The sequence below is a fragment of the Moschus berezovskii genome, chromosome 20, assembly GCF_049115385.1.
Source record: "Moschus berezovskii isolate FMDL1 chromosome 20, NW_MosBer_1.0, whole genome shotgun sequence".
NCBI classification, from domain to species: domain Eukaryota; kingdom Metazoa; phylum Chordata; class Mammalia; order Artiodactyla; family Moschidae; genus Moschus; species Moschus berezovskii.
Window position 1 is genome coordinate 26,107,951 of NC_142479.1, and position 66,851 is coordinate 26,174,801.

Here is a 66,851-nt window from a genome sequence, read left to right on the forward strand (position 1 = left end):
CTGTTGGCCATTCCGCTACATTGCTATAGTTTACAGTTTGAGTTTCCAAGACATGCTGCTGCTTTTACCTTTAAGAATGTTTGTCAACTAACAAATATAACAAAAAGAGGAAGCAGTTTCACAGTTACAGAGAACAGACTAGTGGCAATCAATCAGGAAAGAGATGGGGGAGGGGCAAAATAGGAGTAGGAGATTAAAAGGTACAAACTGCTATGTATAAGATAAATAAGCCACAAGGATATATTGTCTATAGCTCAGGGTATATAGCCAACATTTTATAACAACGATAAATGCAGTATAACCTTCAAAGATTGTGAGTTACTATGTTGTACACCTGAAACTTATTATGTAAGTTTATTTATATATATAACATATATTATATATATTTATGCTTATTTATATATTATCATATAATATATGGTAGATATAAAAAATATCTCAACTTTTAAAAAAGAATATTTACTGAAAGAAATCAGAGAACCAAAACAGTTAAAACTTTTAAGTAACAGAAATAGCTGCAAAATATATTATTATTTGTAGTAGGATGATTTAAGTGTTAGAAAAAGAAGTAATGCATCTAGGATCTTTCCTGTGCTTGGCAAATAAAAAGCAACCAATGGGGAAAAGAATCCATCTGCAATGCAGGAGATGTAGGAGATGCAGTGTCGATCCCTGAGTTGGAAATATCCCCTAGAAGAGGGCATGGCAACCCACTCCAGTATTCTTGCCTGGAGAATCCCATGGACAGGGGAGCCTGGAGGGGCTACAGTCCATGGGGTCGAAAGAATCAGACACGACTGAGCGTAATAAATTTCCATCAAAGCCTTGCTTTAACTGTACCTATACATTTTGATATGTTATATTTTCATTTTTGTTAAGTTTCAAGTATTTTCTTATATGCTTTGAGACTTCCCCCTTTGACCTATGGATTAATTAGACGTATATTATTTAATTTCAAGTACTTAAGAGATTTCCTGGTGGTTGATTTCTGGCTTAATTCCATTATGGTCAGAGATCATAGTTGGCATAATTTCGACTCTTTCACATCTGTCCAGATTTGTTTCATGACGCAGAATATGGTCTAGCTGTTCTGTTGGTTACTGAGAAAGCAGTGAGTGCTGAAGTCTACAACAGTGATTGCTGACTTGTTGTATCTTTGTTTCATGTGTTTTGAAGTTATGTTGTTAGGTTCACAGCCATTTAGGATTGTTAGGCCTTGTCTATGACTTGACACTGTTCAGTTCAGTTCAGTTCAGTCGCTCAGTCATGTCCGACTCCCTGCAACCCCATGAATCACAGCCTCATGATTCCCCAGGCCTCCCTGTCCATCACCAACTCCCGGAGTTCACTCAAACTCAAGTCCATAGAGTCGGTGATGCCATCCAGCCGTCTCATTCTCTGTCGTCCCCTTCTCCTCCCACCCCCAACCTTTCCCAGCATCAGAGTCTTTTCCAGTGCGTCAACTCGTTTCATGAGATGACCAAAGTATTGCACTTTCAGCTTTAGCATCAGTCCTTCCAATGAACACCCAGGATTGATCTCTTTTAGAATGGACTGGTTGGATCTCCTTGCAACCTTTATGCAATTTCCCTGTTTATTCCTGATAAGTTTTCTTGCTCCAAAGTCTATTGTGTCTGATAGCATATAGCTACTCCAAATTTTTTTTTGATTAGTACTAATATTTGCATGGTATAGTTTTCTTTTTTTCCTTTTAAACTTTATGAATTTTAAATGGGCTTCTTATAAATAACATATAGTTAGATCTTGGATGGGCTTCCCAGGTGGCAGTAGTGGTAAAGAACCCGCTTGCTGGTGCAGGAGACATAAGCGACGTGGGTTCGATTCCTGGGTCGGGAAGATCCCCTAGAGAAGGAAATGGCAACCCACTTCAGTATTCTTGCCTGGAAAACCATGGACAGAGGAGCCTGGCAGGCTACAGTCCACAGGATCGCACAGAGTCAGACACGACTGAATCACTTAGCCTTAGCACAAATCTTGGGTATTTTTACAGTCTGACAATCTCTTTTAATTAGTATATTTAGACCGTTCAAACTTAATGTAATTGTTGATATGCTTGGATCTACTATTTTGGGTTTTCTATTTGTCCCCTGTGTTTTTCATTCCTGTCTTCTTCTGGATTATTTGAATAATTTTTAATACTCCACCTTAATCACCGAGTGAGTTTTTGAATGTCTCTTTTGTGTAATCTGTGTGTGTGCATGTGGTTTCTCTGCTGCTGCTGCTGCTAAGTTGCTTCAGTCATGTCAGACTCTGTGTGACCCCATAGATGGAAGCCCACCAGGCTCCCCCGTCCCTGGGATTCTCCAGGCAAGAACACTGGAGTGGGTTGCCATTTCCTTCTCCAATGCTTCAAAGTGAAAAGTGAAAGTGAAGTCACTCAGTCGTGTCCGACTCTAGCGACTACAAAATACTTAACTTTTCATAGGTTGTTTGGAATTAACATTTTATTGTTCAATTGAAATGTAGAAATCTTACTACCATATAGATCTCTTTACCCTACCTCTTTAGATGGTAATTTTTACGTGAATAACTGGGGCTTCCCAGGTGGCACAGTGGTAAAGACTCTGCCTGCCAACACAGAAGACATAAGCGATGAGGGTTCGATCCCTGGGTGGGGAAGCTCCCCTGGAGGAGGAAATGGCAACTCACTCCAGTATTCATGCCTGGAAAAGTCCATGGACAGAAAAGCCTCCTGGGTTACAGTCCAAGGGGGTCACACATATTCAGACCCGACTGAGCACACACACACATACATACCTATATTCACTGTAGACCCCCATCAGACAATATTAGAAGTTTGTATATGTTATGAAAAGCTTAAGATGAGAAAAAACAGTCTGTGGATCCAAATATTTTCCACATCTATTATTCTTCCTTCATTTCCAAAGCATCAAATTTCCCTCTGGTGTCATAGTTTTATCAATAAAATATTCCCACATCAAGAGGTCAAGTGAGAAAAACGCAGAGAGCAAGAGAAAGCAATGGGCTTCACTCCCTTGCTGTTGGGACCACACTTCCTCTGGTCAGAGAGAAGGGTTCCCCTCCCTGAAGCTTTAGGCACCTGCCTGGCTGTGACAGCCACGGCTGCATTGGGATAGCCAAGGGGCTGGGGTGGGAGGGGAGAGAAGCAACAAACAGGGGTGTCCCCCTCTCTCCCTGACCCACACAGTCCCTCATGCCCCATCCCAGGGCCAGAAATAGAGAGCTTCTCTGGGAGCTCTGTCTGCGTGGTGTGTGGGTCCAGGATTCTGTCTGTCTGGGGTGACAGCAGGGGGCAATAACAGCGAACTTACTGTTAGCTGGGCGGTGCTGAGTTCCCCTTTGCTTCCCTGGTCTTCCTGCTATGCTCTCCTTTTCGAGACAGAGGCTGCACGCATTGAGTCCCGGCACTCTAGCTGTGTTCAGTGGGAGCGAGAGGGTGGAATAGCACTGGAGTAAGAATGAGAGATGGATTTTTATATCACAAACAGAGCCACGGATTTACAAAGGCTGAAGAACGCGATGCACCCTCAGGGCACCCTCAGTTCAGTTCAGTCGCTCAGTCGTGTCTGACTGTGACCCCATGAACTGCAGCACGCCAGGCCTCCCTGTCCATCACCAACTCCGGGAGTTCACTCAAACTCATGTCCAAAGAGTCGGTGATGCCATCCAGTCATCTCATCCTCTGTTGTCCCCTTCTCCTCCTGCCCTCAATCTTTCCCAGCATCAGACTCTTTTCCAGTGAGTCAACTCTTTGAATGAGGTGGCAAAAGTATTGGAGCTTCAGCTTTAGCATCAGTCCTTCCAATGAACACCCAGGATTGATCTCCTTTAGAATGGACTGGTTGGATCTCCTTGCAGTCCAAGGGACTCTCAAGAGTCTTCTCCAACACCACAGTTCAAAAGCATCAATTCTTCGCCGCTCAGCTTTCTTCACGGTCCAACTCTCACATCCATACATGACCACGGGAAAAACCATAGCCTTGACTAGACGGACCTTTGTTGGCAAAGTAATGTCTCTGCTTTTTAATATGCTGTCCGGGTTGGTCATAACTTTCCTTCCAAGGAGTAAGCGTCTTTTAATTTCATTGCTGCAATCAGCATCTGCAGTGATTTTGCAGCCTCCCAAAATAAAGTCTGACACTGTTTCCGCTGTTTCCCCATCTATTTCCCATGAAGTGATGGGACTGGATGCCATGATCTTAGTTTTCTGAATGTTGAGCTTTAAGCCAACTTTTTCACTCTCCTCTTTCACTTTCATCAAGAGGCTTTTTAGTTCCTCTTCACTTTCTGCCATAAGGGTGGTGTCATCTGCATATCTGAGGTTATTGATATTTCTCCTGGCAATCTTGATTCCACCTTGTGCTTCTTCCAGCCCAGCGTTTCTCATGAGGTACTCTGCATATAAGTTAAATAAGAAGGGTGACAATATACAACCTTGATGTACTCCTTTTCCTATTTGGAACCAGTCTGTTGTTCCATGTCCAGTTCTAACTGTTGCTTCCTGACCTGCATACAGGTTTCTCAAGAGGCAGGTCAGGTGGTCTGGTATTCCCATCTCTTTCAGAATTTTCCACAGTTTATTGTGATCCACACAGTCAAAGGCTTTGGCATAGTCAATAAAGCAGAAATAGATGTTTTTCTGGAACTCTCTTGCTTTTTCCATGATCCATCGGATGTTGGCAATTTTATCTCTGGTTCCTCTGCCTCTTCCAAAACCTGCTTGAACATCTAGAAGTTCACAGTTCACGTATTGCTGAAGCCTGGCTTGGAGAATTTTGAGCATTACTTTACTAGCACCCTAACTGAGGATAAATTCTCTCCTTGCACACCCTCCCCCCTTACCCCCCCATCCTGCTCCGCCCAAGCACGGTGTGGTGGCTAAAAGTTAAATTCCTTGGTTTGAATTTTTACATCCATTTTTCCAGATGAACTTTAGAATCATTTTGCCATTAAAAGTAATTTGTTTATCTTGATAGGAATTTAGCTATATTTCTGGATTCAGAGAGACATAGTCTTTCTATAATTTTGGGTCCTTTTATCTAGGAACATGGTATATCTTCTCATTTTTAAAAAATGTCTTTTTCAATGACATTTTTAAAAATTTCAATTAAAAAATTTTTTTTCACAAAATCCTTGTGTTACAATTTGGTTAGATTACTCCTAATATTTTGTCACTACTGCGATGAGATCTTTTAAACATAAAATCTTATTGGTTATAGTTGATATATAGAAGAGCTATTGATTTTGGCCTAATTTGTAACCAGCTACCTTACAAAACTTTTGTTATTTTTGGAGTTGATTTTCTTGATTTTCTACAAATAAACGATTTGCGAATTCAGTCTCTCAGACTGGTGTTTTACAAATAATGCTAATTTGGAAACTCTGTTTGAAAAAACTTCAGAAAAATTCTGCTTTTGGTTTATTTAATCATATTGACCATCAAATCTTATACAATGTTAGGTAATAGTGGTGATGATGGACTTGTCTTGGTTGTGACTTTAGCAAAGTCATTCTTCAAGATAGAAATATTTCATGATGTTAATATCTTTTAAAATTATTTTTAAAGGAATTTTGATCAGAAAAGGACACTGAGTTTTATCAAACACTCTTTCATTATCCATAAAATGACCATTTGCATTTTCTTACTTGACCTATTAATGTGGTAATATTTTAATTCTAAATAACCTTCTAATTTAGAACTTCTAAATTAAAAAAAAACACCTGTGTTCCTACAGTCACTCCTAGTAGGTCACAGAATAGATTGCAGAGCAATTAATTCTCAAGGGAAGGGCTCTTCCCCAACACAGGTGCTTTTCTTTGAATTATGTCCCCGGAGAGGCCAGACCACCACTTCCCCCTGGTTACTGTTACTGGTGGCAGCACAAGGGTCCTTGGGAGTGTTGGGCAGAAATGGCAAATGAATTCTAGTTAGTTGCAAATTTGGCCCAATCCTAACATAATAATACTTTGGCCACCTGTATTATTTGGCGAAGAACTGACTCATTGGGAAAGACCCTGATGCTGGGAAAGACTGAAGGCAGGAGGAGAAGAGGATGACAGAGGATGAGATGGTTGGATGGCATCTCAATGGACATGAGTTTGAGTAAATTTTGGGAGCTGGTGATGGACAGGGAGGCATGGCCTGCTTTAGTCCATGGGGTCAAAGACAGTCGGATACAACTGAGCAACTGAACTGAACTGAACTGACTGAATATAACATCCTCATCCACTAGAGCTGAGCTTTAGTTTAGACCTGAGGACTCAAGGACTATACTGTTCTGTTCTGTTCAGTCGCTCAGTCATGTCCGACTCTTTGCAACCCCGGGGACTGTAGCCTACCAGGCTTCTCCATCCATGGGATTCTCCAGGCAAGAATACTGGAGTGGGTTACCATTTCCTTCTCCAGGGGATCTTGCCGACCCAGGGATCGAACCTGGGTCTCCCGCATTGGAGGCAGACGCGTTAACCTCTGAGCCACCAGGGAAGGACTATACTAGGAGCAGATTAGAAGCTCCTTCCCCAAGATCCCACTTCAAAGATCTTACCCTAATGAGGAGACTCCTCCCCAGTCAAGCCCAGGGAGGAAACTAAAGAAAAGGGTAACGAGGGCAGCGTCTGCTTTGTGCCAGCTCCAAGGCAATGCTTTACACGTGTTATGTGACCGACTCCTGAAACTCTATGAGGTAGTTATCCCCATTTTATTGATTAGAGGTCTAGAAACTTGCCCAAGGACATAATTACTAAGAAGAGTTGTTATTTAAAAAACGGGTGTAATTTCGAAGTTTGTGTAAACTGGATCTGTCATTTCTGAAGACTGGCCCTCAGGGATGGGTCATGAGGCAGAACTCACTTGTAGTCCTTTCCTTTGCCCATTAGGGATCTGTGGGGACCAACAGGGCCCATCCCACCCTGCTGGATCCAGGTTCACTACCTAGAAGTGCAGTCAGGGGATCCAGCTGTTCAATCAGCATCGTGAAAGTGCATGGTGTGTTGACACTGTTGTTGCCCAGTGCTCTGAAAATTCAAGGAAAACATCTGATTTTATTGAGTACCAAAAGTTGTTTTAAGAACTTTCCATGTATTAAAAATTTTCACTGTTATAACATCCCTATGAGGCAGGCACAATTATCCCCATTTCACAGATGAGAAAACCAGGCATGAGAGGTTAAGTAACATTCACAGGTGGAGAGCAGAGCCAGGATTTAAGCCTAGGCTCTCTAACCACTGCACTCTGTTAATGACATGAAGGCTGAATGAACCAGAGTAACTAGAACTCACTTAGTTGGTGGTGAGGTTCTGCTTCTGGTCTGGATTCACGCACAAATATCAAAATCAGGGAAGTCATTGCCCTGGTTTCCTCAACGAGGTTTCTGTCTAACCTCTCATCACTTTAGGGCACTGACTCTTACCATTAACTAAATCTGCAAGAGGTTACAGTGTGCATCTTTCTTGGGTTCTAGAAGTGGGTTTATAATTAGTGGGTTTCACAGGAAAGGTTGGAAGGTAAGTAATGTTTCCTAATGCTCTTGATTCAATGAGTTTGCTCTAGACTTCTGTGCCAAGCTGGCTCCTCCTCCAAATTTTTTCTTTTAAATATCAAGAGAAACATCAGTATCATATATCAAAAGAAAGTTCAGAATTCGGCATTCTGAATCAGAGCCAGACTTCCTACTGTTTCTGCAGCAAAATAAATCCTTTATTCTCTGGGTGGCTTCCATCCATGATGGCAGCTTTACTGAGCCTTCAGCCTGGGTGTACAGCCACAAAGTCACAGGGTGAAGAGAAGTAGCATCCGACCTGGACAGAAGCCCTCAGTCCACACTTATGGGATTTCTGCAAGTGCTTATTAGTCTTGGTTTCTTCCTGCATATGAACATTAACATCTGTTTTCAGAAACCTGGAAACCTCAGAGGCAGTGAAAGGTTTAGAAAGAAAAAATTTTATTCAAAGTAAGCAAATGGTAAGAGTGACTCAGCAAGGGAAGCCATTCAAAATCATTTCAGAGATATTTTATCAAGAAACCCATCAGTGAAAGCTCAAAGAACCAGGAATGAGTTATATATGGCATATTTTTACTTTTATGAAAACAGCAAGTAAACAAGCTGCTACTAAGAATATATTCCGTCAAGAAAAGGAAGTTCTAAGATTCAAGACAGGGTTGGTACAGGTTCAACTCAGTTCTATGGGCTCTATAACAATTCTTGCCCAGAAACCTCCCAAGAAAAGCAAGTCTAGAGAATGTTTTGTAAGGTAGTTTTTACTGTGCTGGTGATCTCACGCTTTGGAAATTGGTATTCTACCAACAAAAAAAAGTGAGACTTCAGCTATTTGAATACTCTGCTCCCTAGTCTATGCCTATATTCTAAACATATTTTCTGAACAAACAGCAAAATAGAAGGGAGAGAGTAACTTAAGGGTAAAGGAGAAAACAAGGACACATGGATGCTCTGAAATATGTATTTTAAGCTAAATAACTGTAGTTAAATAATATACTGCCAAATATTGTTAGCTGCTCAGTAATGTTTGACTCTTTGCGACCCCAGGGACTGTAGCCCACCAGGCTCTTCTGTCATTGGAATTCTCCAGGCAATAATACTGGTGTGGGTAGCCATTCTCTCCTCCAGGGAATCTTCCCAACCCAGGGATCAAACCTGGTCTCCAAGATTGCAGGTGGATTCTTTACTGTCTGAGTCGTAATATACTGCCAAAACTCACTCTATGTACCCTGATTCTTAACTATCCACATCAAGTGGAAGTGTGGCATCTTTTATCATGTATCTCTAAATTCCTGACTGAAATCACTTACAATAAAGTTGGTGGTCAAGAGACATATGCAGAATTTAAACATAATGTTTCAGTGAGAAACGACTTTTATAACTGCTTGGGCATTATCAAAATATAATCTAAAACCTCTCCTTATAATCATGTAAATTAAATAATCCTTGTTAAGGCACAAATCCAAAGGTAGTAAAATCACCAAAAATTCAGCATAGGGGACCACATTCTCCTAAGGAGCATTAGGAAATTCAAATAGAAGCTGATGTCATGGCCAGGCTGAAATGGACATGGGCCTCGGCCAGAGGGCCTTGAATGCCAGTTCATCTTTACAGGGCTGTGGGAAGGCATGGAGGGGGCTTCCAGGGGTGCCACTCGGGGAGCTCAGTGCAACAGCTGTTTATCAACCTGAAAGGAACCGATTCATATTTAAGCAACCAATGCAGCTGAACTAGCACGAACTGGCTGAACAGCAGCTCTGCTTGCAACTTTCTATAAATGCAACTTGACAAAAATGGTAGACTATGGGCACTCTGCTTTACATGAGTTTATTACAAAAGAAAAACAATTCCCAGAGATACAATATACAACATTCTAACTCCTAAATCCTTTTGCTTTTTTAATACTCTTCCGAGACCATTCTTCAGAACCCAAGCCTACTCAGTCCACAGGACAACCCAACTCCTTGGCTCCCAGGTGCACAAGTCAGAGGTTCCAGCAGCCACAGCCACAGTCAAGGCAGTGAATCTGCAATGTGGATGAACCCTCTGAGAAAAATTTCAATAGTTGCTAACCCATTCTAAATAAACAGTAAAAGGACTATTTCTGCCCGTAAGACTAAACCCCACACATCTGATGCTCAAGCTCAGGTCTTCTTTCCATCTGACACCTGGAAAGTATGGTAGAATATTCACCGACGGGTTAATCCTAAGAGTGCTACCTGAGACCCAGATGAGTCAAAATAAATGGTCAGGGTATCTTCTAAAAAGGCCACGATGGCCCTTTTGGCTGGGTCGCCAGCCAGTGCCTGGACACTGTTTATGTGCCCCAGGGCCGTTCTGACCATCTGGTCTCTTTCCTGCGGGTGGTGGGGTGCTCCGGTGTCATCTCTCTCCGTTCCTGATTTTAAAAACTGTAGGATATAGGACTGGACCATGTCCCCGTGCAGTTCGAGGGTTTCCCTGATGCAGGGCAGGTCTGAGGGGCTGGCCAAGCTCAGGAGGTGAATCAGCGCCTGGCAGATTTGGGTCCGCAGGCTGGCACAGTACTTGAACTCCAGAAAGTCTGTGGTGTCTTCGCTCTTCTGCAAGGCGGTGACCAGGGCATCCCAGATCTGAGCGTACTGCTCAACCGACCCATAATGCTCTCTCCTGCGGGGGACGGCCAGGGCGGCGGCCGATCTGATGCGCACTTTGAAGTTCTTGCATGATGTCACCACTGATGTCAGGGCGTCGTAGGCCTGGGAGGTCCACGGGGCTGTTTCTAGAAAGAATCCATAGTCATTAGAGCAAATGAAGGTTTAAAAGTAAGTGGGGGGAGGGGGGCTGAAGGAAGCACATACACTAGTGCTCAAGTTAGTCCTTCCATGCTTTCACTTAATTCTCACTTAAAAAGCGGGTCCTGCATTTTATTGCAAAGGAAGAGAAAATACTGTCTAGGCAGTGACTGGGGGACAGAGTACTCAGATTAACTGGAGGCTCAATTTCCTAATACTGAGAAGATGAGGCCCAGATTTCTGTCTTTGCTCCCTTCCTGTTGGCCCCAGAAAGTCAGCCAGCTTTATTCCTCATCAGAGCTACCACTCCCCGCTCCGTTTTGGGAGTTCTTATTCCTCAAGATGGGCAGCAGAGTAAAATGCAGCTTCCTTAACGCTCCCAGCCCTTCCCAACTCCTCTGCTGCCTCTGAAGACAGGCGGCAGATACCCAGTTTAGAGCACCAATGCCAAAGGCCACTTCAGGCTGCTTCCTTAGTGGGTGAAGCCACACGGCTCCCAGCTGACTGGTCTGCCTGGACGCTTCTGGTAGTACAGGGAGCAGAGAAAGACCTCCCTAAGGCGATGTAGGTTCTGCTGGTTCAGAAGAACGTCACCTCTCCAGGAAGACACCCTTGTGTTTCAGAAATGCTGGCAATTCAAGTGAGGGATCTGGAGGCTGTGATCCAGACCCCAGAGCAGCTAGCTATCAGCTGCTGATGATGTACCGAGGCTCAGGGTCTGTCATCCTTAGAGGCAGATCCGTCCCTGCCTGCAGCATTCCACACCGGGGCCAACATCTCCGGTGGGATTTCCAGTTAAACCCTCTTTCTCCCATGTCTGTTTCCCCTTTAACTTTTTTCCTGATTGCTAAAACAATGTATGCTCACTGCAGAAAATTTTGAAAAATAAAAGCAGAAAAGAATCCTACTTATCATCCCACTGAGAGACAATCACTGTCAATATTTAGGTTAATTTCCTTTCAGTCTTTTTTCTTCCCATTTATTGAGATATTACTGTAGAAACAATTTTCTTATCTCATTTTCATCTGCTTAACATCAGAACTATCTTCCCAGGTTATCAAAAACTTTCTGTAAATGTAATTTTAAATGGCAACACAATACCCCTTTAAATATATAGACCATGATTTACCTCACCTTTCCCTTAAACTGGGGTGTTCAGTAAAATACCATGAATAACAGTGTGGTTTTACTAATAATGGAGACTGATATGTACTGTCCAAAGAAGCCCTCCATCAGAGAGAAGAAGGAGACGTTCTTACCAAGGGGAAGAGCAGGATTTTTAAATACATTTCCCATCGCATAACAGGCATTCCATCGGACTTTCATGGCAGCCTCAATCAGAACAGTAGAAATCAGGGCCTGGATAGCCTCCTCAATGATTTCAGCAAATCTGGGTTTTTCTATATGAGAAGGTTGCAGAAAATGAAGCAAATTTCCAAGGGCTCGGACTGCATTGCTTTTAACCTGGAATAAGATGTAAAAGCATGAGAAATCTGTTTTGCCAAAATTATGTGTCAGAAAGTATAATTTTAGCTAAAAAAAAGAAAAAAAACCAAACAGGAGGCCCAAAACATCTTAAAGCAATGAGATAATGAAAAATGTAGCTTGTAAAGGTGCAAGTTCTTAGAACTCTGCAAGGTCTTGTGGGGTCAACATTCTGAGTCATCAGAGAGGTGAGGTTCTATAGCTCCTTGCCCTGATTTTTTTAATGTCAGATGGGACTTCAGAGAGGTCTATCTTCCTTGTTTTACAGAGATGGTGTGGAAGGCCCAGGGGCAAAAGGACACGGATGATTTGCAGCAAGGCCTGGAAAACCTAGGTTTCATAATTACAGTCCAATACTTTTCTGCCTAAAAGTATCTTAAACTTTGCAGCATAATAGCAACATCTGGGGAGTTTTAAGAAAACAAAAACTAATTCTGACTGAATTAACCTATGGTAGGGCTCCTCAGGTCTTCAGAACCACTGACTAAGTCAAGTACTTGGTTTGGGCCTGGTGCTATGCTAGGTGCTGTAATAAAAGGCATCAGGTGCTGTAATAAAAGGCATCTTGGAGTCCAGTGAGGTATATGGAATGATTTTCAGGTCACAGATGAGGAAACTCACCTTCAGAGAAGTTAAATAACGCACCAAAGGTCACTCAGCTACTAAAGGGCAAGCCAGGATTTGAACTTGGCTGATGTCTGCTGACCCTAAAGTGCACATCTACACTTTTAAAACTTAATAGTGTAACAGGGAATATTCAAAGCCAAGCTGCTCATCTTTCTGACTTGTCAATTCTACTAAGAGATTTTTGGAAAAAATAAGCATGGACTAGTCCTACAAATGGCACTGATATTTTTCATGAGATAGGAAGGAAACTGTACAAGTATGGAGGATACACTGTACACCCTGAGTACACTCTCAATCTCCTTTGAATAGGGATAAATCTGGTGAGACAGAACTGTAATACGCTAAGTGTCTAACTGAGAAATATGAGGCTGCGCTGTCAGTCTACCTTGTCTTTATCCTTGGAAGCATCTATAGCTGCCTGCAGCATCTTCAAGAGCAGGAGGCCTGAGAACTCTTCCTGGAAACTTGGGTCTGGTGTTTCCCTGTTCCATCCAAAGCAAGCAAAACATGTTAACCGTAAAACCCACCTGAACACACACATGTACAAATATACTCACTCAGTGTAATTACAGAAACAGCTCCACAGATCTGTTCAGATTATACTGAGAACTTATTTAGGGTTTACACCTTTTGATTTAGTAGGTCTACATCTAGGGATGTGACCAAAAAGGGTATCTCACAATGGAGATTTCACGCACAAAAATGTTCAATGCATATAAAAGCCTACACTAACACAAATGTTCAGTTACAGGGGAATGGCGAAATAATCAGCACACAGTGGTGACTGTGTAATAGCAAATAACAATTTATACAAAGTCTACAGAAGTCAGCGGAATGCTTATACATGTTACATGTATAGAGTGAAGGAACAAAAAGCAAGATACTTGTGCATGCGTAAGAGCAGTGGCCTCTGGAGAGGGAAATTAGGGGATAAAGCTGTGAATATATTACTTAAAAATACACAAATACAATATTTAAAAATACGGCAACTATTACTAAGGTTTTGATTTTCTACTTTTATAGTTTTCACATTTTCTATAATATGGATATATTACTTATATCAGCATACAGTATTTTTTATAGATATATATTAAAAACAGGTTACTCATAGTATATAAAACTAATATAATATAAATACATAATATAAAACAAAACAAAGCAGCATGACTGACTACATAATGTAAGGGAATTACTGCTAATTCCTTTCTGGTAGGATCAAAGATACCCTCTTGGGACCTTGGCCTCGGAAGTCAACCAGAGACAATGAGCTGAGTCACCTACATGTTGGCAATCAGAGTGTCGGTCAGGTTGCCGAGGGACCAGGCTGCTTTGGCCCGGACATTGAGAGACTTGTCCTGAAGTGACATCAATATTGCATTGGCTGTGTCTGCAACAAATATGACATCCTGTAAGGTAAACAAAACAAAACACTGTAGTTACCTTAAGAGTTCACACTGCCACCGTCAAAGTTCTCAAATTTGTTTTCAGATAAAGCTATATAAGCCTTTACCACAAACTTGTATTTGGAAATAAAAGTTCATTTAATCAATTTACTGTTTTCTTATATGACAATTTAGACGCTCATTAAAATTCCATAGGAAGGTCTCCCATGATTCTGATATGTGCCATTCACACTCAGGGAGACTACAGAGTTTGCTCTTGCGAACATCTTATAACCTGGCCTGTGACAATTATCTCTGAATCCTGCGCTTGGCTTAATGTCCACCTTGGGAAGAGATGTGGACAATGAAACACATTTCTAAGCACATCCTGTTCACTTACACACTTCTCAGTGAGATGAGGCTCACAAATAAGAGTGAATGAGAAATTTGTTTCTTTGTATTAAAATTTTATTAACTTTCTAAATTTTTACAATTGTATGGTACTATCCCATTTCACTTCTTTTTTTCGTTGTACAGTAATTTAAACATTCACTGGCCTAGGGTACTGTGCAGTGTGAAACATAGTTAAACGAACTACAGACATTAGCATATTTTAGTGGCAATTAAGGAAACCAGATTACAAACCAACTTAACCGCCTTTACCGTCCACTTCAGGAGCTGTCTATCACCAGAGAGTAATAGAATGACTATGAAGCGGCAGGGCGGAGCTATGTGGGCTCACTGACCTGTCTGAGACAAGGAAAAAGCACATAGACCCCGAGGGCTCGCGAGGTGGCGGCTTTCACTAAACGGTTCTTGCTGTCGTTCAGCCCCAGCAGCATCGTGATGCACAGGATCTGCCTGTCACTCTGCAATGGGAAAGGGACGCCAGGCAAAAGCCTGAGTGAAATAGTTGTGAGCCACTGCCTTCGACAAGTGACTGTGCTACGTCTGTGTTGAATCCACAGTCAGGGAGGTGAACACAACTGAGTCTTTGAGGCTAACTTGGCAGAGAACAAAGGTTCACCTCAGATCCAGTTAACATCAGAGGACCCACCCGAGGCAGGGCTCACAGAACCTCTACCACTGTGGGAATCAGGTCATTTTGTTCTCCTACTTTAATCATGCTCCCTTCCTTATAAAAACTAATTTATATAAATACAAATGGATGCAAATGCCATTAAGGGCTGAAGGAAGCAGCAGTCTAAACACAACGTGTGTTGGGCGCCAAACTAGGCATTTTCACATGCTTCATATTATCACGCACATCATTTCCATCTTACAGGTGATAAAACTAAGTTTTAGAGAAGTTAAGATAACCAAAGAGCTAGAAGGAAGAAGAGCTGCTAGGATTTAAACGAGCTAGGATTCAAATCCAAAGAACTAGGATTTTCTAACTTATAGATTTGAAATCCTAAAATGTGACTTCAAAGCCTCTGCTACTCTCCCTTCTCCCCTCTGCCTTCTAAGCACAGGGAGGAAAGCTGCCCTGAGACATTAAGATTTCAGTGCTATTCCCCCCTGCCCTCCACCGTATACTCAGGTAGAACATGCACCTTTTCCTCAGAGATGATGCTGAATACTGGTTCAAAAGAGTCAAAATCAAACTCAAGCTCTCATGCTCAGCATCACAAATTAAAGATGAGAAAACACCCGAAAGGTTACCGGCAGACTGCTGAAGGCTTCCGGCAAGATGGAAGACAGGGCGTCGCAGGCGCTGGCCTGCAGCGTCGGATGCTCTGCGTTCTGCAGGGCTCTGGGTAAAGGACCATTGAGCATCTCAGTCCAGAACGTCACCACCTGGAAGGGGCACAGTTATAAGTGCAGCCCGAGAGACAACGGTGGAGCCAGCACACCGCTCACACTACCACCAGGGCCAGAGAGATGGCGTGTTTTCCTTAAAGCAGTCGCTCACTGTAAACGCTTTCACCAGCACTTCCTAAGCAGAAAGGAAAGGAACTCAGGAAAGCAACTAATGAAACGCTTCCGCAGTCTGGGGCAGGGAGGCAGCGACAGTGACAGCAGTGTCGGGGACAAGGAGAGGACAGCAACAGTGTACACTCTGCAGAGCTTCCCATGCGCCAGGCGCTGTTCTACGTGCTTCCTACGCATCAACTCGCTGCATTTTAAAAAAATATGCATTCATTTAGGCTGTACTGAGTCTTAGTTGAGGCACCTGGGATCGTCTCTCGCTCGTGGCATGTGAATTCTTAGTTGAGGCATGTGGGATCTAGTGCTCTGACCAGGGACCAAACCCAGGCCCCCCACACTGGGAGCATGAAGTCTTAGCCACTGGACCACCAGGGAAGTCCCCCCATCAACTCTTTTTAATTTCAGCCCAACTAAATGAAGAATATACCATTATCTCCATTTTCGCACAAGGAAACTGAGGCACAGAGAGGTAACCTGCTAGTGGGCAGCAGCGCTGGACTAGAACCAGGTCAACTGACCCCCGGCCAGGCGCTCTTTCAACCTGCCCCACGGTGGGCACAGGGGTGGGAATTTCAGGGTGGCCCAGAGGCTGTGTGCCGGATCCAGAGAGGCAGAGCTGCGGCTGAGGCCTCCAGCCGCTGCTTCCAGTCTCTGCAGCCTCAGGCAGTCGCTGCACCTAAGTTTTGGTTCCTCTTCAGTAAAAGCAGGGCAAAGACTTGGCAGCAGTTTGTGTGATAATAAAATGTAAGACTGTGTAAAGTCTCTAGCACAGCGCTGGGTGAATAGTGGAGATTCTTCAACTGAACAATAGGCTCTGTTTTGAGTACTTTGAAGAATTTTCTCACTTCAATGCCCCTCAAGGGAGGCATCTGCTAGTGCCTTTAATGGTTTCCTTCTTAGGCCTTTAAAAACCCTGAAGAATCACGCCCCAGATGCAAATCTGTCTGGGGTTTTGGTGTCTTCATTTCCTCCCCATGGACCTAGTCCTAAATTTTGCCATATACCCATGTGCCAGTTCTTTCACCTCCACAATCCTATCACCCAGACCCCCAATCTGGGCCCTCCTGCCCCCAACCAGAAGACGACAGACAGGTATGGTTGCCAGCCTTCAAGATGGCCCCCAAGGATTCTCACCTCCTCATGTTTAGGAGGCCATCCCCTCCCACACTGACTTGGGCTGATCAATGAGGAACTTCCAAAGCTAAATCATAAAAATCCTATAGCTCTATCTTGCTCTCTCTTAATTAAATTGCTATAATGGTGGCCAGGGCATTACCTGTGGCTCGGTGGTAAAGAACCCGCTGTGGGAGACGCAGGAAACGTGGGTTCAACCCTGGGTCAGGAAGATACCCTGGAGTAGGAAATGGTAACCTACTCCAGTATTCTTGCATGGGAAATCCCACGGACAGAGGAGCCTGGCGGGCTACAGTTCTTAGGGTCACAAAAAGTGAGACACGACTTAGCAACTGAGCAAGGGTGGCCAGCTGCCTTGTGCAGAGAAGACTCCAGCAGCTCTCTGGGGAAGTCCTCAAGCGGAGGGCGTGAGTGAGGTCTGCCACCAGGCACACTAACCTGCAAGGTGTGTGGGTGAGTCAGACACCGCAGAAGAGGTGCCTCCCGCCCTTGTCAAACTCGGCTGACTGCAGCCCCCGCCAGCGTCCTGGCTGTGGTCTCATGAGACCTCAGCCAGAACCATCAGGTGAGCTGCTCCCAAATCCTGGCCCACAGAAACTATGTGACAGAATACATGCAGGATATGGCTTTAAGCTGCTAAGTGTTCAGGATAATTTATCAGTCAACAGTACACCAGTAATACAGGAAGTGTATCCTTTTTTGACATATGAAATAATACCGAAGTGAGTAGTTAAGAGTCGTGCCCAAAGTCACATGGAGCAAGAGAACAAGTGTGGATTAAACCCCAGGTCTGTCTGACGGCAAAGCTCAATACAACTCCCTGCAAATGGTGACACTTCAGTTTTGGTGACTGTCTAGGGAAGGACTAGGACATTCTTAATTCCCTGCAAGGATGACAGCAACTGGGAAGAGAAAAAGAATGGGCAGGCTGAGGAGGGCAGAGGGAGAAAACCTCACTCACGTTGAGCTGACTCTGCTTTTGGCACTAAGTGGAAGGTTTCTTTGGTGGGCTCACGAGTTCCTCCTCCAGAGAATAACTGGCACAGTGTGGGGGCAACACAAATAATCTAAGATCACAAAATCTAATGGAAATAGTGGGGAGAGGGGGCTGGCAGTGAAGGGGTTGAGGAAATTAAGATTCATTGAACATCTATTTGCCAGTTTTCACACCTCATTCCATCTTCCAAAAGTCCAGTGAGTCAAGGATTTTTATTCCTCTTTATAACAAGGAAATTATGTTCATAATATTCATTAAGTGGTTTAATCTCATGACTTTGTATTCCAAAACCTGGGCTCTTCCCAGCATTCCAGTCTGTCTCCTGGGCATACTGAGTAACAGAATTAGGTTTTGTGCAACAAAACTGGTTCTTCCATTGCTGGCTCTATGTTACACATGACCACATATTGAACTGCAAATAAAATGAAATGCAAATAAAACTCATCCTCAACTCTAAACCATGATTTCCGATACTGAAAGAAGCCAAACTCTCTGATACTTTCTCAAAATGAAAGTGACTGCAGCACCAAGGAAAGAGAACGCCACGGACGCGCACTCACTCACCAAGGGGACTGGGGCTCTCCCATCAGGCGCCACGGAAGAATCCGGTTTATGCTGGTGTATTAAGCTGGTGCCCAGTTCTTCCAGAAGCTGCCAAGATAAAAGAAACAGGAGAAATAATTTCCAATTGCTTTTCTTTCTTTCCTCAGCAACTCCTATCTCAGAGGCATTCTCAATAGGAGCACAATCACCAGGTATATTTTGTTAATTTATTACCAAATCAATTTTTTGGGTTTACATGTAGAGCTGAAAATAGAATGTATCACTTCCCTACCTGAAATGTCCTAAAGAAACTCAGAACTCATGGACATGTGACAGAGGAGAAGAACCTAAAAGGAGGAAAAGAAAAAAGCATATGGCTTTTAATGAAAATTACCTTCACTCCATGAAGCTGGACAGACGGATCTGCCTCCCCCAGGCACTTGCAAATCACCTCTCCAAGCTCCATCAAGTAGACTTGCGTCATCGAAAAGTAGCCCCTTGCCAGATGAGCCAACACCTGCAAAGAAAACAGGATTAACCCCGAGAACGGAATGCAGGACCACAAGATCCAAAAGTGTTCCAGTATTTCAGAAATCACTCACACTCAACAAGGGGCTTAAACCTCATGTTGAATAAAATGAAAAACAACCATAATCTTTATTTTATGACTAAAATCAACTATTATCATATAATTTTATGGTGTTTTATAATCTACAAAATGTGTTTAAGATTATCATTATTGTATCACTTAAGCCTGGGAACAATTTTTCCTTTTTTTTTTTAAATTTTTGGGAACAATTTTTCAAAGGCGGTATTAACTAAATATTCTAGCTGAAGAAACTATGACTGAAAAAGTTTAAGAGGTTGAAGTGTTGTGCATTAGTCTCTCAGTTGTGTCCAACTCTTTGTGATCCCATGGACTGTAGCCCACCAGACTCCTCTGTTAATGGAATTCTCCAGGCAAGAATACTGGAGTGGTTGCCATTTCCTTCTCCAGGGGATCTATCTTCCTGACCCAGAGATCGAACCCGGGTCTCCTGCACTGCAGGCAGATTCTTTTCCAACTGACCCACCAGGGAAGCCCTAAGAGGTTAAAGGACATGTGTAATATCAACCAGATAATCAGCAGCAGACCCCAAGACCAAACCTGTGTCTTAGGTCATACCTGAATACAGAAAAAACAAATACTTTAATCTAGGGTGGCTCTCTTTGAAGGAATAAATATTTTGTTGTCTCTAAGCAGATATAAGACCAAAGAGAAGTAAAGTAAACATTTAATTTTCAGATGCAGGTATCAAAGATTAACTCTATAATTTCTTTCAGAATTATTATTTAACCTATAACACCTATTGGCCATATAATACCTGAGATGACTAAAATGGCTTGCAACAAAAACGGATGAATCTGACATTTTACAACCAAGTCCCTCCACCTACCCCCCAAAAACAAAACAACAAAGCATTCACACCTAAAACATGAATTCATGCACAATTCCCACTAAAACCAATGACACATGGCTTGGTTTTACGTTATTTTCAGACTTACTCCTCATGAAGTAATCACCCTGTGAAGAAAGAATGTGTGTGTGTGCTAGGTCACTTCAGTTGTGTCTGACTCTTTGGGACCTGCTCCTCTGTTCAGGGATTCTCCAGGTGAGAATACTACAGTGGGCTGCCATGCCCTCCTCCAGGGAATCTTCCCAACCCAGGGATCAAACCTGTGTCTCTTGTGACTCCTGCATTGCAGGCAGATTCTTTACTGCTGAGCCACCAGGTAAGCCCCGTGAAGAAAGAATGACTACTTCCATTTCAGAGATGAGGAAATGAAACCTCCTACCTGCAAGGCCTCCAACCGCATGGGGAATGGTTCATAGATGCTTCCTCCTGCAGAACCAGCATCACTACCTGAACAGGAATCCTCCCTGGGCAGAACAACAATGGAAATGCAAAGTCGAATGAGCCAGCAGGGCTCTGAAGACAACTTTGGTGAGCTAACTGCTCCTTCTTCTACAAAGGGTCCTGAAGGCGCCTTCTTCCACCATTCAGGAGGACTGAGGTGAGGAGTGGCTGAGCTGCTGCTGCTGAGTCCGGAAGAACAGGGCTGTTGTAGAAGTAGCTGGACTTCAGGTAAAGGTGCGTGAGTGGACACTATGGCTCCCAACAGTGTGAGACTTGATACACGAACATTAACGTCTGTCAAAGGGAACAGTAAGAACCTATCACCATGGGAATGGTGACCATAGAGATCATAACTATCCCTGCAGGCAAATAACAATTATGACTTTCTTGTTCAACCTGAATCTAATTAAACCTCTCGACAGAAATTCCAGTTTACAGGAAACACATGTGTAAGTTAAACAACATCATAAGGAAAATATCCCACAAATTGAGGGTGAGACATACTATAAAGACAACTGAGGACTTCCCTGGTGTTCCAGTGGTTAAGAATCCACCTTCCAAAGTAGGGGACACAGGTTAGATCCCTGGTTGGGGAACCAAGATCCCATGTGACTTGAGCAACTAGGGAGACGTCCCCACACACCACAAAAAAGACCCAGTGCAGCCAAAAATGAAAAAAGACAATTGGTTAAGACCCTTCCAAAATCAATCATGAAAGAAAGAAAAGGAGTGGGGGGCCAATGTAGAGTCCAAAAGGCTAACGTGAGGGGGCAGGACAAGATGGCCCAGTAAGAAGATACGAGGCTCTCCTCTCAGAGGGACGAAAATGACAACCATGGAGAGCCACCATCTCGGAGAGCGACCTCATGACCAGCAGGAAAAACTTTCCACAACTTTTTTTTTTTTAAAAGCCATATTGGGACAAGTAGGAGGGGCAGAGACATGGTCTGGGAGAGACCTACACCCCTGAGTGCTACAAACCATAGGCAGGAGGGATTTCACAGCCTTAGAGGTCCTCCTGAGGAGTGAGGGTTCTGAACCCAAAGTTGGGCTCCCCAGCCCAGGGGACCTGCACCAGAAGATGATTCCCCCATAAAGCCTGGCTTTGAAAACCAGTGGGGCTTATGCCTGAGAGAAAGAGAGTCGGAGGGCCGTAGAGAATTGTGAATCCACTCCAAAAGGCTGTGCACAAAAACTCACTGGCTCCAGGTTATGGCACACAGACAGCAGTTTGAAAAGAAGCTTATCAAAGAAGGAGATTCACTGACTAATAATAAAGCATGCACCTGAGCGTTACTGAGAAGCTAGCGAGTGCCACTTTAAAAAAAAATTTTTTTTCCCCGTCTCTTTCTCTCTCTACTTAGCCAGGCACTGGCAGGTACCTGTTCTGACTCTCACCATCTGATTTCCTAGCATGCATCTGTGGCTCCCACCCAACACATGCTCATCTATTCAGTGCCCAGTTACAGCCAGCTGCACTGGGAGCCAACCCCATACACTAATATACCTGCAGCAAGTGCGGCCCAGGAGCAACAGAAGGGCAGCTGCCACTCACACAGGGGACACTCCTGGAGCATGTGGCTCTGGTGACCTGGGGAACCATACTACTGGGCCTCAGAGTTCACCTTCTACACCTAGCCACTCTACCAAGAACAGGAGATGCAGCTGATCTACCTGACACATACAAACAGAGGGTTAGGCAAAATAAGACGTCTCAATAAATTTAATAAGACTGAAATCATATCAAGCATCTTTTCAGACTAAAGTCCTATGAGACAAGAAATCAACTACTAGAAAAACACAAACAAGTGGAGTCTAAACAACATGCCACTAAACAACCAATGGTTTCATTGAAAAAAATAATAAAGGAATGCCTTGCGACAAGTGAAAATAGAAACGAAGTGTTTCAGAATCTACTGCACAAAGCAAAGGCTGTTCTAAAAGAGAAGTTCATAGCAATACAGGCCTGCCTCAGAAAGTAAGAAAAATCTCAAATAAACTACTTACCCTCATACCTAAAGGAACTAAAAAAAGAAAAACAAAACTCAAAGGGAAAATAAAGATCAGAGTAGAAATAAATAAAATGATACACACACACACACATACACAAAACAATAGAAAAGATCAATGAGACCAAAAACTGGTTCTCAAAAAGATAAACAAAATTGAAAAACCTTTAGCCAGACTCATCAAGAAAAATAGAGAGGGCCCGTATCAGTAAAAGAGCCTGAATAAAAGGGCCCAAACTGCAAAGAGTCAGACATGACTGAGCGACTGAACTGAAATCAATAAAATCAGAAACGAAAGAGAAGATACAACCAACACCACAAAAGATTATAAGAGATTGCTACAAACAGTTATATGCCAACAAACTGGACAACCAAGAAGAAATGGATAAATTTCTAAAAACATTCAATGACCAATTACTAGTAATGAAATCAAATCACTGATCAAAAAATTCCCCCCAAAACAAAAGCCCAGGACCAGATGGCTTCAAGGGTGAGGTAAATTCTACCAAACATTTAAAGAAGACTTAATACCAATCCTTCTCAAACTATTTTAAAAAAACTGAAGAGGAAGAAATGCTTCCACATTCACTCTATCAGGCCAACATTACCCTGATAGCAAAACTAGGTTTTATATTCCACTTCTTTCCAAAAAGAGGAAGATGTCTATCTGTCTATCCATTTTCTACTTATATCTAAAGACTATGAATTATTATATACCAGAGCAGAAGTGAAGAAGTGAAGTCAAAGTTGCTCAGTTGTGTCTGACTCTTTGCGACCCCCATGGACTATACAGTCCATGGAATTCTCCAGGCCAGAATACTGGAATGGGTTGCCTTTCCCTTCTCCAGGGGATCTTCCCAACCCAGGTATCGAACCCAGGTCTCCCTCATTGCGGGTGGATTCTTTACCAGCTGAGCCATGAGGGAAGCCCCACTGGAGCAGAACCCCTAGGATTTGCTCGGTCTTAATTCTAAAGGGATACTCTAGTCACTGCACTGATGCATTGAAAACGCATTGAATTTTACAGCTGATTTTCCAAGTTATTTCTTTCCAGTGGTGCCTATGGGGGCTTCAGAGATCAAAAGTAGGGTTATGGCGATAGTTGGCTCCCCTCAAGTTTGAGGATAATAAATAGAATTATCTTAGTGTTATAAAAATGTTCTGAATATTTTAAACTAGTAATCTAGATTTTATTGATATAAAGAAGCAATCAATTTCAAACTACCACCAACCTTTGTGGCGGATATAAGGCTTTATCTGGTTCCAGACTTTGGTCAGCAGGCTGAGTTTCAGACGGTTGTAAGGTGAATTTGATACCAAGTTTGCAAGACACTACAAAACACAAAGAGTAGCTCACTAATGGGCCTGATTAAGCTGCAGCACAGAGACAAAATTTAAAGCATTTAATTAAAAAACAAAAGTCTACATTCATTTGAAAATCAGTCTTTTTTTTCTTTTCCTTTTTTAAAGGGAAAAGGGCACTTGGTACAACTTAAACGAATTTTCTTAATAAATCATTTATTTGGACATACAAGAGTGTAGCGGTGATCAGATAAGTAGGAAGAACAGACTTCCAATCAGGTTACCTTTAATAAAATTATTTATATTCTTATAAATATAAGTCAATTTATTTATAAGTCAATTTATTTGTGGGCAACATAAACATTACACAAAACTGAAATAGAGAAACTGCCTCTGCCAATTCACTGATATCTTGGGACATTTACCTTAATTATCTGAGTGAGGGTCTGTGAGGATGATTCCGCCACCAAAGCTAACAAAAGACATCTGTGCAACTCTTTAATGCTGGAAGCGATCATTACGGAAAAGGGAGTGAAAGCCCTTTTGTGGTCACAGGTATCTTCAGCAACGGAAAGAAACTGCTTTGACCCTTCCAAGATGGCAGATAAAACTTGCAGGGCACAGGCACGTGTCTGAAATTTCAGAAGGATTCACATCAGTGAGTAAAAAATCAGGAGTCAAATCCCCTTCTTCCTATATATTCTTTTCATTTTCGAAGTATTTAAATCATTTTAATTAGACGAATAAAGGGAATGCAATTTCTATCAGGTCCTAAAAGTAGCTGTGGACTAAGGAGAGATAAGAAAGCCTTCTTCAGTGATCAATGCAAAGTAATAGAGGAAAACACAGAATAGGAAAAACAAGAGATCTTTTCAAGAAAATTAGAGATATCAAGGAACATTTCATGCAAAGATGGGCTCGATAAAAGACAGAAATAGTATGGACCTAACAGAAGCAGAAGATATTAAGAAGAGGTGGCAAGAATACACAGAAAAACTGTACAAAAAAGATCTTCACGACGAAGATAATCATGATGACGTGATCACTCATCATCTTGGAATGTGAAGTCAAGTGGGCCTTAGAGAGCATCACTATGAACAAAGCTAGTGGAGGTGATGGAATTCCAATTGAGCTATTTCAAATCCTCAAAGATGATGCTGTGAAAGTGCTGCACTCAATATGCCAGCAAATTTGGAAAACTCAGCAGTGGCCATAGGACTGGAAAAGGTCAGTCTTCATTCCAATCCCAAAGAAACGGAATGCCAAAGAATGCTCAAACTACCGCACAATTGCACTCATCTCACACGCTAGTAAAGTCATGCTCAAAATTCAGCCAGGCTTCAGCAATATGTGAACCGTGAACTTCCAGATGTTCAAGCAGGTTTTAGAAAAGGCAGAGGAACCAGAGACAAATTGCCAACATCCGCTGGATCATGGAGAAAGCAAGAGAGTTCCAGAAAAACATCTATTTCTGCTTTATTGACTATGCCAAAGCCTTTGACTGTGTGGATCACAATAAACTGTGAAACATTCTGAAAGAGATGGGAATCCCAGACCACCTGACCTGCCTCTTGAGAAACCTGTATGCAGGTCAGGAAGCAACAGTTAGAACTGGACATGGAACAACAGACTGGTTCCAAATAGGAAAAGGAGTACGTCAAGGTTGTATATTGTCACCCTGCTTATTTAACTTATATGCAGAGTACATCATGAGGAACGCTGGGCTGGAAGAAGCACAAGCTGGAATCAAGATTGCAGGGAGAAATATCAATAACCTCAGATATGCAGATGACACCACTCTTATGGCAGAAAGTGAAGAAGAACTCAAAAGCCTCTTGATGAAAGTGAAAGAGGAGAGTGAAAAGGTTGGTTTGAAGCTCAACATTCAGAAAACGAAGATCATGGCATCTGGTCCCATCATTTCATGGGAAATAGATGGGGAAACAGTGGAAACAGTGTCAGACTTTATTTTTTTGGGCTCCAAAATCACTGCAGATGCTGATTGCAGCCATGAAATTAAAAGATGCTTACTCCTTGGAAGGAAAGTTATGACCAACCTAGATAGCATATTAAAAAGCAGAGACATCACTTTGCCAAAAAAGGTCCATCTAGTCAAGGCTATGGTTTTTCCCGTGGTCATGTATGGATGTGAGAGTTGGACTGTGAAGAAAGCTGATCACCGAAGAATTGATGCTTTTGAACTGTGGTGCTGGAGAAGAATCTCTAGAGTCCCTTGGACTGCAAGGAGATCCAACCAGTCCATTCTAAAGGAGATCAATCTTGGGTGTTCATTGGAAGGACTGATGCTAAAGCTGAAACTGCAATACTTTGGCCACTTCATGCGACAAGTTGACTCACTGGAAAAGAGTCTGATGCTAGGAGGGACTGGGGGTGGGAGGAGACGGGGATGACAGAGAATGAGAGGCTGGATGGCATCACCAACTTGATGGACATGAGTCTGAGTGAACTCCGGGAGTTGGTGATGGACAGGGAGGCCTGGTGTGCTGTGATTCATGGGGTCGCAAAGAGTCGGACACGACTGAGTGACTGAACTGAACTGAAGGCACTTGCCTCACTTAAAAAAAAAAAAAACAAACAACTTTAAATCACATTGCTGTTAGGTTTTCTTACTAGGAAGTAAGTCTAAGCTATACCATAGCATAAAAACCTAAAATCATGAGCATGAAAATAACTTAAGGACAAGAAGACTGGTTTAGTCAAACATAAAGCCAATGGACAAGAGCTAAGTCAACAACCTGTGGGGTGGAAAAAGATAGACCCATCTACGATCTGTTTCACATCAAAGTTCCTGAAGACGTTCTGCTTTACATTCTACCCTAAAGCATTCATGAACGCTCAGTGTCAATTAAATAGGATATTTGGAACTCCATGCATACTCAGCTTGGCAGACACCATTAGTGACCAACTTTCAGAAATATTCTTAGGTACAGAAAATAACACTACCTGCAGTAAAAACCTTTGATACTCAAAGAGATACTATTAAATATAACCTTATGGATGGAAGGAAAATACGTGCACCTCTTTCAGTGGACTGCTGTTATCTGTCAGGAATAGTGCCTTTGCATCAAGATTTTCTTTATAAGGTTAATTACTTTTAATTGGTACTCTGACGATTCTGCAGTATTAAAAATCAGAAAGGAAAAAATAAATGGAAAGAAAGCCAAATTTAACCAAAAAGGAATGTACGTGATAAATGCAGGACTACTAATGAAATAGTACTGTACCCTCTTTGGCCAGGTCACCCCAAAATGCCAATTGAAAAGACTTTTAAAAAGCAAGGAATCAACATTATAACTTTAGGATCTAATCTAAATATTTACTCAGTAAGAAGCACATCGGAGTTTGGTGTGAAAAAGGTTTTCCAGAAAATCTTCAACTATATTATCTCCAAATTGCTGTTATTGTTCAGGAGTTAAGTCGAAACAAATCATTTCTATGTTCCTTTTATAGAGTAGAATCATAAACAAAAAACAAAGTTTTTGCGAGAACAAATTTATAGTATAGCTGTATGAGTCTTTGGAATTAAGCATAATCACTTAAGAAAGTTAGGAAGCCGACAATGTGAGGAGAGTGGTGTGTGTTTGTGTGTATGGGGGAAACAGAGAGAGAGGGGGGGATCTCAAGCACAAGTCAGCTGATCCAAGAACTCTGATAAGGGGCTACCAAGACTTTTCTGTAAAGGGCCAGTAGTACAAATTTTATATTCTAGATTTTGCACACCACAGAGTCTTTGTTGCAACCACTCAACTCTGCTATGGCAGCACAGACACTGTATAAATAAATAAATGTTGCTGTTTTCAAATAAAATTTTTCTTTTGGACAGTGAAATCTAAATTTCATACAATTTTTGCATGTCACAAAATATTCTTTTTATTAAAAAACAATTAAAGCATTGAAAACCACTTAGCTCATAGATCATACAAAATCTGGTAGTGATCCAGATTCAGCCCATTGGCCATAGTCTGCCAACCCTCTGATTAGACGATTGGCTGGTCTTAACTGAAAAACGTAGATGTTATGCTAAAGAAACTGCCATTTTTTAAAAATGTAATTAAAATCTACAATTTCAAGAGCTCGCCAACCAAACAAAATTAAAAGCCAAGCTATAAGAAGAAACTAATACTCAAAAAGTTTTCAGCTCAATTAACTTTGCTTCCTAACTGGGAAAAAGCATTTGTAACTATCGGAGAAGGCAATGGCAAGCCACTCCAGGACTCTTGCCTGGAAAATCCCATGGATGGAGGAGCCTGGTAGGCTGCAGTCCGTGGGGTCGCTAAGGGTTGGACACGACTGAGCAACTTCACTTTCACTTCTCACTTTCACACACTGGAGAAGGAAATGGCAACCCACTCCAGTGTTCTTGTCTGGAGAATCCCAGGGATGGGGGAGCCTGGTGGGCTTCCATCTATGGGGTCACACAGAGTTGGACACGACTGAAGTGCCTTAGCAGCAGCAGCAGCAACTATCACAGATGAAAACAAAAGAATGTCACTGAGGGGCTTCCCTGGTGGCTCAGTGGTAAAGAACCCACCTGCCAATGCGGGAGACACAGTTTGGTCCACCTCCTGGTCCCGTATGATCCCACAGGCCTGTGCAGAGCAACTAAGCCTGTGCACCACATTGTCGAGCCTGTACCTAGAGCCCATGCTCTGCAACAAGAGCCGCCACCTGCGCACCGCAGCTAGAGAAGAGCCCCCACTCACCGCAACTGGAGAAAAGTCCACAAAGCAAAGAAGACTCAGTGAAGCCAAAGTAAGTAAATAAAATTATACATAAAATTCTTAGTATGTCAGTGACAACTGTGCTTCCAACTCAATCTAGCACAGGTTTGTATCAGAGCCGCCATGAACTCCAAACCATCATCAGTGTGCACTTCAGGAGAAGCTACGACACTACTGTCCTGTCATGTTTCACCCTGGCTGAGAGAAACTTCAGTCTATGATCTCCAACTCCATACTCAACAAGCACCCGAGAAAACGACCACTCAGTGTTTACACACGGCTGCACCTTTAAACCTAGCTCTCATCAATCCAGAATGCTATTCCAGTCCAATGACATGAACTAGTACTTTTAATTTTCACACATAACTTTCTAGCAGTCTTTCTAAAAAGCCTCTCTCACTGATAAAACACTTCTTACTATCATTAAACATTTTGAAAATAAAAAAGATATAAATATCATGAAAATTATGTCAACCTACTTTCTTCTGCATATTCTCAACTATTTACTGCAGTTCCCTTCAGCTAGAGGGTCTTTAAAAATATAAATACATATATATTTTTTCAATTTTTAGAGCAGTTTTCCTTCCAATTACTAGAATGGCCTCATTGGTTATTTACTTGCCACCATCATTTTCCATTTTTCTCCAGGTTCTCATCTGTTCATTATTCAGTCAGTCGGAAACATTTTCACCAGTTTAACTATTTAGTATAGAGAGTATCTGAAATTACCCTATAAACCATTTTTTGTGTTCATAATTGAGGCTAGTTTATTTTTCTTCACCCTATAAAAAATGTCGAAGGGTCATTTAGAAGTTTTCTTATATAGTAATTAGCTAATCAACAAGATGATCAAAGGGAGTTCCAATGTATTATGAATTGCTACCCTCCTCCTTGCTTTTAAGGGAAAAATTCTAAAAACAGAAAAGAAATAATACTATTGACCTCATTAAAACTATTTATTTTGAGAAAGTAAGTTGGTTATCTGAGGACATGAGATACCATTCAGCATGACTTTTTAATGTTCATTATCGTAAGAGGAATCTAAACAGCAGACTACTTTCCTTATCTGGGTAAAAAGCTAACTTCCAGAGAAGAGGCAAATATCTGAACAGCCATAGTTACCTTGCTGCAGTTATCCACGACTGCCAAGTTATTTCTTCTTCTTTTTCAAAACCAAGTTTTTCTCATTAAACTATGTATTACTATTTATTACATATGATTTGAAAACTACGGAAAAGTTGGAAGAAAAAAAACCACGTTGGGATCATAAAATTCTCTATCCAATACTTTCATAAAACATCATCCACATTCCCCAGCCTTACATATCTTTCATAACCACTATATATCAGGATATTCCAGTGAGTAGTTAAGCCATTTTGAAATTTTTTTCCACTGTAAACACCATGAAAGAAACGGAAGCACAGCTGCTTCAGTGAAGTTCCGAGAGGACACTGAAGCAGTAACTCAGTGTGCTCACGCTTCAAGCCAGCCCTGGGGCAGGAGACCTCAGCGTGGTCTCCCTCAGCCTGACAGTCACGAAGCCCTATCCTCCTATCCCCCTGCCCATCAAGCGCTTCTCAACTGAGGACTTGGGTCAGTATTAGGAAGAGCCTTGTTCTGATACGATCAGAAGGGGCAGAGGGAACAACAAAGACTTGAAAAGTCGTCCTAGTTGTAACACTTAGGATGTAAACGCTCTTACCTTTGGAGAAGGATCTTTTAACGTGAGAGTCATCAGGGACACAGACTGTGGGCTTCCAAGCTCCGGTGTATCAGGAACAAAGGCTGACCAGTAGCCATATAGAACTTTTTTTTCTATTGATTTTATAGTAGAAAGAAAACACGCTAATGCTCCTTGGCGAACTTTGGCTTGGTAAAACCTTTAACAACCAAAAGAAGGAAGAAAAAAGTCTTTTAATTGCTTTTAAAACATGAGCATGAGACGCTATTTTTTACAGGCAACTCAAATGATACAGTGGGAAATTCAGCATTCCACATAAGTCTGAAAGATGCCAACATATTTTTTTAATTATTTCAAAATGTGGTCAAAACATGTTAAAGCAATTTGTTTACATAACAAGTTAATAAGGTCGACAATTTTAAAAAAACCTACTAGCTAGTGAATAAGAGGGCAACAGTTTGATATCAGGAAATTAGTATACAATATGAGATACTCCAGAGTACCCATTCATCCAACAGACAGGTACTGACAATACCTAAGTACGTGCCAGGCACTGTGCTGAAGCTGGCAGACATAAACGAAGCTCCTGCCCTTGACAAGCTTATTATGGCAAAGAAAGTTAAAGAGACTTTAGCACAGTAACCAGAGATGAGTCACATAAGGGAGTGACTGGAATAGGGAGTCAGAAAAGGCTTCTCAGAGCGTGACCGTTGAGCTCACACAGAAGATGAGTAGTGGTTAATAAGGCAAGAGGCAAAACAAAAGAAAGAATAAACCCAGGCAGAGGAACCACATGGACAAAGGCAGAGGAGAGAACAATGCAAACTGCAGTAATGCAAAACCCACATAAATGAGAATCTTCAAGTTATAGCACATGCAGTAGCTCACATGGTTATGAGCTTACACACCCAACTCAGAATATAAAGCATAAAAACATAGCGAAATACTACTACCTCACTTTACTCTGCATGCCGCCTTCAGCATCAGAATAGTCTGACTCACTACTGCTGACCCTCTTCCAACTGCAAGAGCTGACGGGTGAAGAGACTTGTTCTTTTCCTGCAGCTCCACTTCCGGCTAACGGCAAACTCTGCGCACCCGGGGAGGAGGGGCACCGAGTGTCCCCTCTGTGCAGGCTCAGTCTGCCTGGGCCAGTGACTGGGGCTACTTCTCTTTCACCACTGGACTCCTCCTCCTCCTCCTCCTCCTCTCCGTGCTGGATTTTCTTCGCTTTTACTCTTGATTTTTTCTTTTTATTCTGATTTTAGGAGCAAATGAAAACATATACATGATAGCTGTTGGTAACTTCTCATTTGATAATTAGTATGTCCCCAACATGTAGTATGGACAAAGAAGAGGAGAAGAGAGAAAAGTGGCACTTACTCAACACTCTGTGTCAGGCACTACGCTAAGTGCTGACGCACACCTTACTGGACTGTAAGAAACAAGGTATGAAATACACAGGACAGAGCAAAACGTGTCACCTGGGTTTAAATACTATTGCTAGGGCAAATCATTTAGCCTCGCTGAGCTTGCACCTCCTCATCTGTTTAAGTACGGGCTAGTGCCACCTGCCTTGCAGGTTTTTCAACAAAGGTTCTGCAAGAGATTGAGGTCTACAGAAAATGACCTGGGTGACTGTCCTCTCAGTTCTCCCAAATAGGATACACAGTTGGTACCACTCTAGATGCCTAGGAGAAATGTGACTCCATTACATACAATCCATGTTTGAGGGCACTGGGACTGTGTAAATACAATGCAAACGCCAATGTCTTCCTTTCTTCTACTTCCTTCTCTCAGACATCCAGAGATCTTTGGAACCTGTGCCCTCCTCTGCACGCTCAAGGTCCCTAACCTCATCACTTCTACCCTGGATTATTACTGTGGCTCCAGACTTCCTACCCTTTTTACTTGCTACCACAGGGATTTTTCTGAAATGCAGATCTGATCATATCACTCCCCTACATAAGATTCTTCATTTCCACCACCTCTAAGGTAAAAACCCGACCTCCTCAGCACACATCTGAAAGACCCTTATGATTTGGCCTCTGCTACACACCTGCCCCACCTTCCCCTCTGCACACCTGACTCTCTAGGCCGCTGGTTAATGAACAGGCTGCATGCATTCACACTCCCCATGGTTGTTACCCATTGCTCTCTCCGGAAAAAACACTCTCCTTCCTTCTCTGTACTCATTCCCGAGGCTCAGCCGAGGCACTGTGCCTTTTAAAGAAGCACTCCTTACTCGTCTATTGGTTGCCCTGAGTGTACCCCGAGAATACCCTGTAGGTATTCTGATGAAAGAAATCATAAGATGGCAATACCGTTGTTCATTTATCCACCTTCACCTTCTCCCTCAAATTCCTAAATCCAGAGTCAACGAGCCTATGCTTAGCACAATGTAACAGGTGTTCAGTAAATGGTGAGTAAGTCAGTGAGTGAAATAATTTCTGATTATAAGCATTTCTCAGGTAATATACTTTTAGGTGTAACACCTAGGCCATGTATCTGTACAGTTCTCCAACAGAAACATGAGGGAGATGGCAGCTGTCTGGAAAGACCGGGAAATATGACAGTGGCAACAGAGGCCTATAATGTTTTCCAGCCAGTCTTTTGGAGAAAATGTCTGCTGAGCTGTGGTCCGGAGCATTTGAGGGGTGAGCATGACTGGCTATGGGCATAAAATGAATGCCCATTTTTAAAGCTGTTATACTGCCTAAACCACTTAGAAGTATTAAGATACTCTAACTGGTATTTTTAGCCATCTGATGAATTTAAACTTACTATGCTAAAAATCCTAAGCTAAAATAAAATTCAAGGTGAGCCTTGGCATAGCTTAATCTAAACAGACGTAAGCGTACCACAGCCGGGCGAGAAGTGCTGGACTCTGACTGCTGTGGCTGGATGGGTGGTCGTCCATCGTACTGAGGAAGCGGAGTCGGGTACAACACTGTGGGCATCTCTATGTTTAGTCCAGGGAGTCCATGGAACATGGATTTCTAATAAAGATTAAGGAGATACACACACAAAATGAATCATAAAACAATTCACCATATTCTGAATCACACAATGAACAACAGACTGATGTTTAAAAGCTTTACAAAGAAAACTAAAATGGGATAGAAAATAGATACCCTGAAGGTTTAGAGCTTAAAGAGGAGTTTAATCTCATCTAGTCCAGAGAGATCTGGTTTGGCTAGGTTTAACTTTAAATTTTATTTACTTATTACTTTCGCTTATTTAAAAAAATTATCCAATAAGTTTTACCTAATTATTTTATCTGTAATTTTTTAAAACTCATCTCTCATATCCATATCCAAATCTAGCTTTCTATGTATTTGGAAGCAGCAGAGATGGCACAGGAAAAAAATCAAAATTTCAGTCATGATAAAGCTAAGTTATCACACGTGGCTTTGACCTAGGACCACCACAAAGTTCTTATGTTTCTTTCCCAGTTGAAACGAAGACAGCTGGATCCTCAGAAAGATTGACCTGACTTTCCCACTGACTGGCAGGCTCAGAAGCCAAAGGATGACAGGCTAATGATACACGTCTTTTTTTTTGGCAGCACCTCACGGCATGTGGGATCCTAGTTTCCCAGCCAGGAATGGAATTCGGGCTCCCTGCATTGGAAATGTGGAGTCTTAACTGCTCTACTGCCAGGCAAGTCCCCCTAATGATACATATCTTGACTGGCCTGCCTACTACATGGGAGCTAAAGGCAAAGAGAATATCTGGTTCTTCTTCCAAGTCCAAACAGATTCAAGATAACCTAAAATAATCTCAGGTCATACCTCATTAACTAGGCCTGACAAAATTTTAGAATTTTGATAAATCTACTAAAGCAAGACTTATTCTTTTCAGTTCTTAATTTTAAATATGTTTGAAAATGAACATTTTATTCTTCTCTCTTAAAATCTGACATTCTAAAGCTGGCCTTGGAGTAAAGAGGTACGGCGGTCCTTATGACTGAGGTGTAAACAGGAAAGGCGCGAACCACAGTGGGGCCCTGGGGTTTAAAGAGGCAGCGCCCTACCTTCAGGACAGCCAGAAGGGCTCCCAGCTCCTCAGTCTGTGCAAGTTTCATCTTCCCACCATTCAGCAGAGACTGTATACCTTTTAAGGCATTTTGCAACAACTCGGGGGAGAAAGGAGAAAAAGTTAGAGTAAAGGAAATCTGTTTGTCCAGGGATCAACTTTCTAGCACTTTGTCGGATGGAAAAGAAAAGGCCTTTAGACAATTAAAAAAAAAAAACTTTAGATGTGGGAGGGGGAGAGAAAAGCAAAGAAGAGGATCCAGAGAAGAGAACTGATGATCGACTACCAATTATTTTCTAGAAGAATAGAGTGCTTTTATTGAGTACGAGTGGTCTTTTCGTACATGTTCCTAAGCTAGCATATACTAATGGTGAGAAAGGAAAAAAAAAAAGATGTTTAGTGGGAAGAATATGATAGGAATAAAAATGTGGTGGTGGAGATCAGAAACAGGAAATCTCTTTTATCATGTGGTAACCACAGGAGCTCTTTTATTTTATTATTATTTTTTTTTACAGCAGCTTTTAAAAGGAATGCATGTGGGAACAGGATTCTGGAGGGCAATTCTGATCAGGATTAACTTTTTGGCCAGTAATCTCATTTATAGGATTCTGTACTTAAGAAAAACACTCTACAGGGAGAGGATATGAACTGTTTAGAGTAGTAGAAACGCTGGAAAAAACTTTCATTTCCATCAGTTATGACAATGATTATTTAAGAAGCTAACCTTCTGCTACATATGAAACTTAACAATAACAGCAAGCACTTTCCCAAGTATTTTAAATGCTTTTAGATCACATACACCTCATAAGACCTCTACAAGGTAGTTATAACCTTTGTCCCATTCCAGAGATGAAGAACACATAGGCTCAAGATCTTGCCAAGGTCTCCCAGCCATAGCAGCTGCAAAGCATTAGGTACATCAACAGCTACTAAAAAGATCTTCAAGATGTATTAACTTTAAAAAGGAGAGCTGCAAAAGAGCACACTAAATATGATCCCATTTAAAATATGCTCATTTTTTAGAAATATGGGAAAAAAAACCTGGGGGCGTGGAGAACAAATTGCTCCCAGTAGTTTTATCTAAGCAGACTTTATATAAGAAATTTTCACCAGCTTTGATCTATAATTTTTGAAAAGTGTTATTGAATTTAAATCACTTCAATAAACTATCATCTTTGCATCAGATTTTTTAGAAAAGAAATAAAATACTACAGATTTTGTTGAAATCCACCCCTTTCCCTTCCATCTAAAAGACAGTCACTAGTCTGAAACCGTACAGCTTTTAAAGTCAGGAGTGGAAAAGTAGCTTTAAGAACTTAGAATTGCAAAACAAAAAACAATGGCAAAACAGAACAAACAAAAACAATTTCTTGTGATTTAAATTTGAAAGATGAAAGATGATTTCAGCCTTTTTAGGTTATAAACATTCCCCTTATGCATGTATCTCTAGACAAAACTAATACAGCAACCAAAGTAAACTCTTAACAGCAGCTTTCGTTCCAATGCTGCTTCTAGACATATCGGTAACCACCATAAGATTAGAGGTAGTCTCACCTACCATGCAGAACGTGATGTCATCCATGTCAGATGATTTTGGAGACTGTAAAGTGGTCAAGAAAACCTGGAAGCAGATATTTCGGTAGGGCTCCTCCAAGTACGGCTGTCCAGGCACACTAAAACACATACAGAGAAAGCAACTCAAAATGCAGTTACCTTTGAAATAGGGCTTGCAAAAGAGTAACAGTAACAGTACCACTGACTAATGGAATTGGGATATATCCTGAATCAAACTGTATTACAGAAGATTATGCACTTTGGTTAACTACTGCTGTGGACAGGGACAAAGCTGGAATGAGCAGGAAGAAGAATGGTTTCCACAGGGAAAAGTTACAGAAGTTTGTAGTGAAACAAGAACGAAGAAATCTTTTTTATTCTGATTTTCGGTTCTTAGAGGGAAATAATACAGATGTTCAGCTAGAATCACACCACTGGACCTGCCTCCTGAGCCACTGAACAATACGGCAATGTGGAGACAAGATATTACACACCAGTTCATGCTTGGGTTGCTCACTTTCTATTGCACGAATCCAGAACTGGGCAGCTGGTACTGGTTCTATTTTCTTTGAATAAATTGGCCATGACAGATGTATCTCACCAAAGCTTAAATTCATATGAATATATCTCTCTAAAAGACTTAATACAGTTACAATTTATACCAACAGAAAAATAAAACCTCGACACACTGCACATATTATCACTTTCACCATATTTTAGAAATAAGGCCCTAGCCTATTTTTTTCTTTACTTCTTTATGAGTTTTCTTTACAAGCAATGTTAAAATTAAAAATAAACAACATAAGATGCTCTTATTAGCAAAGAGCATGAGAAATGCAACATAGATTATTTTTCAAAGTTGACTCTGGCTTCAGACAGATTGCACCACCTACAAAGGGCCCATGAGAGGTCCTATCTTATCATAGCTTGGGAAATCTGATTGAATCCACATACCTGAGACATAAGTTTGCCATACAATGCACTGCAGCTCTCCTAACTTCAGGGTCCGACTGAGCCAAGTCGCTCAACTTCATCAAGAGTCCACTCTTGCCAAGCAAGTCTGGAAGGTACTGAAACAAAACCACAGCCAATGTTGGCCTAAGAAAAGCTGCTAGGAAAATATTATTTTTTGAACAGATTTCATTTTTTTTCAACTAAAGGGAATTTAAGTACCAAAAGACTAGTTGCTAGGTAAATCCTTCAGATAGGAATACAAAAATATGCCAAAAAACATCAGTAAGGATCAGTACTCTCAGCCAAGCCTGCTGCTGAAGCTCTCTCGTCTTGATTTGGCTGAACAGACCTTTCAAAGGAAAGACAGAACACAGTTTACCTTTTGACACTTTGAGCCATTGCAGTAAACCAGGGCTGCAAGAGCTTGGAGAATCTGCATGTGTGTCCAGGAACTGCACTGCTGAATAGCAGAAATAGTATATGCCAACAGAAAATCCAGGTTCTGCTCGTCAACAATCACCTATCAAGAGGAAAAAATATATATGATCTAACTTTTAAAAAAATATTCCTTTTCAGACTTGAATGCTTACCTGAATCAAGCTGTGTGAGAGAGAGCATGCATGTGTCCATATTTTTTGTCAGGAAGATCTGCTTTAGAGACCTTGAAAGTCTGATCCAGAGAACCTCCTCCTTGCCCCAGTGCCTGCTCCCTTCTTCCCCTTTACTCCTTCCACTCCAAATAGAACCTGGCAAAGTCCTTGTAACTTTTCCTTGAACTAACCAGACAGTGGCAGTTGTACATACACAGATGTTAAGTCTCGATCCACTGAAAAGACATTTTTTTTAATTTTTACAATGTTGTATTGGTTTCAACTATGTTTCTTTATACCTGGTAAATGCTTGGCAAACACACTGTGACTCAATATGCCTGCTTAATAGCTATTATGTCTCTGCTATAACATTTTCTGGGGAATATAACAGGAAGAAATGGCATATTCCTGTCCTTAAGGAGTTTGATTTTATTGGATAAAGTACACTAATCCAAGTATCAATTCATGGACAACTGAAATAAACTGTCTTCAAATGCCAGAAACTTGTTCAGGATTGTGGGTGCCATGCGTGATCAGGAACTTTTCTAACTGTCAGTGTTAGAAAGATGATATAGCTAAGAATGCACGTTTCCCAGGTGGTGGTGCTGCTGCTGCTGCTAAGTCGCTTCAATCGTGTCCGACCCTGTGCGACCCCACAGACAGCAGCCCACCAGGCTCCCGTCCCTGGGATTCTCCAGGTAAGAACAGGTGGTGCTAGTGGTAAAGAAACCAACTGCCAATGCAGGAGATAAAAGAGATGCAGGTTCGATCCCTGGATTGGAAGGATCCCCTGGAGAAGGAAATGGCAAGTCAGTCCAGAATTCTTGTCTGGAGAATCCCACGGACAGAGGAGCCTGGCAGGCTATAATCCATAGGGTCACAGTCCATAGAGTCGGACACGACTGAAGTGACTTATTAGCACACATAGCTAAGGATAGTCAATATTCAGACGCCACCACATTAGTCTGAAAAATTCTAAACTCTAAAACCATCTTATTTCATTTAGGAAGTCACATGTAGCAGACACAGTTGGCCACCTGTAGCATTCATCTCCTCCTTCCTTGCTGGCAGAGGACTGATCTTATTTGATGTCCACCTTTCCCAGATGAGACCTGAAGGTAAATCCCAATTCTGCTAAGACAGTGGTTTTCCATCAGTGGCGATTTTGTCCCCCAGGGAACACCTGGCAATGTCTGTAGACACTTTTGACTGTCACAGCTGGAGGGATGCCACTGGCATCTGGTGAGTAGAGGCCAGGATGCCGCTAAACATCTTCCAATGCACAGGACAATCCCTCATAACACAGATTTATCCAATCCAAAATATCAACAGTGCTGAAGATGAGAAACCCTGACAGAAGGGTTGAGCTGCATACTGTTAATCATTTAGGGAGCAGAAGTCCTCCAGGTGATTCTAATGAGCAGTAAAGGCTGAAATCCCTGGTTTAAGCCAATCATGGTAATTCAGACAGCTACAGAGGGGTCCTAATACCACCTAGGTCTCTCCAGCCTGATATCAGGGAAAATCTGCTGGAGAGTCTGGGGGGTAAGCGTCCTCATTCTTAAAATAAATAGTTCTTTTGCTTCTGCTGGGTGTTGTTTACTTATTTTCCATGGGATTCCTGGATTTTAGGCATCTTATGAGTGTGAGAGGTATTAGCTCAGGACAACCCATCCACTTAGCATGGCAGAATGGAAAGATGCCAGAAAGCTTCTTAATTATTCAGTGCCCTTAAAGCTGCATTCCTTGGGGCGTGTGATGCAAGAAGATTAAAAAAAAATTATTTAGCTATTCTGGGTTGTCGCTTCTGTTTCTTGCAAACAGAAGCACTTCAGATTACATAATGTTAGTTGATAAGTTTTGTGCTAACTACACTCAAATACTCATGTAGTAGTTTACAATAACAGCCTCAATTTTTTAACTGTTCCTAAAAAAGATACCAGGGATCTTTTTATCTAGGGCCCCACCGCCGCTAAGCAACTTCTTAGGTTAGATGACAAAAATAGTAGCTTTGGGAGAGGGAAAAAAATATTGATAGGAAAGAGGTTGGGGATATTTCAATTTATTCTTAGCTATACCTTTAGTCAAATATTAATACATCTTTCCTGAAAAATTCTAAGGTCTGGGGGCTTGAATATTGGTTTCCTTGAAACAGACAGACAGGAATCCCTCTGATGGACAAATGGCAGAATACTTTCTTTTTTTGGTCAGTTATATTTGTTTTAACGGAGAATGAGATGGCTGGATGGCATCACCGACTCTGTGAACATGAGTCTGAGTGTACTCCGGGAGTTGGTGATGGACAGGGAGGCCTGGCGTGCTGTGATTCATGGGGTCGCGGAGAGTCGGACATGACTGAGTGACTGAACTGAACTGATATTTGTTTTGATATAATTCTTAGTAAGGCAATTGTTTCTCATATTTGCACAGCTTTTGAAAAGACCAGCCTATCATTCTTACCACAGATGTAGTATCCCAAAGGCAGTTACTTATTCTCAAAATTCATGATCTGAATTCTACAGTTATCTACATGATTACCTGTAATGTGTTAAGTAAATGGTGGATAAGCTGAGACAGTTTGCTGACAAGATGATTCTGATTAAGAGGCACGAGTCGACACGCTTGGACAAGAAGAGTACTGACATCCTACAAAAAAACAAAAAAAAGACAATGAAAAGGTGCTACACCTATTAGTCAAGGGAAGACCCACCCCTAACAGCCAAATGAGAAACTAAAAGTGAACATTCACACTCAAAATGAGTTAAGATGAAATTTGAGGCAGAGAGTAGGATGACAGCATAAAAACAGCATGTGTTAAAAAAGAAGGAAAAGAATCAATGATTTTTATAGGGTCAAGGACGCCACAGAGTCTCTACATATGTAGAGACAGCACAAATAAAAAACCTAAGAAAGGATTCCAGATTATAATAGCACACACCAAAATTAAAAACACCAAAGGTAAGCAAACCAAATTTGCAATGCCACTGGGAAAATTAGAAATGACACGTGCATGAATTTAATGCAGTTAGAAAATCTTTTTTTTTTTTTTTAAAGGAAACTATCTCGAAATCACACCATTCATTCATCTCTTGCTGTTTATTGAACTAAAAGGCTCTGAGCACCTGCTTTGTGCCAGGTAGTGTGCCAAGTCTTTGGGCTCCAAACGTGAACATATTCCTGAACCTCAAAGAGCTCACAATCTAGCGAGGGAGACAGAAATACTGCTCACAAATAATTAAAGTGAATTAGGTGCTGAAAGAATTAACTGTAAATTCTATGGGGAAACAGTAATTAGGGAAGTCCTGTAGAGACAATTTTTAAACAGAACCTAGAATGATCTGAAGGATGAGTACAACTGCCGGACCAGGTTGTAAAGAAAATGCAAGCAAAGGGAACGGAGTGGGCAGGTCTGGAACAGCTGTAGGTGCAGTACCTGCCTGAGGAACGGCACTTTGCAAATGACTGCACACAAGGCACAAAAGCAAGAGTGACAGAAGACTGGAAAGGCACAAACTATACAAATAAAGCAAAAGTCTCCGACTCCTCCCTTAATTCCACTCTGCTCCCTGGTGACACAAACTATTACTGCATTGTAAACTGTCCCATACATTGTTTTGAACTCTTTGCATCTATAAATGTTTATTTATTTTCAAGCCCTCCCCACCCTATACTGGTCTCATACTGTAACTCTGCTTTGGTCAGTTACCAATATGCACTGAAGATCTTCCCAGGTCAGAGTTTCACTTTTCTAATGAGATTTCTTTCCCACAAAAGACCAGACCACTCTCGCAGGAGAGCAAATAATGGTTTGCAGAAGGGCTGCAGACAATAAGTTAGAGGAGACTGGTGAACAGTCCAGGAGAGTCATCTTGCCTAAGGCACTGGCAATGCAAATAAGAGAGCAGGAGATGGAACTGAGAAACATTTCCTAGATAAATTCTGAAGAATCCAGATTGGAAGGATGTGGAAGGAAGGAAAGGTGAAGAACCAGTGTCTGCACCTGTGTCCTATGTGACTGGGTGCACTCTATATGTTTGTATGCGTTTGGGCACGCGACAGATTGGGGATGGAGTGGGTGTATGGAGATAATGAACTAATTTTTGAGAACTGTCAAGTCTGAGATGCCTGTGAGCACCGGAAGACTGCTCATGACTGGGTTTACAGAATTTAGTAAGTAGTATCCAAGGCCTGATGCGTGTGAATAATATATACGAAAAGTACTTCTAAACAGGCAGAGAGGGTGGAACTAGCATGGCAGAACAGAAAATGGCCAAAACTCTTGAGACTTAGTTCTCATTCTAGTTCTGCCTTTTGCCAGCAATATTAGAGTGGACCCTTGTAAGCGTCCGTATATTTATCAATAAAATACACCTAATAACATCCAAGGTTCCAAAATCCCTGGAACTGTGCACGGTGAAGTGAAGAATGTGGTAGTAGGGAATTTTATACACACAGAGTTCCGAATGCGAGGAGCGGAGGGACGGGAAGGCGGCACCAGAGATGACCCCTGCGATGTTATCAGGGCACAAGTCAGCAGGCTGGAATTTTGAAGAAGCGACTTTACCAGGCACCGCAGTGTCTTCCAGAAAGAGGAGGCTAGAGACTGTACCACGGTCGGCGGGGGCAAACAAGCCTGGGACTAAGCACCGTGAAGCAAGGGTGGGAAAAGGCCACAGGCAGAGCTCCCTGAAGGGCGGGGCCCAGGCCAGCGGGCCTACCTCCGGGGCCACGCCGCTGCCCTGGCTGTAGGTCTCGGAGATGAGCTGGTCGAAGAGCAGGTGGATCTCCGTGCGGCCAGAACTGCTGTCATCCGGGCGAAGGGCGCAAAGCCTGGCCGACAGACAGCGAAACCCACACCCCTGCTCGAAGGGTGGCTCCCCCGGCGTCTCTGGCGGCGGCCCGCCTGGCAGGGAACCCGCGACTTGCGCCGCCGCCATCTTTCCTACGTAGGACAGCAGACAAACACTTCCGGGGCAGCCCCCGCCTCCGCGCGCCAGTTCCGGAAATCGCTGTTTCGGGTCGGAACCTGAGGTCGGAGGGGTTCTGAGACTACAGGATTCTGCCATGGAAACGAATCGTGAAAGCGTATCAGAAATTTTCAGGGAGACTGTTTCAGCGCCCGCCTCTCCTTGAACCCTGACTAAAAAGCGAGGACTGTATTTTTGTCCCTACCCCCCGGAGGGATTGTTATTGGGTGGGGCTGACATTCCCGTTTCGGGTTCGGCCTAAGATTGCAGAGGGGCCGCTGTGGATAGGAGTGGCGGAAACTGCTAGTTCGACATTCTTCTCTTCTTACATCCTATTGGAGCCCCTATTTTTTTTTTTTTCTCCAGACATAAAACCACCCTGAGTTAAGACTGTGTTCCCCAGTCTTCTTTGCAGCTGACCTTGAATCCTGTAGATCTTAAAGCAGCCTCACCACACAAAAGTAATTTGGGAGTTCAAACAACCATGTGAAATGTAACTTGCCTAAGGGTGACCTGGTTGAGATTGGACGCCCCAAGATTTCCTGAAACGTTGAAAGGAAGAAAAAGAAAATAGCCATTTGAAAAGAGGCGATCAAAATAAATAAACATTTAAAAGCGGTGAGCAGTTTTCAGTCACTGGACAGGTGAAGGCTTGAAATTTGTATTTGGGCAGACTGGGAAACGAACTCTAGGGATTTGAGTTATGCAACTATAAAACAAATTCTCACCTGTGACTCTTAGAGAAACCCCTCAAGTCGGCTAAATATATGTGTTTTAATAAAACACGTATGTAGTTGTGGGACTTCTCTGGTGGCCCAGTGGCTAAGACTCCATACTCCTAATGCTTGGAGCCTGGGTTCCATTCCTGGTCAGGGAACTAGATTCCAACGTGTTGAAACTAAAGTTTCCACATGCCACAACTGAAGAAAATCCTACATCTCCCTAAGAAGACTGAAGATCCCAAGTGCTGTAACTAAGACCTGTCACAGCCAAAGGAATAAATATATATATATATATATATATATATATATTTAAAAGCTAGTTCTCTGAAGCCTTTGGTTTTATTGTTTATTCTTGGGTAGTTTGTATACTTATGTATGTGTGTGATAATATGTTTCATACATACATATTATGTATGATATTCAGACATCTGCTCAGAGATAAGGTGCTGAGAACTAGTCACTGATGTTTTAGTTTGAATTCTAAAGCAGAGCCTCAAGTGAGGTCGATGTGTGAGTGATTTACTCAAGAATGAAGAGGAAAGGAAAATCTATACATAACATGTGCTATCAAGTTGTTGATTGCAAGGGGTGAATGATTGCTGAATCTTTGGGATGTTATGAGAAGGCTTATGGACTGGTCTCAGAAACCCTGTCCTGAGCAATGGAAGTGGGGAGCTTATATCTGCCAGCCTTTGACCTCTATTGTCAAGTGTTTCCCCACTAAGCATTAATTCTGCAGAGCTTCTGGGTTGAGCATGCATCTGTGTGTGGCAGTTCCTGCAGAAGTCTGCTGTTGCATATACAAAGAAGTTGAGGCAAAAGTGAGAGGTGTGAGCCAGTAGGGTCAGAAGCCTGACAATTTAGCTTGTGCTGAGCTAGTAGATGCAGCAGATAAGCTGGTTGCGATCCCTGGGTTGGGAAGATCCCCTGGAGAAGGCCATGGCAGCCTACTCCGATGTTCTTTCCTGGAGAATCCCCATGGACAGAGGAGTCTGGCAGGCTACAGTCCCAGTCCATGTGGTCGCAAAGAGTCAGGCACAACTGAGCGACTAAGCACAGCATATAGCAATAATTAGAATAAGATTGTAAGGCCAAGAATATTTGAAGCAGTGCATAAGAGATGTCCAACACACTGGGCAGAAGGAGGTGAGGCCTGGTCGTCACCATAGAGAAGGTGGAGTGAAAGAAACCATGGAAAGAACCAAGGTTTGATGTGGCTCATGTTAGGTTGACACGTGGGTGACCCACAATTCGTGTTATTCAAGACTGAACAACTCAGATGTTGTAAACCATACCAGTCTGTTGATTTCTGATGGAACATATCCTTTTGGATGGCAGTGTGGTTTCTCAAAGGAAATGAACATTCCTACTCCATGGTGATTACCAACTGAAGGAAACATATCAAACTCTCAGGGAGGGCTTTGAAACTTTTTGGAATTGGCTTGTATTTAGACAGTAACCTCCAAACTATGGAACTCAGAGCTTGACGAAAGCTCTCCTAAGAAAATCTCACACATCCTCACCTGTCCTCACCCTCAATATTTTTATAATCTTACAGTGACTGTGAGCCTTTAAAGGGTGCTAAGTTCACAGACATTTCCTTTTATAAACTCTGCATAAAGTGATCTGGAGCCTTATTCTGGAATTTAACTTTTTTTTTTAATTTAAAGGTTTTTTTCTTTTTTTGATGCAGATCTTTTTTTTTTTTTTAAGCATTTAAAAAATATATTTCTTTCCAGTTTTGGCTGCACTGAGTCTTCACTGCTGCATGCAGGCTCTCTCTAGTTGCGGTGAGCAGGGGCTATGCTTTGTCGTGGTGCACAGGCTTCTCATTGCAGTGGCTTCTCTTGTTGCAGAGCACAGGCTTTAGAGTGCAGGCCCGGTAATTGTGGCACATGGGCTTACTTGCTCCAAGGCATGTGGAATCTTCCCAGACTGGGAATTGAACTCATGTTCCCTGTATTGGCAGGCAGATTCTTTACAACTGGACCACCAGGGAAATCCTGATGTGGACTATTTTTTAAAGTCTTTATTGAATTTGTTACAATATTGCTTCTGTTTTATATATTTGACTCAGAGGCATGTAGGATTGTAGCTCCCTGACCAGGGATGGAATCTGCATCCTGCATTGGAAGGTGAAGTTTTAATCACTGAACTACCAAGGAAGTCTGTCACTTGTTTCACATTTTGGAACCCTGTTAACACTTTATTTTTTTCACCTCATTAGGGTCTGGATCATTTTAATGGCAGTAGGCTTTATTTTATTCCCTTCCCCCATGTCTAATTCACATCCTTACTACCTTCAGAACATTGACCATAATGTGGTTATCTTCTTTATTTACTTATTACCTGTTTCTTCTTCTAGAATGTAAGCTTTATTCATAAATACCATCTGCCTCGTTCGCTACTGTATCCTCATTGCTTGTGTACCACCTGGGATGTAACAGGCAATCTGCAATACCTGTTGACAGAATGAATGGATTCACTATTATTTATTCAGAGCCCCTATTTGCCATTTGTTGGTTAATGTGAAAATCAAATGTTCTGTATACTGTAAAGTTCTATAAACCTTAGGATTCAAATGAGGTGGATATTATTATTTCTCCCTTTTACAGCTGAAGAAAGTTTAAGTGGTTTGAAAGAAAATTTAAATGGTTTGTCAGGGGCTACGAAGGCAGTAAATTAGTCAACATCAGACTACGAACAACCTGGGCCAGTTGAATCTCTTTTTTTTCATATTTACTTTAATTTATTTATTGACTTGGCTGTGCTGGGTCAGTTGTAACACATGGGCTCTTTTGTCTTTGTTGTGGTTTGAGGGATCTCATTCCCTGATCAGGACTGAACCCAGGCCCCCTGCATTGGGAGCACAGAGTCTTAGTCATTGGATAGCCGGGAATGTCCCAGGACCAGTTGAATCTTAAGTCTGTGACTGAAAAACATAGATAAAAATTTTTAAGTCAATTTTAACCTCCCACATTTTGTAATGGGGAAAACAGGAGGTGGGGCGGCTGGTTTTAATATTGAGATAAACTCGGAGAGGCCAGGAAGGAGAATTAGCCTTGGGTTCTGTTCTAGAGTCTTAGAAAATTAGGACTAAGAGTCATCAGCCCATCAATTTGATAATAATAATGATCATTTAGTTAACATTTATTGGATGTTTCCCATGTGTTAGGCACTATTCAATGCACTTTACGTGAACTCACTGCTTTTATCCTTGCATCTCTATGAAGTATATACTGTTATATAGTGGAGGAAACTGAAGTACAGAAAGGTTAGGACATTTGCTGAAGGCCACACAGTTGTATGGTGGGCCTAGGTTTGAAATTCCAAGTTGGATCTCCTAACCACTATGCCGTAATGTATAGGACTTAAAGTTTGATGTGGCAATATACTTAAAGCCCTGACACTTGTCTGTTAGATGACTTTGAGCAAATTAATTTCTCCAGACTTCAGTGTCCTTAGATGTAAAGTGGTAGTGATAATAAGCGTAGTCACAAGGTTGTTGCAGGATAGATTAGATACTTGTGGGGTGTATAACACAGTCCTTGTTGAATAGCAAGTGCTCAACAGATGTCATCTATTCCCCATTGCCTCGTCTTCTTCCTTATCATCCCTCACCAAACAAATCAAGTACTGTGGGTACTTTTAATGATGATGATTTATTAAAAGAAACAAGTATTTTCTCTTCCCAACCGCATCCTTTGTCCACTCCATCCATAGGTCCCTGTCTTCATCTGCCTTCCTGGGCAAGGACCTTCGAAAATAGGAACTCTAGGAAGGAATGAACAATTACTAGAGAAAGGGAGCCCTTAGGGTAAGTCTTCATCCTGTGAAATGTACAAAACAATTATGCATGAGACCTGCCGTTTGGGAACCTGGATCCACAGAATACAATTGAGAGACATGATTTTCCAGTTCTGGGACTCAATAAGAACCTGCCAGAACCAACAAGGCCATAAATGCCCTAGGGATTCTGGGTGGATAAGACAAACAACACATTCTGAACACAAGTAGGTTATTTAAAAGTATGTTTTGATTCTGTTGTGTTTAACACAATTTGTAATCAAAACTGAATCCTGGTAGCTTTTTTTATTTTGCACTGTTTTCAATCGATAGCTACTGACAGTAAAGGATTTATCATGTGAAGCCTCTGAAATATTTTTATAGGAAAGGGACTCTTATCATTTACTATGGCAATGTCATCCAAGGCTTAAAATAAGCATACTCCTTGGTCATCAATTGTACACCTTAGAATTTATTCCAGATAATAACAGTGTGTACACCAATCAGTATTCACTACAGCCATATTAATGATATTAAAAATAAGTATGTTAAATGTGTGTTATGGAGCTTGCTAAGTATGCGAGCATACATGGTGGACACACACATGGAACACACATGAAGGGCATTAAAGATGATGGGATAGAAGCATCAGTGTTGATATTAGAAGTTGTTTACTAGCTATTTCTTTTTTTATTTAAATAGCTGTAGTGTACCACATGTGGGATCTTAATTCCCCAACCAGGGATCGAACCTGTGTCCTCTGCATTGGAACCATGGAATCTTAACCACTGAACTGCCAGGGAATTCTCTCACTAGCTATTTCTAAGTGAAATAATCAAGAAATCAAAATAGGTACACGATTATCTTGTTTTCACATAGATATTATACATGTGTGTTAATTGTTTAAAATATGCACCAAAGTGTTAAGCAAACATCATTTGGGGGTGGGTGATTTTTATCTTTTTTTTTCCTCTCAGATGAATAGTCTGATATTTCTCTAGGATATACCGGGTAATGAAATTATTTTAAATGAAATTATTTGGAAACCACCATCCTGGGATAGGTGCTTCTTTTTCTTGGGAAGGATGGGTGAAGAGGGAGAGGTCACAAGAGGTAGGCTTCTGTCTCATCTACTTCTGGGAAGTTCCATTAGGGCCAAGTGTACTGCCTGCCTGGCTTCAACATGGAATGAGGAAGCAGGGAAGGACCTGATGTTTTTACCTTAGCCTGAAACACAGATGTGGCCACAGCCATTGCTGACACAGCGCTCTTCTGGACCACAGTCCCAGTCGCCATTGCAGAGGTCAACACAGGTGCCTGCATTAGAACAGACCAGCTGAAAACTGCCGTGCTCTCAACACAGCTGTTAGGGAGGCCAGCCCATGATTAAGCAGCCAGTTCCACCTTCTTCGAGTTCAATACGTAATATAATTTATAAATGATTAATCACAGAATAATACCAACATCTTATATATTTCAGTGAAAAGCAATGCATTCACACAATCTCAACAAAGCAAGGCCTGTTTTAAAGAACAGAATAATTAGTTACTCCTGGCGCATACCCAGAGAAAAAGTGAAAAAGTGAAGTCTCTCAGTCATGTCTGACTCTTTGCGACCTCATGGCCTGTAGCCTACCAGGCTCCTCTGTCCATGGGATTTTCCAGGCAAGGGCACTGGAGTGGGTGGCCATTTCCTTCTCCAACCCAGAGAAAACCGTGAATCAAAAAGATGCATGCACCCCAATGTTCACTGCCACACTGTTTACAATAGCCAGGACATGGAAACAACCTAAATGTCCATCAACAGAGGAATGGATAAAGAAGCTGTGGCACATATATACAAAGGAATATTACTCAGCAATAAAAAAAAATAATGCCATTTGCAGCAGCATGGATGGACTGAGAGATTGTCATACTGAGTGAAGTAAGTCAGACACAGAAAGAGGAATATCATATGAAATCGCTTATATGTGGAATCTAAAAAAACAAGGGTACCAATGAACTCCTTTACAAAACAGAATGGATGTAGAAAACAAACTTAGGGTTATCAGAGGATAAGAGGGGAAGGGATAAATTGGGAGATAGGGATTCGCATATATACACACTGCTGTGTATAAAATAGGTAATAAGAACCTGCTGAATAGCACAGGGAACTCTACTCAATACTCTGTAATGGCCTATATGGGAAAAGAATCTTAAAAAAAAAAGAGTGTATTTATGTACATGCATAACTAATTCACTTTGTTGTACACTTGAAATTAACACAACATTGTAAATCAACTACACTCAAAAATTTTTTTGAAAAGGAGGATAACTGCATCTGTGGAGGGGAAGTGCAGAGAAGCCCACTTCACTGCCCTCACTTCTCTCTGCAAGGACAGGGGCAGAGAAGGGAAGACTTACACTAAGCTGAATGTCATCAAGGGTGCCCTGCAGTCACTCTGTGCAATGAGTCTGACTGGCCCCTTTTTACAGACATGGCAGCTGGGGTGCACTGAGGTGACTTTCCTACTAGTCATTACAGAAGTTGGATCCAACCCAGACTCTCTGGCCCCTAGGCCAAGCTCCCTCTGCCATCCCAGAGGGTGAAACTGACCCTGGCGTGAAGAGTCCATCTCCAGATTTCAAGGAGTCACTCCTGACCCAAGTGGAGGCTCCCCACACTCCCAGAGCCTCAAGGTTAGTCTTTGAGGACCAATGAAATAGGTCCAGGGAGCTGGTTAAGACCCTGCAAGTGTTTCTAACAAAATGTGTGCAGAGCTGTGGATGAATGTGTGCCATGCTTGGGTGGGTGACTCAGCCGTGATCAGGAGATTCTCCACCTGATTCTGTCTCTGAATGTCCCTGGGCCTTTGCTTTCTCAAAGGTAAAATGAAGTCCTTAGATCCAGGAGGGCTGGATGAAGTTCACTCTCCAATGTCAGCTCCGGTCGGTGGAGGTGACTGTTCTGATGCTGTGTGGGGAAGGCTGGATCGCCTTGTCCAGGTTCAAAGAGAGAGTGCTATAATTGATTAGCAATGTCTGATGATGTAAGATGGGAGCCTGGTGGGATGTCTACAATGTACTTGCAGACCTCAGAGAAAATCAATACAGCCCCTCCATGCTTTTATTAGCTGTTGATTTATGGTGAGAGAATGGGAGAATTCTTGTCTCCACTCACAGCAGTTTGGTCACTCATAAATACCTGTCGATTTCTTACTATGTACAAAGCACAGAGGTTAAGTTATACAGGAAGTATGGATATGTGGATTGGATTGGTCTGTTTAGTCGCTAAGTCATGTCTGACTCTTTGCCACCTCATGGACTGTAGCCTGCTAGGCTCCTCTGTCCATGGGGATTTCCCAGGCAGGAATACGAGAGTGGGTTGCCATTTCCTTCTCCAGGGGATCTTTCCAACCCAGGGATCAAATACGAGTCTCCTGTGTTGGCAGGCAGATTCTTTACCACTGCGAAGCCCATGGAGATGTAAGATTAGGTTATTCCTTTCCAGCAGCTTAGAGCCTCACAGTGGAGATAAAGTTTATGTTTAAAGTTCTAAAAGCAAAGCAGTATGTGACACATGTCCTGAGAGAGGTTTATCCAAAGGACTAAAGGGGCTTGCAGAAGAGAGGTTGTCACTTCCAGTGACTCAGGAAAGGTAAGTCTTGAAGTATGGGAATCTTTTAAAGGCAGAATTGAGAGGGAGGGTGGAGAAAAGAATTACTAGCAAAAATTCACAAGGGGAAAATGCAACAGGGCGGGACTAGGGAAAGGTGCATGAAGCACCCAGGACACAGCATTTAAGGAGGCCCTTGAGACCTCACTCTGAGAGTGAGCACCTCCTTCAATTGTGCACCCTAGGTGCCTTATCTCCTCACTCTTCACCCTGAAATACAAGGAATACAGGAAGAGTAGCAAACAGAAGGCTGGATAAGTACTAGGGAATAGTTGGAAGTCAAGGCACACAGGTAGGCAGCGCTTCCTTCCCCACCACTCAGTCATGTCTGACTCTTTGCAACCGCATGAACTGTAGCCCGCCAGGCTCCTCTGTTCACGGGATTCTCCAGGCAAGAATACTGGAGTGGGCTGTCATTTCCTTCTTCAGGGGATCTTCCCAACCCAGGGATCGAACCCAGGTGTCCCGAATCATAGGCAGATTCTTTACTGTCTGAGCTTCTAGAGAAGCCCACGGCAGGCAGGGGATGAAGTTACAGAGGGACCTAGGAATGAGATTTCACTTGGTAGGTCGAGAGAGAGGTGATGGCAGTTTACTTACAAAGATTAACTAGTGTGAGAGCACAGCATGGACCAGGATTCACCAAGCAGGCAACCTTCAGAAGAAAGAGAGGGGCAGGGAGAGCTGTCAGGAAGCCACTGCACTGGGCCGGGCGTGGAGTAATCAGGGCTGAAAAGGCAGTGTGACAGTGAGGCTCAGAAAGGAAGGAACATGTGTAAGAACCAGTTTCAAAGATGACTGGTATTTGGCAACCAACGGTAAGGGAAGAACAAAGAAGAGAGGGGCAAGAGTTTCCAATGACGTTTAGGGAGAAGAAGATACAGTGACGATAATCCAAGAGAGAAAAAAGCTGGAGAATTGATGGAATGGCAAGCAAAAAGATGCTGCAGAGCTTAAAGACTTTTAACCTTTAACTGGTTCCTCAAGACAGTTGTGAGGTTTGTTAAGAAGATCTGGGAGGTGGACTTCCCTTGTGGTCCAGTGGTCAAGACAGTACAATTTCATTGTGAGGAGCCTGGGTTCAATCCCTGGTCAGGGAACTAGATCTAACATGATACAACTAAAGACGCCGCAGGTTGCAACAAAGATGGAAGATCTTATGTGCGGCAGCTAAGACCTGGCACAGCCAAGTAAATAAATAAACACATGTGTGCTAGGTCACGTCAGTCATGTCTGACTCTTTGCGACCCTATGGACTGTAGCCCTCCAGACTCCTCTGTCCATGGGATTCTCCAGGCAAGAATACTGGAGTGGGTTGCCCTGCCCTCCTCCAGGGGATCTTCCCAACCCAGGGATCGAACCTGAGTCTCTTATGTTTCCTGCATTGGCAGGCGGGTTCTTTACCATTAGCGCCACCTGGGAAGCCCAAATAAGTAAATTAAAAAAAAAAAAATTTTTTTTAAGAAAAAAAAAAAAAAGGTGAAAAAGAAGATCTGGGAGAGTGGTAGGGGCAGCAATAGAGACTACAGTCAGCCTTCAGGGGATTAAGGGATGCGTCATGGGGAAGATGAGGCAGAGAATGAAGATTACTCCTTTGAGAATGTTGGCAGTAAAAGGAAAAGATGAATCATGTTTCACATATTTAAGAAAATATTTTCTGTAAGCAATCCAACTTATTTGTAGCAAGAGACAAAGAAACTGGTGGAGAGAGAGAGGCTGAGGAAATTGACAGAGGCCAATGAGAGGGCCAAAGTCTTCCCTTTTGGAGAGTCTAGACGGAGGGATGACTGGAAGAAAGGAGGGGAGAAAGTAAAAGCAGAAGCACAGAGATCCTGCAGTCAAGGTGGGTCCCTGCAGTGACTCCTTGCCTGGAATACCTTCCCCTCTCTCTTTCCTTCCCCTCCTTCTCCTGCACCCGCTGGCCCCCAAAGGCTTACATTCTGGCTCCTTCGTTCCAAAAAGACTGCCTTCTGCATGGACTCACCAAAAATTCTAAACGGTCTCACTGCAGCCTGAAGCTCCTGCACGACTGAGCTGAGGGTGACTAGGGTCACAAGCAGGAGGAAGCCTCCCAACTTCATGCTGCTGTCGGAGTGTCTTCGGATAAAAACGCAGCAAGGCTGAGAAGAGCAGAAATTTATCCTCTTCCACCCTCTGAGCTGGAATGAAAGGCCGGGCGGGGGTGGGACTAGGAGATGCGGGAGTCTAATCCCTGCCCAGAAGCTGACATTTCCTGAGAAAGGTGACACACACACCATGTGTACCTTGGGTAATGCCACATTGTTACCTAAGTCTCTGAGTCAAGGGAACACCCTCCTCTGACCGACATGTAAGTCTCCTAAACCAGGAGAGCAGTGATTGGCTGAGAAAGGGGGTGAACTGGAGTAGGGGAACTTTCATTCCCTCCTTCCTTTTTGAACACAAGTATCAGATGTCTTCTCTGGGCCAGGCACGTGCTGGGCATGAGGAATAGGTCCTGACAGTGATTACAACGTAGGAGCAGGGTGCTAGCTGGGGAAGCTACAGCTTGCTCTTCCCTTTCACCCCGCCCTGCTCTGGGCCCTGGCGTCTCTGGTATTGAAGGCAGGGAGGAGCGGTAAGACAGCCACAGGGGCACTCCTTGGACACCTGCTGGTGGCAAGAAGGTGACTCTAGTCTCCTTTGGGTGGGGTCTGCTTCTCTCTTCTGCTGAGGACCTAAGTAAAGGTGGTATGGTATGGTAGCCTTTGCCTGTATGATCAGTGTCATTTTCCTGGCATGGCATTCCACCTCATCCTGTCCACCTTCATTTCTGAGAACCCAGATTCCTGATACACGCGTTAAACTCTTCCAGAGTGTCTCTCATCATGAAGCACTGGGGTGAGGGAGGGCTACAGTAACCAACCAGCTAGGGAGTGAATTTCATTCCCCACTCCTCATCTAGAGGAGTGATTCTCTGAAACACACACTCCCCTTGGGTTTGGGAGGAATGGGCCCTCTTCCCTCCCCAGTGTTAGCGGGAATGGAGGGGAGGCATGTATGAATTTTGGTCATCAATACTGTGTCCTGTATGATCGCTATCGTAATGTGAGATGCGAATGACTGGACTGGTTGTTAATGGCAGGACCAGTTTATAGTCTCTTAGTATGGCCTTGGAGAGATGGCTGACTTCCCTTTAGAGAGTGCTGTACTCGATGTTTCACCAGGGGCCCTGGTTCCTGATTCTGGGGCTACAGGAAGAGATCTGCCCTGTTATCTCCATTTGTCACAGTTCTTGAAATACATCTGTCAGAGGTCCTTTGGGCAAACCATTGACCTCATTCATTGCGAATACCCCTAGGTGGGTTAAGGGCTACATTTATGGGTTATTCATCAAGCAATTTGGCAAATTACCAGAACTCAATCCTACCTATCCCAAAGGTAAGATTGGTTGCTGTCTAATTTCTGTAATAGTTCAGAGCCAAAAACTTTTAGAGATGCTAAACAGGGAAAAGAATATCACTCTATATGCAATTTCAATTTTTAAAATAGGCTAAAAAAATTTAACAACTGCTGTAAACTCAAAAGTATTGTTGAAATTAAATTCATTTCCTTTTAGATGTTCTCTTTTCTGATTTTATGTTGGGTTCCTTGTTTTGCTGGTGCTGAAAGTACATGCTTAGCTTGTCCTCTGGATTCCTTAAAGCTGAGCAGGGCCTTCGGAGCCTTGGTAATGAGGCCTCAGTCTTTCCTGGATTTGCCTTGGTGTGCAGCTATTTGGTGCTGTGAATTAAATAGACATTTAAGCCTTATAGGTCTAAAAAGTAAAAAAAATTTTTTGCTTTGTCACACACAAAAAATGTCAACAAAACCTGTATCTGAATAGAAGCCCACCGCAGATGTGAGCGAAGGGCATAACAACTTCTACATGCCATTTAGTGAACACTGGTTTTATTCCTGGCTTGGCTCCTTAAAGACCTCCTCATATTTAATTCTAATAAGGCTGTGAGGTGGTTTGCTGGTTAGGAGTCTGATTGCTGAAAGAGGAAATTAAGTATCAAAATGCAAAGGAGGCATCTCTGCTTCACTTTCACGTCTATTTCATCATTTTTTTCTCTGCTGACCATCTTTCTCAGTTTGTCAGATCACATGGTAGGGGGAATATGGCCTCCTTTGAGCCCACGAGTTCAAGATGAGTCCAGAAAGCGCTAGATTTTTCCCAATCCCAAATCTAAAATGCCAGGGGAGAGAATTTCCTTGCCCTGGTTTGAGTCAGTCACCTCTACCCCCTCAAACTAACAATACAAACAAAGTTGCTGAGGGCTCTGTCTGTGTTTGTGTGTGTGAGTGAGTGTGTGTGTGTGTTGGAGAGGGATTCAGGGAGCCAATGTATTTAGGAAGACAGACGGTATGGTTTCCAATACAGACAGGATTATTGCCATTTTACAGATGAGCAAACTAAGTCACGGAGAGGTTTAGTAACATTCCCCCAAACAGCATTTCAATGCAGAACCAAGCTTAAACTCCAAAGATAGTGCTTTTCTCTAGAACTCATTACCACCAGGTTAAGTCCAAATTCTTAGAAAATTTCCTCTATGTGGCACAGATAAATGAGCTTTTGAGGACACAGAATTCTACTTTACCTGCTGCTGCTACTGCTAAGTCACTTAGTCGTGTCCGACTCTGTGTGACCCCATAGACGGCAGCCCACCAGGCTCCCCCGTCCCTGGGATTCTCCAGGCAAGAACACTGGAGTGGGTTGCCATTTCCTTCTCCAATGTGTGAAAGTGAAAAGTGAAAGTGAAGTCGCTCAGTCGTGTCCGACTCTTAGCGACCCTATGGACTGCAGCCTACCAGGCTCCTCCGTCCATGGGATTTTCTAGGCAAGAGTACTGGAGTGGCTTGCCATTGCCTTCTCCGCTACCTCACCTAGCAGGTACTAATTGTCAAGCTTTCATTAGCAGAGCACACCAGCTCTGATCTAGAGAAGATTCTGAGCACACAGTCAGATCAAAGGGAGGGTTCATCCACTAGAACTGTAACTTTGATTTTAGGAGAGTTAAGGAACAACAGATGGCCCTTATTCCTGGCTGTTCACTCGGTCATTCCGAGGTTGTGAAAATAAGACCAATGTTTATATAGTACTGTAGGTAAGAAAGAGGACTCTAGAGTATGACAGATCCAATTTACATGTGGCTCCACTGCTTGCTAGCTGTGTGTCTTGAGAAAATTGCCTTCCTTTTCTGGGTTTTGCTTCCTCATCTGATAAGCAGGCATAGGCAACAACTCCTCACAGGGTTGTTGGACAGACTGATGTATATGGATTGATATGTATACAGTCCTCAGAACTGGCAGCTATATTATTGATTTCTGTGAAAGAGAATGTATGCCTTTCTATTTCCTATATTAGGGCACCTGCAGACAACTCAGGCCAAAGTGTATCAGTTCATTAAGGAAATATCAGTAAAGAAAGAGGAGTCAGAATCTTTCCATATTTTATTCTGCTGGAAATTATAGACTGAATCACGAAGAGACTCCAGGGCTTAAGCTGGTATTACTGTCAGTTCAGTGACTATCTGTGAGTTCATGACTCTGGTATGGAGGTCAGGAAGCTTAGCAGGTGACCAATTTCTGTCTAAAGAGTCATTAGCTAGAGGAGGGTCAGTTAAGTCACAGACAATCATCATTTTTCCAAAAGATGTTCAAGAGCCTGGCCAGTGTCTGGAAGGATTTGTCCCTACCCAAAGAGTTCCCGCTCCCAATAAGAGTTTTCGTAACATGATCAGCAACAATAGTGGCTTCTTATCAGCAATGACTGCTCAACATACCAGATCTGTTTTTCCCTGTGTTCTGCAGATATTAACTTAAGAATAGCACCTGCCCTACACTGTTGGAGTGAGAATTCAATTGAATAATTATATTTGGAACAGTGCCTGGAAGATAGCAAACACCCATTAAATGTTGCTGTTTTCAAGGATTCAAGAGAGTTTTGTTTTTAAAAGGAATCTTGCTTATAACTCAAGGAACCCAGGCTTAATTGTTAGAGTCACCACTGTCACCACTGACCTTGGATTAATTCATGCCTTCTCTATGGCTCAAGATTCCTCATCTCTAAGAAGGTTGTTAGTTTAAACCTCCACAGATGTGAGAGCCTTTCTGTTTATTTTTTCATTTATTTTTAAAATTTTGGCCTCATGGTATGTGGGATCTTAGTTCCTGATCAGGGACTGAACCCGTGCCCCCTGTACTGGAAGCATGGCATCTTAACCACTGGACCACCAGGGAAGTCCCCAGCAACTTTTCCTTTTAAAGGATGCTTCTCCTTTAAAAGAAAGGAACTCTGTGTTATTGATATTATTGGGCTTTCATTATATGACCAGCAAGATAGCTTGGTAAATACAGGTGTGTGCAGCAGCAAAGGAGGCTTGAGGAGTGCATTTGGAGGGCAAGCGTGTGAGCAGATGCAGAGGTGGCACTTGAGATGTCCCCCTGCACTTTTTCTTCCTATACAATGTGCCCCTTGATTTTCCCACTCCTTTCCCCTTCTTGCCTTTGTCCTAGGTCCGTGACTTCCTCCTCCTGATGGTAATAGGTAGTTGCTGATGTAACAGAAGGGAAAGGGACATGGCACAACTTTTGAAAGAATGACACAGTCCAAGGACACAACAGTATGAAAAGGCAAAAAGATAGCACACTGAGAGATGGACTTCCCAGGTCAGTAGGTGCCCAATATGCTACTGGAGATCACTGGAGAAATAACTCCAGAAAGAATGAAGAGACAGAGCCAAAGCTAAAAAAAATGCCCAGTTGTGGATGTGACTGGTGATGAAAGTAAAGTCCAATGTTGTAAAGACCAATATTGCATAGGAACCTGGAATGTTAGGTCCATGAATCAAGGTAAATTGGGAGTGGTCAAACAGGAGATGGCAAGAGGGAACGTTGACACTCTAGGAATCAATGAACTGAAATAAACTGGAATGGGTGAATTTAATTCAGATGACCATTACATCTACTCCTGTGGGCAAGAATCCCTTAGAAGAAACAGAGTAGCTCTCATAGTCAACAAAAGAGTCTAAAATGCAGTACTTGGGTATAATCTCAAAAACGACAGAACGATCTCTGTTTGTTTCCAAGGAAAACCATTCAATATCACAATAATCCAAGTCTGTGCCCCAAGCACTAATGCTGAAGAAGCTGAAGTTGAATGGTTCTATGAAGACCTACAAGACCTTCTAGAAATAATACCAAAAAAAGATGTCCTTTTCATCATAGGGGACTGTAGTGCAAAAATAGGAGTAATATGCAAGTTTGGCCTTGGAGTACAAAATGAAGCAGGGCAAAGGCTAACAGAGTTTTGCCAAGAGAACACATTGGTCATAGCAAACACTCCCTTCCAACAACACAAGAGATGACTCTACACATGGATATCACCAGATGGTCAATACTGAAATCAGATTAATTATATTCTTTGCAGCCAAAGATGGAGAAGCTCTATACAGTCAACAAAAATAGGACTGGGAGCTGACTGTGGCTTGGATCATGAACTCCTTATTGCCAAATTCACACTTAAATTGTATAAAGTGGGGAAAACCACTAAACCGTTCAGGTATGATCGAAATCAAATCCCTTATGATTATACAGTGGAAGTAACAAATAGATTTAAGGGACTAGATCTGATAGACAGGGTGCTTGATGAACTATGGACAGAGGTTCATGACATTGTATAAGAGATAGGGATCAAGACCATCCCCATGGAAAAGAAATGCAAAAAAGCAAAATGGCTGTCTGAGGAGGGCTTACAAATAGCCGTGAAAAGAAGAGAAGAGAAAACCAAAGGAGAAAAGGAAAGATATACCCATTTGAATGCAGAGTTCCAAAGAATAGCAAGGAAAGATAAGAAAGCTTTCCCCAGCTATCCTTGCAAAGAAATAGAGGAAAACAATAGAATGGGAAAGACTAGAGATCTCTTTAAGAAAATTAGATATACCAAGGGAACATTTCATGCAAAGATAGGCACAATAAAGGACAGAATTGGTATGGAACTAACAGAAGCAGAAAATATTAAGAAGAGGTGGGAAGAAAACACAGAAGAACTATACAAAAAAGATCTTCATGATTCAGAGAGCCACAATGGTGTGATCACTCACCTAGAGCCAGTCATCCTGGAATGTGAAGTCAAATGGGTCTTAGGAAGCATCACTATGAACAAAGTTAGTGGAGGTGATGGAATTCCAGTTGCACTATTTCAAATCCTAAAAAAAAATGATGTTAAAGTGCTGCACTGAATATGCCAGCAAATTTTGAAAGCTCAGCAGTGGCCACAGGACTGGAAAAGGTCAGTTTTTATTCCAATCCCAAAGAAAGGCAATGCCAAAGAATGTTCAAACTATTGCACAACTGCACGCATCTCACACGCCAGAAATTCTCCAAGCCAGGCTTCAACAGTACATAAACCAAGAACTTTCAGATGTTCAAGCTAGATTTAGAAAAGGCAGAGGAGAAGGCAATGGCAACCCAATCCAGTATTCTTGCCTGGAGAATCCCAGGGATGGCAGAGCCTGGTGGGCTGCCATCTATGGGGTCGCACAGAGTTGGACATGACTGAAGCGACTTAGCAACAGCAGCAGAAAAGGCAGAGGAACCAGAGATCAAATTGCCAACATTCATCGGATCATAGAAAAAGCAAGAGCGTTCCAGGAAAACATCAACTTCCGCTTTATTGACTATGCCAAGGCCTTGAACTGTGTGTATCACAACAAATTATGGAAAATTCTGAAAGAGATGGGAATAACAGAGCACCTGACCTGCCTACTGAGAAATATGTATGCAGGTCACAAAGCAACAGTTAGAACTGGACATGGAACAAGAGACTGATTCCAAACTGGTAAAGGAGTACGTCATGGCTGTATATTGTCACCCTGCTTATTTAACTTATATGCAGAATTCTTCATCCGAAATGCCAGGCTGGATGACGCACAAGCTGGAATCAAGATTGCCAGGAGAAATATCAATAACCTCAGATATGTAGATGACACACCCTTATGGCAGAAAGCAAAGAAGAACCAAAGATCCTCTTGATGAAAGTGAAAGAGGAGAGTGAAAAAGTTGGCTTAAAACTCAACATTCAGAAAACGAAGATCGTGGCATCTGGTCCCATCACTTCATGGCAAATAGATGGGGAAACAGTGACAGACTTTATTTTCTTGGGTTCCAAAATCACTGCGGATCATTGCAGTGATTACAGGTGACTGCAGCCATGAAATTAAAAGATACTTACTCCTTGGAAGAAAAGTTATGACAAACCTAAACAGCATACTAAAAAGCAGAGACATTACTTTGCTGGCAAAGGTCTGTCTAGTCAAAGTTATGGTTTTTCTGGTAGTCATGTAGGGATGTGAGAATTGGACCATAAAGAAGGCTGAACGCAGAAGAATTGACGCTTTTGAACTGTACTGTTGGAGAAGACTCTTGAGAATCCTTTGAACTTCAAAGAGATCGAACTGTCAATCCTAAAGGAAATCAGTCCTGAATATTCATTGGAAGAACTGATACTGAAGCTGAAACTCCAATAGTTTGGCCACATGATGCCAAGAACTGACTCATTGGAAAAGACCCTGATTCTGGGAAAGATTGAAGGCGGGAGGAAAAGGGGATGACAGAGGATGAGATGGTTGGATGGCATCACCAACTCAATGGACATGAGTTTGAGCAAGCTTGGGGATTGGTGATGGACAGGGAAGCCTGGTGTGCTGCAGCCCATAGGGTTGCAAAGAGTCAGACATGACTGAGTGACTGAACTGAACTGAATGAAGGACACAACATACACCAGTTAGAATCAAATGGGTCCAAGATGGCAGACAAGTGGACTTTGGTTAGACCTTGATCCTCAATCAGCAAGCTAAATGACACACCTAGAGGCACCAAGACAGTTCTAGTTCAGTTCAGTTCAGTTCAGTCGCTCAGTCGTGTCCAACTCTTTGCAACCCCATGAATTACAGCACGCCAGGCCTCCCTGTCCATCAGCAACTCCCGGAGTTCACTCAAACTCATGTCCATCGAGCTGGTGATGCCATCCAGCCATCTCATTCTCTGTCATCCCGGTCTCATCCCGCCCCCAACCTTTCCTAGCATCAGAGTCTTTTCCGGTGAGTCAACTCGTCGCATGAGGTGGCCAAAGTATTGGAGTTTCAGCTTTAGCATCAGTCCTTCCAATGAACACCCAGGATTGATCTCCTCTAGAATGGACTGGTTGGATCTCCTTGCAGTCCAAGGGATTCTCAAGAGTCTTCTCCAGCACCACAGTTCAAAATTATCGATTCTTCGGCGATCAGCTTTCTTCACAGTCCAACTCTCATATCCATACATGACCATGGGAAAAACCATAGCCTTGACTAGACGGACCTTTGTTGGCAAAGTAATGTCTCTGCTTTTTAATATGCTATCTAGGTAGGTCATAACTTTCCTTCCAAGTAGTAAGCGTCTTTTAATTTCATGGCTGCAATCAGCATCTGCAGTGATTTTGGAGCCCAAAAAAATAAAGTCTGACACTGCTTCCACTGTTTAGGCACTGTCAAAGGCCAAGGCGTGGGCACTGGCCCAGTTCCCGGAAATCTCCACCCCTTCCCAAAAATAGCTGGGGTAATCTCCCACTCATGAGCATATAAAATTACCCAGCCTATAAAAACTAACCTGCCACACTCACCCTCTGCGATGACCCACACTCTGTGGAGTGTGCTCCTCTCTAAATCGGAATAAATCAACTACTTACATATCACTTTGTCGCTTAGTGAATTCTTTCTGCAATGAGACATCAAGTACCTGAGCTTCTTTAGGTCCCGAAACCAGGAACAGGGCGGGGTTTTGGCTGGGTTTGAGTCCCAGTCACATGGGTTCAAGTCCCAAGCAGGATTTGGCTGGGTTCAAGTCCTGGCTGTTGGGACCAGCCCAACAACGAACTGACCTGAAGGAGCTGAAACTAGAGCCTATTATACAGAGTGAAGTAAGCCAGAAAAAAAAAAAACACCAATACAGTATACTAACGCATATATATGGAATTTAGAAAGATGGAAATGATAACCCTGTATACGAGACAGCAAAAGAGACACAGAGGTATAGAACAGTCTTTGGGACTCTGTGGGAGAGGGCGAGGGTGGGATGATTTGGGAGAATGGCATTGAAACATGTATATTATCATATGTGAAATGAATCGCCAGTTCAGGGTCGATGCATGTTACAGGATGCTCGGGGCTGGTGTGCGGGGATGACCCAGAGGGAAGATAAGGGGAGGAGGGAGGTGGGAGGGGGGTTCAGGAAGGGGAACTCATGTACACCCGGGGCAGATTCATGTCAATGTATGGCAAAACTAACCAATATAATATTGTAAAATAATTAGCCTCCAATTAAAAAAAAAGGTAAAAAAGAATAAGGAAAAAGAAGACTCAAATAAAGTGGGGATCAGGGGGCTGATGCCATTCACAAGTAAAAGCCCAGATCTTAATCCTTGCATGCCTTTTATTGCTAACATCTACTTGCTTGTTCGTGCTCTAGAGATATCTGTTGTTTGCAATCTCAGATCGGGGATAAAGATACACAATGCACAGTCCTCAATGTCATTTCTCAGCAACTCCCTCAAGGCTCTGGTTACGGGAACAGTCACTAATGGTTTTCCATCCGTCACATCAGTACTTCAACATCTTGGTTTCAAGATGTCTTTCCACAATGCACATTTTATTGCTTCCAGCCCTTTGACTGGAGGTGATGAGAAAGTCATTCTTATTTTTGAAAGAAGTCCTGTTAATTATAGTACAGGCCTGTGCAAAGCATATTCCCTACACTGGCCACATGGGTTCATGTGCCAAACAGGATTTTGGCTGGGTTCGAGTCCCAGCACACAGGTTCAAGGCCCAATCTGAGGTAAACAGTTTCACTGCGCGGACGCCCCAATCACCTTGCGAGTTTTGAGGGCAGGCCCTACAGCCATGTGTTGATGGTGGGGAGGATGATCGAACCCCTGCATTCACATCCTTCTGCTGAGTGGACTCTGCTTTGAGGACAATGCACATGGGCAGCAATGGGCTGTGAGTTATTCTCTCTGAGCCCTGCATCATGGAACCTGGATCAGGACACAGGTAACTGCAAGTGTAATCCCTGATAGGCAGCTGACCTTTCTGGATTAATCAGACCTGGGTTTAGCATTGAGTAATGGTGTTCTTTCAAATAAGCTTGTTCAGTTATCCACTCTCCAAAACAACATGCTTAGACCTTACAACGGAGAAGGCAATGGCAAGCCATTCCAGTACTCTTGCCTAGAAATCCCATGGACGGAGGAGCCTGGTGGGCTGCAGTCCGTGGGGTCGCTACGAGTCAGACATGACAGAGTGACTTCACTTTCACTTTCCACTTTCACACATTGGAGAAGGAAATGGCAACCCACTCCAGTGTTCTTGCCTGGAGAATCCCAGGGACGGGGGAGCCTGGTGGGCTGCCGTCTATGGGGTCACACGGAGTCGGACACGACTGAAGTGACTTAGCAGCAGCAGCAGCAGCAGAGCCAAAAGAAATAGCTTGTTCTGCCTAATCATCAAAACTACTAAAGAATGGAGGCCACTTTGAGTGAGAGAGGTGAAGAAGGTGGGAAGAAAGGGACCTGGTATATACTAGGCACTTCTATGTGCCAGATTTTGTAAACAGATGCACATTGATACATACATTTATTTTATTTATTTTTTTTGGAGGCTAATTACTTTACAATATTGTATTGGTTTTGCCATGCATTGACATGAATCCGCCACGGGTGTACATGCGTTCCAGTATTTTAAATGTATATAATTGTGTGTATGTGCTCAGCCGGTCAGTCATGTCTGACTCTTTGCAACCTCATTGACTGGGGCCTGGCAGGCTCCTCTGTCCATGGAATTTTCCAGGCAAGAATACTGGAGTGGGTTGCCATTTCCTCTGCCTGGGGATCTTCCCAGTCCAGGGATCAAACCTGCATCTCTTGCATTGGCAGGCAGATTCTTTAACACCAGGCCACCTGGGAAGCTCCAATATACATATAATTACATGTATATATAATTATATATATATACACACACATTATCTTCACTCCTTTTAAAGATCAAAAATACTCTCTCAAGGGTTATCTCCATTTCACACATGGAGAGCTAATCACTTTCCCAGATTCACACAACTTCTTAGTTAACCAAGTCTTTCTGACTTCAAATTCCAAGCTCTCTCCTCCACCCAACACTGTTTCTGCCTTTTCCTTACATATCGCCACTCTCTAGATTCTAGACCCAAATATTAATTCTACAGGGCTCGAGGCTTGACCTAAGAATGGGCACCGGTACCTTCTCGTTTCCCCCAACCTCCATGGAACTCTAGAATTCTCTCCTGAGTCACATAACCTGAACTGCTAATAAGGAGAAATTCCCTTCAGTAAATTAAGTTTCATGCCATGCTCAGGTGAAAGGAAAGCCCCATATCTGAGTATAATAGCTGTTTTCCCTCCTTCTACCTTGTACAGAATGCTCATGCCCCCTTTTACTACAGGTTCTCAGAAATGTGGGCCTAGTTTTTCCACCTGCCAATGCATGAGACATGGGTTCAATCTCTAGTCTGGGAAGATTCCACATGCTGTGGAGCAACTAAGCCCATGGGCTGCAACTGCTGAGTCTGCGCTCCAGAGCCCAGAGCCACAACTAATGAGCCCGAGTGCTACTGCTGCTGGTTCCCAAAATACCACTCGGAGGAAAACTTGCCTGCTGCTCAAGAATACCCATCTTCGATTTCACATAGATGATGAAAAAACATAACTGACTTAAGCCTGTAAAATTTGCAGATTTATTTGTTCCGACAGCTATTTAATACACTGTGAACTCTAGTCACATCACTCCTTTTTAATTTTTTTATTTTGACCACATGACATGCAGGATGGTTCCCCGACCAAGAATCAAACCTCAGCCTCTGCAGTGAAAGCACTGAACCATAACTACTAGGCCACTGGAGAACTCCCCTGTATCACATCACTCTTGACAAATCCATTTAATCTCTTGCCGCATGCTCCCCGCCACAGCTCCCCCAACCAATCGACATACACACACACTCTACTCCTAAAGATATTTTGGGGGGAGGGTGGAAATTCCAATTTCTTGAAGTCACTTATTTTTCCTGAATAATGGTGGTGGTGCAACCATTACAGAATACTGCATTCTTATTGCATTTAAGACATGCCAGCCTGTGCTATAATTCAGATGTGATTTCTTTCCTTCCTTATAGGCTATGAGACTAAGGACTTTGGAGTGACCACGTTGTGCATTTTATTGGCCTAGGAGAGGGAGTATTTGTGAGCCCTGGGATTTCAGCTTGAGATTGAGAAAGTGAAGCTCAGTGAAGGGGAGAAAAGGGTAAGGTAGATAAATATTTTGGAATTGGACCAGCTGGAAATAAGTATAGATTTCTGGGCTACCAGTGACTTTCCATTGCACAAATCCAAATGTACCAGCCAGCAAGCAGCTGCTTCTCCAGGTAGCATCACGTAGGCTTTAGGCTCCAGGGACATTGCAATCCACTGTCAACTGAGATAGTGCTATTCTCACAACTCAACGTTAGAGGTTCCCTCTCCTTCCCCTCCCCGCATTATGCAGCATGTGGGATCTTAGTTCCCAGACCAGGGATGGACCAGCACTCCCTGCAGTGGAAACACTTGAAGCATGGAGTCTTAACCCCTGAACTGCCAGGGAAGTCCCAGAGGTTCCCTCTTTATCTCTCAAAGTTTCAGGAGGACACAGTACCCATACCCTTTCTGTTAGGGACTGTTTGGTTATCTTTGCCCTAAGACTACGTAATTGCTCCAGGTCTTTCAAGCTCTGATGGCTTTCCTGATAGCTCAGTTGGTAAAGAATCCACCTGCAATGTAGGAGACATTGGTTCGATTCCTGGGTTAGGAACATCCCCTGGAGAAGGGATAGACTACCCACTTCAGTATTCTTGGGCTTCCCTTGTGGCTCAACTAGGAAAGAATCCACCTGCAATGTGGGAGACTGGTTTCGATCACTGGGTTGGTAAGATCCCCTGGAGAAGGGAACAGCTATCCCCTGCAGTATTCTGGCCTGGAAAATTCCATGGATTGTATCGTCCTTGGGGTCGCAAAGAGTTGGATGCAACTGAGCAACTTTCAGTTTCATATTTCAAGCTCTTGGTGGCCCAAATGGTAGCACAGATCCTGTAGCAAGTCACTAACCAAGTGCTATGAAACCCTGCTGTGTCAGTTCCTAAGGCCTCAAATACTATGAGTGCTTCCCGCTATAGGAGCGTGGTGAGTACAGTAGCTTTCAAAGTGGTTGGTTGGAATTAAATTTTCAGACTGACAGGGGAGACTAGCAGGCTGCAGTCCATAGGGTCGCACAGAGTCGGACACAACTGAAGTAACTTAGCACGCACATGCATCCTGCATTTTTGAATGTAGTATAGTGAGAACCCCCATGGACAGAGGAGCCTGGGGTTGCAAAGAGTTGGACATGACTGAGCGACTAAGCAAGCACAGCGCAGCACATAGTATAAGCAAAAGAAGGAGTTTTGGAGCCCCTAAAACCTGAATTTAAACGCAGGCTCTACCACATCCTGGCTATATGGCCCTGACAATCTCTCTACATTTCTCCATCAAGAGTTAGAGGCTCAGCATACGCAACTCCTGGGGTTGTTGTAAGGATAAGGAACTAACACTGGGGAAGTATCTGACATGAATAATATATCAAATAAAATATTTTCCTTCTCCTCTAAATGTTTCCTTACCCTTAGTTGGATTTTAAACTCCTAAAGGCAAGAGGCTATCCTTTGCGACCTCTCTGGAGCATCTGTTACTATGAAAAGAACCACAGGTTTGAGAGCTGCCCTGAGGAGCTAGGCTTGGATATCCAATATGGCGGCCATTAGCCACCTGTGGCAAGTGAGCACTTGAAATGTGGCTTGTGCAACCAAGGGGCAGGAGAGTTTTACCTTTATTTAATCAGCTGTTGAGTCATTTAAGTTTAGTTTTAGAAACAGATACTCAGCTTAGTCATTGGAAACATTTAAGCATATTTGGAACAAATTTGGTACTTGAATCTTCTTTTTCAACTGTACATTTTATGAAATCTAAATGAGATACACTATAAATGCAAAATGCACACTGGACTTCAAAGATTTAGTGTGAAAAAAAGAAGGCAAAATCTCTCACTAATTTTTTTTTTTTGCACTGGCAACCTGTGAATGTTGAGCTAAACAATAATTTTACCTATTAAAAGAAAAAGAAAAGAATTTAGTTGTCAGTCACTATTTTGGGCATCATCCTCCAGACCAGGGGTCCAACAAGGCCCTCAGCTACTCTACCATCTCCAGAGATCATTTGTTTTGGAGTGTGCTAGCTTTCCATTTCGTGTGCCCTGCTCAGAGGTTCCCATGGGAAGTGCTATTTAGACTACATGACTGGCCTCATCCAAGTTTCAGCGTGTGTGGTAGACCACAGGAACTTTGGCTGGAGTCCCAAAGTGAGGTGAGATGGGGCTTGGAGCCAATCCTAAGGAAGCAGGAGGCATGCACTTTGAGGAGAGAAAGTGGGTGGGGACGGTGGCAAGGAGGTAAAGA

At 42.7% G+C, this 66,851-nt stretch overlaps 1 protein-coding gene and 1 long non-coding RNA gene across 3 annotated transcripts; both read right to left on the reverse strand.

Moving 5' to 3' along the window:
• Window positions 1-9,310: 9,310 nt before the first annotated feature.
• Window positions 9,311-42,102, reverse strand: HEATR6 (HEAT repeat containing 6). 2 transcript variants are annotated; one of them, XM_055400795.2, is made up of 20 exons: window positions 41,860-42,101; window positions 39,680-39,787; window positions 36,931-37,071; window positions 36,552-36,667; window positions 35,602-35,716; window positions 34,042-34,143; window positions 32,867-33,004; window positions 30,959-31,263; window positions 30,027-30,204; window positions 24,008-24,214; window positions 23,513-23,612; window positions 20,210-20,565; window positions 18,768-18,890; window positions 18,395-18,481; window positions 15,433-15,567; window positions 14,514-14,636; window positions 13,667-13,791; window positions 12,771-12,867; window positions 11,533-11,737; window positions 9,311-10,260 (listed from the first exon to the last, which is right to left on the reverse strand). In XM_055400795.2, exons 1-20 carry the CDS (start codon window positions 42,076-42,078, stop codon window positions 9,689-9,691), a joined length of 3,552 nt encoding a protein of 1,183 aa, XP_055256770.2. In that variant the 5' UTR covers window positions 42,079-42,101; the 3' UTR covers window positions 9,311-9,688. The 2 variants fall into 2 exon arrangements, with proteins under 2 accessions (XP_055256770.2, XP_088684796.1); XM_088828670.1 differs by lacking the exon at window positions 14,514-14,636 and having other exon boundaries at window positions 41,860-42,102.
• Window positions 42,103-46,473: 4,371 nt separating this feature from the next.
• LOC148774651 (uncharacterized) lies at window positions 46,474-52,412 on the reverse strand. Its single transcript, XR_016035394.1, has 3 exons — window positions 52,255-52,412; window positions 47,838-47,933; window positions 46,474-46,604 (listed from the first exon to the last, which is right to left on the reverse strand). It is a non-coding gene; the product is annotated as an uncharacterized LOC148774651 (long non-coding RNA).
• Window positions 52,413-66,851: the final 14,439 nt, after the last annotated feature.

What these genes read in the sequence shown, in the direction of transcription:
- HEATR6 (XM_055400795.2), bottom strand. Translation starts at nt 42,078, where the DNA reads ATGGCGGCGGCGCAAGTCGCGGGTTCCCTGCCAGGCGGGCCGCCGCCA. An exon ending in GCACTTCTCGCCCGGCTGTG is followed by an intron (nt 31,264 to 32,866) that starts GTACGCTTACGT and finishes TCCTAAAATCAG; the next exon opens with AATAAAAAGAAAAAATCAAG. An exon ending in GACACTCTGATTGCCAACAT is followed by an intron (nt 12,868 to 13,666) that starts GTAGGTGACTCA and finishes TGGATGGAACAG; the next exon opens with GGAAACACCAGACCCAAGTT.